The sequence below is a fragment of the Spermophilus citellus genome (assembly GCF_964194105.1).
Source record: "Spermophilus citellus genome assembly, chromosome: 13".
Lineage (NCBI taxonomy): Eukaryota > Metazoa > Chordata > Mammalia > Rodentia > Sciuridae > Spermophilus > Spermophilus citellus.
The window spans coordinates 53,026,009-53,098,097 of NC_138193.1; the positions used below are offsets into that span (position 1 = coordinate 53,026,009).

Sequence of the window (72,089 nt, forward strand, 5' to 3'; positions counted from 1 at the left end):
TGCCAGGTGTGGGTTGGGGGGTGGGTGGCTGGGATTTCAGGAAGGTACCACCATATCAGCTTGGAATTTAGATCTTAAAATAACAATTTATTTATATTCAAAAACTAAGCACTCATTTAATAACAGGGGCACAAAGTAGTTTTGAATGTGGGGAAGAGGCATGGTTCCCAGTCTGGAAGTTTTCTTTCCATGTGTCCTAAACTCCAGTAATTTTACAATCTTTCCAGTTAGACTGTTAGACTCCAGATTTTCTTGAGAGTTTCATTAGTTTCCATAATCTTCAAAAGAAAAGTGGGTATTTGACATGCATTAAAATGTAGTATTCCCTAGCCAGCACTCTCTAGGTTGTACCAGCTATATAATTCATCTTATAATTCAGAGCCCAAAGTCAACTGTCTCTTTCTTATCTTTTCCATAATTCCATCTTATCTCCTCCTCCACATATTTTTTTTCTTTAGTCGGGATTACAGTGCCCCTGGGAATCCGCACCTTTTTCTTCATTTATCTAGCCACTGTTTCTGTGTTTTCTACTCCATCCCTTTCCTAGAGTTTGTCATCTCTATGCCAGTTCTCTGACGTGGTTTCCTCAATATTCAAGTCACATTTCCTTCATAGAACTTTCCCTCTAAACCCCCCTCATGGTCATGAAAAGCTGGGGAACTGCTAGAGATGCAGAGGCACTGCATCTCCCACAAAGCCTCTTGCGAATCTAAAATGTCCCCAAGTTGCCTCATTGATAAAATGTATTGTGGAGGCAGTGAAAGGAAGCGACAGGAATGAGCAGAGGGGGCGTTTACAGTAGAGAGGGATGCATCTACAAGTGCTTGGAGTGCCCTTCTTGAAGGCACTCAAGCCCAAACTGTCATTCCTGGGAAAAATCACCTAAGGTTGTAGGTCTTTCATATGAAGTAGCCAGGATAGAGCTGGACCTTGCTGGTCAGGTGACAACCCAAGGAGACCAGAGCCTTAAATGGCCTCATGCACAGTGGGTGGTGTAGAGGACACACAGCAGCTGCTCCTTTCAGAGTCCCATGTTCAAAATTCCTGCACACTACATCTAAGACCCTTTATCTCCTTTCTTCCAGGATGATGCCTGGTGGCACGCCCACTAACACCAATCTGTCATTTTACCAATCTGTCAATTATGCTCCCAAGGATTTATGACCAGGGGTGAGAAGCTGGTGAGTGGGGCTAGAATCAACTCCTGCAAAATCTGACCAGTGGAGGAAGCTCTACAATGCCTAGCTTTTAAAGGAAAATAGATCTGGAAGAAAGTGAACCCCAGTAGTTAAAAGAAACCAGTGATCCTGCTGACTCTGTTTTTTAAAATCATTTTGCTTTTGGGTAGGTGTTTCCCAAGAGATCTCCCCTCTGTTACACTCACATAAACCTCATATTCAAAGAGGATTTGCTGATTCAAGTAAAACAGCCGACTTCCTATACGAATCAGGGATTGAAACCCAGGACATTGCATTTGTTTTCAGCTTGTGTAATTTTCTACCCCAAATTTGTAGCCTGAGGTATTATTGATGGAGTGACTTATTACTTAGAAGAGAATGTAAGACTATAATAATACTTATAAGATGTGTTGAAAGTGTTATGTTGAATTAAGACAGAAGAGGCCGGACACCTAAGCAATTTTCAGGAAGCAGATTTATTAATTGCAGGGTTCAGAAGTGGCTCATGCCTAAGAATTCTTCCTCTGAACACAGATGATAGAAATTCCCTTAATTTTCTACCCATTGGAGTCCAGTGGGGTCGGTAGGAGGTTCATATACCAATGGAGTTTCATTCTATCTTCTAGACAGTCACAGGTTTCACAGTTTTTACCAAGAAAACATAAAAATCTTTTTTTTTTAAATAAGAAGCTTTCAGACTACTCTGTCACACCTTTTGTGTGCAAACCTGGCATTTTAAAAAAAAGAGGAAAGTACCAACCTCAGTATCCTCTGCAGACATCCTGCTGATCTGACAAAGAGAAGCTTAATTATGGCAGGAGTCTTCTGGGTGGGGATCACTGACGTGCTTCAATAGTGCAAAAGCAATGGGTTCACAAAGACACCTGCATGATGAAGTTCCAGCCCCTGAAACCAGGAAAAGGTGTTTATATACCCAAGTGCAAATAGAGTGCCATGTTCTACTTGTAGGTATGCATGTGATTGAATTTGTACTCACCTTTTTTTCCAGTAAGGTGCAGCAGGCCTGCTACCCATTATGTCATAGGAGATTTTGTATGTCACCACCTTGAAAGTTTATTCTTTGGTTTTAAAGCTTATCTCTGAGGACACTTTCTGAAAAATTTATTTGGTAGCTCCCTGGAAGGTTGTTCTATGGTAACCTATTTGTGAAAGTATAACTTAAAGATCCAGCTCAGGTGTACCAGCTCCAGTGCCTTTTTCCTGCCAAACATAATTGTGTATATATCTCTTGGGGTTTCCTAAAGTGACTGTGTGGTCATTGGCTTTAAGATGACTGAAAGCACATTGTAGGTCACCCTCCCATCCCCAATAAACACTAACATGTATGCCAATGCAAGGCTTCACTATTTAACTCATGGATCCCTTGCAGAAGTATCTGGGAAGACAGTTTTACACAGCACATAGTAGATCACACCTAAGGTAAACAGTACCCCATCTACTTCTCTGTTGACTCTTTCCCTTCAGGATATGAGTGTGGTAGATTATGCCTAAAGAAATGGAGGCATTGCAGATACTGGTCAAACAGAGGGCATAGAGTATTGGTCAGGTCCTGGCAGGAGCCAATACAGGACAAAATCCAGTCAATTCAACATTTTGATAAATACTGATTGAACAGCTGGTTCTAGGTGTTAGGGATATAACAGTGAATGAGTCCAGCAGGTGGATGCTGTTATTGGGTAAGTGCTATTCTTGTGGATGTAGAGCTCCTAAGGTAGGAATCAGGCTCATCTGCTCCCATTGAGCATAATCCCCCAAGTAACTCATTTTTCCTAATGTTTTTAAAACATTTTTTTAGTTGTAGATGGACACAATGTCTTCATTTTATTTGTATGTGGTGCTGAGGACAGAACCAAGTGCCTCACATATGCTAAGCAAGCCTTCTACCACTGAGGTACAACTCGGCCCCTCCTCAGGCTTTTTAAAGGTCTCTTGGCAAAGCTCAGGTTGGTTTCTCTTCTGCTTCATCTTGGGCACGGTTGGCTTCTCTTCTGCTTTGACTTATTTGACTGGCTGCTTATTCTCCTGAGCTTTCCTGGAGTTGTTTTCTCTGGTCTTTTTGGTCTTCTCCTGCCCATGGTCCTTAGCCTTGCCATTCCTGCTGGATGCAGCTTTCTTAGGTTTGCTGTTAGAGTGCTTGGCTGTGTGCACATGGGCCCTACTACTGTCTGCATTCCTGTGAACAACTTCTTCTAATGCACACTCTAGGTTTCTGGTTACCTTTTGGCCTGAGGAGTTCCATCAGGACACTCTTAGGCTTTATGTTTGTTGTTCCTCACTGGAGGACTAGGACCCTTTATGACACTTGAATTTTCTTGCCCCTGATTCACCATGATGGCTCTGGTGTCATTGGATTTTGTTTTTGTGGGACTTTCAGTTTGGTCAAAGTCTTTCAAGGAACTGAAAAGCTCAGGATGGTGAATATCCTCTACCAGGGCAGTGAGATCTGCGAAACCACTGCTAGATTCAATCCCATTTTCAAGTGTGCCTTGGTCCTCAAGACTCAGGCTGTTGTTTCCCAGATGGATATTTTCAGAATGTGGCTTCTCCCCTTGGTCCAGAAGACAAATGGAGGCCAGCAGCTGGTGGATTTAAGTAATGTCTAAAGGGAATAGTGGAGGATCCTGGTTTTTCGTGGTAAACTTGTAGGCATCCAGAGGCTTTGAAAGCATGGTTTTAATCTCATTTAGTTTCTTACAATTTGTTCCTGGCTTTGAGTTGGAGGCAATGTCCAGAAAGTAGTAGAACTCTGGACTGGAGTTATTATTGAAATGTCCCCATGTTTAGTTTGTGAGTTCCTCTCAAGTATTTGGCTTTTTATGTTACTGTAGGATTTGGGGTATTCTGGAGGTTGTAGCAGACAAAATGTCTGGGAGGTTGCAATCCCAAGGAAGCCTCCATCCCTAGGAAAGTTTCCATCACTGCAAAGGAAGGAATGAAGAAAGATTGTAAGTTGGATGCTCCCTCTATGCAGAAACACTCTAATTAGGGAACCTTCCAACTGTGGTGAAGGCATTTCTAGTAGCAGTTTTTAAGGACCATGGACAGGCTTCTGTTAGGAGGTGCCTGTTAGTTACAGATGATCACTTGATGTCTTACTTTTGGGCTGGCACATCATAATGGCACCATGGCTCAAAGGTAGAGCATTTGCCTACTCTGTGGGAAATACAGAAAAACTGTTTCATGAAGTCTCTCCTGCTCATATAGGGGCCTCTCAAATCTCGCCCCTCTCCGCAGAGTGTGAGAACACTTAACACCATGAACTAGGAGAGGGTGGAACTGTTGCTCATGAACTATATGTGAAAGGACAGAGTTTTGGACAGAATCTCTGAATACAAAGTTTAAGTCCTGCAGTAAATTGAGGAACAGTTAAACTCTTAGTACCATGGTACATTTTGAAGTATTTTCCTAGGAGACCAAAGAAAAACAAGGGAAATAAATTATAATGTGGTGATGTAGGTGGACCAATCTGCCAATGCAGTGAAAAGTAGCTTCCATCAATGTACTCCTGGAGGTCTCCTAAATGTATGGTGGGTGGCTATTATGGTGTCCTGCATTCTCCTAGAGACTGAGATTGGGAGTGCTGAAGAAGGAGATAGTGGTTAAAATCTCAGGACATAATTCTAAGGATCTCTGGACCCTCAGCGACCAGCTGGAAACTGGACCCTCATTTCGAATGCTGTACTTATTTCTTCCCCGTCCTGGTGTTTGTACTCCCTTGAAAATTTGTTTCTATGATAGGTTGAACAGACAGAGAGTAGTAGATCCCATGGTAGACATTTGTGGGCTGAACCTTCTTCAGCACTGTCACCATTTCTGGTTGAGGGGCAGTGGCCCAATTTCCTGCATATGGCACAGAGCCATAGGATTGCAGGCAGGGGCCATGTTCTCCAGAGAGCAGAGTCCCCAGAGAGTTTTGATCATAGTAGTAGACCTGGCTTCCTTCTTGGTAGGGAGGTGCAAGGCTATGTCCCTGACTTGGAATCTGCGATGGTGTCACCTGGACAAACCTGGCAGACAGTGATGTATACACAGAGACCATGACATTGGTATTGGAAGTTTTGTCATATTGGACTATGATAGAAGTGGAAGAACCTGGTGTGTCCTGTTCAGTGAGAGTCAGATTAAAATCCTCAAGTGAAGATGAGCTCTTTTCAGCACTTCTTGGGATATACCACTCAGAAATATTGGATAGGAGGCAGATGCCATGGGCATCTGGTTCTGGCCAGTAACCCCAGACTCCATGTCTGTGTTAGAATGTTTATAAAGGTAGGCACTGCCCACGAGTGGCTGGAAGGAGGTGCCACAGGTTGAGGGCAGTAACCATACTGAAGTGGCAGCTGGAGCAGAGGCTCTGGAGAAGTTGCAGACACTTCCTGTAATGGAAGCTGCATTGGTCGCCACAGGAATAGAGAATTGCAGAGAATGTGCAGTTCCATGTAAAGAAAAATTTTGGAAATTTTCTGTAGGAAGCAAGAGGGAGGTGAAAATATTGACAGGAAGATTCTTACGATATTTGAGGATGAATATCATCCTGAGGTTGTGGCAGTCAGAATGCTTCCAATATTAGAAATCATTGAGATACCCCAAATGAAACCATTTAGGTTGGCTGCAAGTGTTGGAGAAGTTTGGTACTCTTCTGATCAACTTTCTTTTCCGTCCAATTGGGCACCATGGACCCAAGTGGTTTGCTTCACTCATTTGTTCACTAACAGCATCCTTCTCTCCCCCCTATCTTTCCTTTGAGTGGGCAATAGTATTGACTTATGAATATACCCTAGAACTGAAGCATTTTAGAACTTTGAGAACACTTAACACTAACAGTTTGTAAGTGACAAAATAGGGTCAGAGAAATAAGATTGACTTGTTCAATATCAGTAAGAGGTCATAGAAAATTTCTCCCTTGCTGGGACTCTGTGCTCTAGACAAAGAGCACAAGTCAGGAGAAAAGAATTTTGTTTTCCCCTGTTCAGATAAAACAGTTCTGGTATCACCACTACTATTTTTAGTGTCTCAGTTTGCTTGTGCAAATCACATACCATTTTCTAGGGTTCAGTTTTACTATCCAGATGGTACATTTAATGGGTCTTTCTTTACCCTCTTTGAGCCTGGCTTCTAATTCTACATCAAAATGAATACCTGAGAGTAACTTTCTCAAGAAATGCCTCCTGGAAGAAAAAATTATTTAAACTTTCTGAGTTTTAGGTGTCCAATCTGGAAAGTGGTTACAATAATGGTAGGAGTGATAATTCATCTGTGAACCAAAGTGATATATTAGTGAAGGTTCGCATGGGGGAATACATAGTAAGTTATGGAAAGATAGAAAGGCAAAAAGTGAAAAACAGCACAGAACTACAAAGAATACAGAGGTACTAGTGAAATTTTAGATATGTAGCAAACATCAAAGCATAGCAAATTTTCTAATAAACAATGATCTATTATCATGCATACAGTATTAGGAAAGTGAATGTTTCTAGTTTATTTTCCTGAATGCTGTTAACCAAAACATTGCCCACCATTGAAGGTGGTTTTCAATAAATTTCTATGAAGTACATATAGACAGAGAAACTCCTATCAGCCAACATAAGCAGCAAAATTAAGAGAAGTGAACACATAGGGAGCCAGAATGTATTTCAATAAAAAGCATATTTCAATAAAAAGGATTATGAAACCAGCTGCAGTATCACACACCTGTAACCTCAGCTACTCAGGAGCCTGAGGTAGGAGGATTGCAAGTTTGAGGACGGTCTTGGCTATTTAGTGAGACACTATCAAAATTTTAAAGGGCTGGGGCTGCAGCTCCATGGTAGAGAACTTGTCTTACACATGTGAGGCACTGGGTTTGATCCACAGCACCACACAAAAATGAATAAAGATATTGTGTCCATAAAAATGGAAGGGGTGCAGGGGATGTAGCTCAGTGTTAAAATGACCCTAGGTTCATTCCCTAGAACTGTAGAAAAGCAAAATCCAAACCAACTTCTTTCCCACCACATGCAAAAGCAAAAACTGAAGCAAAACTCCATTATGAATGGTGGGGTGGGCCTGTAGTCCCAGCATTCAAGGGCTGAAGCTATGGGATTGTTGGAGCCCAGGAATTCAAAACCACCATGGGTAATTTAGCAAAATCCTGTCTCAGAAGCTCAACAAAATGTGATGGGGATATAGATTGTGGTAGCATTCCTGGTTAGTTTCAATCCCTGCATTCATTACCCAGGACTGGAAAGAAGAAGAAACAAAGGAAGAAAGAAACGGAAGGAAAGAACGAAGGAAAAAAGTGAATTTTTTTTTACAAAATAGAGAACAAAACAAGAAGTGTAAAGTAATTTTATCAATTGTTCTTGTTCATCTTCCTCTATTACCCCTAAAAAGTAAAAGATATGAATGCCAGTAGGTAGATATTTCAATTAATATAATGTTTTCTGATAAACATTTCAGTTATAAATAGGCAAAGAAAATTCTTCAAAATGATCATGTAATTTATATTTGTCCTGAAATTCTACTTTATAATTATTTTTAACAAGAAAATGTTATCCCTAAAGTCTGAAAAAACCACCACCAATAGAATATAATAATAAATTTAAATTGATTTTTTTTTGATGGTTACTGGTGCTGGGAAGTGGAACCAGGACTTTAGGATGTTAAGCATGACCCTCACCACGGACCTACTCCCCCAGCCTAAAATAATTCTTTGATATACAGAAAAACCAAAAAGACTTCATAATATTAGATAAATATGGAAATTAGAGATGTGGAATTGACTTTTGATTCTTCCATAGGTCTCTCTTTTGGTTCTTAGGCTTAAAAACCATGAATGACTCTTTGTATGTATTCTATTTTAGAAAGAAAACTCTTGGAAAGATGAAAAATAGGTTCTGCTCCAAAACTACCTGTCACACAAAGGAATTTGTCCTTCTGATACAGGTTAGGGCACATTAGTTTTTCAAAATCCATGTAGTTCAAAAATCAAAGTAAAATAGGACATGGAGAATGCTGTTGCCCCAGCCCTGTCTACAATCACTTTCTTTATATATTTATAGAAAGAATCATTTCTAAAACATACTTTTAAAATTTTTTTCATTTCAAACTGTCAATATCATGTGTGTTCAAAGAGGTCATAGAAAAACTAACAGCCAAGTGTGACTTTTCTGATAAAGTGCTTACCCCAGTAATGCCCTAATTCAAGTCTTAGTTTCCTTGCAAGTTGGTTATTCTAAACATTCTCTAAACCAGCCTCATGTTTTGCAGATCACTCTGTGCTGTCTGTTGATTTAAAATCTTTGGTTCTCTTCCACATTCCATCCCAACCAACCTTGTTTTTCTTGAGAACATGTCCATGCTGAGGTGGCTGAGGCTGTTTCCCAGTATGGATTTCACAGGTCACTGTTCACTGGCCACCAGCCACTATGATGACTGGTTACTGGTCACTGGTCACTTGCATGCTCCAAATTTGTTTACAACTGCATGGCAAGCCTAAGATTCTAGCAGGTGGCATTAGGTTTGGTTGGAGAATGATGTCACAAAACTCGATGTTTAGTGGTATAAGGTAGCCAATATGGCGGTCAAATTCCCAACAAGAAGGTGGGATTGGGTAGAGAAAATGACAAGAGAGTTGATTGGGTGGATAAAGTGACAGGAGAGTTATAATAGAAACTAAATGGCTCAGTTCTGGAAAGGTGAAACTCTACAACAGGGACATAATGGGCTCACCCCAGGCTCATCCCTCCCCCAGGCTCTTGTGTTTGGGATATTATCTCAGTGTTCCTTCTAAATGTTCATTAAAATATTATGAATATGTTATAAATTATATTTCACAGTATAAGAGGTAATAGTGTATACATTTCTGTATTAACAGATACTGTTAATATCCCTGGAGATGGAAGAAAGAGACAACTAGTTTGAGCAAGTATAGTTATTGTGGAACCATAGAAGTTGATTTGATTTGTGAAGTTACTGCAGTTTTCAAGGATTAAGAAAGGGGTTAGTCAAAAAGTTGTGTTTTTTTTGTTGTTTTATTTTTTTAGTTTTAGAAGACAGAATACTTTTCTTTCACTGGTTTATTTTTATGTAATCTGTTGAGCCTATTGCCTCACAGATGCTAGGCTGATGTTCTACCATCGAGCCACAATCTCAGCCCTAGGGTGAAGTTCCTTGAGTGCGTTCTCTGGGGAATGATGTGGTCCAAGATTTCTCCTTGACTCCTACTTTCTTTGGGCTTAGCTAGGCCAGGTGGGACTGGTAACTCTCTTCTGCTCTCCTTCCCGCACCCCTCTTCATTGTAGACATTGTTTCATGGACAATCCTTGATTCTGCCTTCATATACTCATCAATATTACTTTCTTTTGAATTCAGGAGCAGGGGTCTTCTTTTCTGTGAGCTGATTCTTACAAAAATGAACTCTGAATAATAGAAGCATAATCTAGAATAGTGGAAGATCCAGCTGACTGTAAAATTTTCCTCTTCTGGAGTTTGTTGTACTGCTTTAACTTATAATTTGCTGCAGACAGCTCCCTTTGATCATGTAGACATCCTGCCATCAGCCTCTTTCATATGTGAGAGGCACTGAGGATCCTTTCTCTCTTCTTATTTACGTAGATCCAGTGTGGCTGTTATTGTGACTTCCTCCCCCATGCAAACAGCCACTATAGAATCTTGGGCTTCTCACATTCTTTGTGTTGCATGCTTGGAAGACCAGGAGAATAGTTAGAACATTAGGAAAACATAAAGAGAGGGTAAATAAAGAATGGTTAATATGGATTTTTAAAAAAATTTTATTTTTTTCAGAAACAATTCAACACATTTAGGTCTCATTCTGTGTTTATAAAAGGGGCAATTAAATTTTGAGGGGAGGTGCATTTTCTGGGAATTTAAACCAGGGAAACTTTCCCATTGCATTACATCCCCATCCCTTTTTGTTTTTCTTTTGAGAAAGGGTCTCCGTATATTGCTCAGGGGCTTTCTAAGTTGCTGAGGTTGGTCTTGAACTTGAGATCCTCCATCCTCAGCATTTGAGTTTCTGGGATTACAGCCATGTTCCACTGAACCTAGCTTGTGCACCCTCCCTATATATATATATATATATATATATATATATATATATATATACACACACATATATATGAATATGAATTTATATACATAATTGTATATATATATATATTTGCTTATTTTATATTAGCTAGGTAGAAAGTCCAGAATCTGTCATGAATTCTTTTTTTTTAAAGAGATAGAGATAGAGAGAGAGAGAATTTTTAATATTTATTTTTTAGTTTTCAGCAGACACAACATCTTTGTTTTTGTATGTGGTGCTGAGGATCGAACCCGGGCCGCACGCATGCCAGGCGAGTGTGTTACCACTTGAGCCACATCCCCAGCCCCATCTGTCATGAATTCTATAAGATAAAGATCTTAATTCTTATTTTGTTTTATGTCATATAACCTGATTTTGTCACCCATTAATATGTTCATAGTGTATAGATGGCTCTTTTCGGCTCTGGGTTTTCAGCTCACTGTTTTGGGTCATAGTTTAAAGAAATCCAACATTGTTAGACATATTGCATGTTTTTCCATTGATGATTGTTTATGGTAAAGTTTTGTGAATTAACTTAACCTGATGGATTTTTGGAGAAAAGTAAAGAAAGGCATTTGGAAAAATTCTTGTGGTGAGTTATGCTGTGCACCCAAGGAAGAGGTATGTCTCTGTTCAGCCCAACTTCACCTAAAAAACTCCTTTGCTTTTGAACTTGTGGAGAGTGTTTTTTTTCACTGACTTCTCTTATGAGTGTTATAAAGTAAGTCAGGACTGAGTTGGCAAATACACACACACACACACACACACACACACACACTCAGCTGGTCAGCTGGTTTGGGGGAGTAAAACTATGGATTTAATCATTTTCCTTTATGGTAAGCTTTTTTTTGGTGGCGAAAGGTACTAGGGATGAACTCCACCACTGAGCCACATTCCCAACCTTACTTTTATATATTATTTAGGAGCAGGGTCTCATGAGTGGCTTAGTACCTTGCTGTTTCTGATGTTTACTTTGAACTCGGGATCCTCCTGCCTCAGCCTCCCAAGCTGCTGGAATTACACAGTAGTACCACCATGCCCTGTTAAACCACAATGGAAAGAAAAGACTGCAATGGAAAGAAAAGAGTACAATGGAAAGAAAAGACCACGACTCCAATTATGAATCAATTAAAGTGTACATAGGAGTTGTCCAGGACTCTATGTCCCTAAACTGCAGACTAGACCCCATCTCTCTAGCAACACAGTTTTAGAATAAAAAGTTGCAAATGGGGGTGTCTTGAGAACTTACAGATAACAGGATTTTGACAAGGAAAATACAAAGGCAGATAGTAGGTTAATGATGTACATGGCTTAACATTTCAATGTAGGGAATAAATTCAAATTCCAACATCAGAATTTATGAGACACCACTGAGGTTTCATAATAGGTTATCTGATCGGGGGGAGCCAGGAATTATGAGGAGCCACTAAGGTTTTAGAGAGGGTTGTTATCTGGCTACAGAAAGCCAGGCATGGGTGAGATCAAGGCATGGGCAGAAATTCCAAAGAAGGTTAGAAATCGTAGTAATTTATGGTAAAACAGAAATTAACTTTTCATGACTTTGTGATCTGATGGCTTCCAATCTTAAAATGAAATTAGGCTGGGTTCATCATTCCCCCCTTCTCTTTTATGTCTCTTTGAAATCTTTGGTAGGGTAGAGGAAGAGCTCTGAAGGAATTTTAATCCCTTAGGTGACAGTCCCCAACTTCCAAGACTCACCCAAAACTGGCCTCCTTGATCCAACCTGACTGGATTTACCTATCTATATTGACTGTCTATTTCTGGCTTCATTGTTGTAAGAAAAAAGGAGTGACAACTGTTGTGGCTTCTTCGGAGCTAAGAGGGGGTGTGATGTGGGATGGGGCAAACAGCTTTGGAGTTCTAGTCAGATTGAAGTCTGGTTGCGGAAGAACAGGTTGTAAAGTCTTCTGGGAATGGGTGGTTCTATGAAGGAGAAACCAAAAACATGAGTACTGAACAAATATTGCAGTCTCTGGAACATGTCAATGAATATGAAGACAACAGAAGTTAATATTTCTCACTACGAGGTGTGAAGACTTGAGAAGATGTCCCCATGATAAGGCCAGAGTAGACAAGGCCTTTATATAGGAATGTAAATCTTCAACATCGTTAGAGTTATCAGGAATGTAAACACAACATTTAACTTTTAATGTTGCAGATGTCCATCCCCATGAGATGTAGTTATGCTACTCAGTTTCATCTGATCTTGTAAAATTTTTACTGGTACGGCCTTCATGTCTAGTAGAGAACCCTTTATTTCTGTTACTTAGGGCTGGATAATCATACTAGCAAACATCAAGCCTACCTGTATAGGTTAGGAATATCTGTTGGCCTTAAATTAACTAAAAACTTCTGACTCTGGCAGTTCCTCTTGATAGTTTGTTTTGATAATTATCAAGCATTCCTGCTTAAGAATCTCTCTTTGTATCCTCCAGTCTTAGTGCATATATAGAAAAAATTGCTCATATATAAAAATACATATTGCAGTTATAAACCTATTTTCCCCATCTCTTTCAGTGCTAATTATGGAATATAATTTTTTTTTGTGCCTGAGTTGGGTAATGCTTAGCTGAGAAGGAATTGTGGAATGTTTGGCAGTATAAAGATATGGCTTGGGCTATGTAAACTTTTTTAAAGATTTTTTTTCTTCTTAGCTCAGTTACATACCTCAGATATCTTACTTATTTAATACTTGTGTGTAATATGAGACTAAGAACATACAGTGAGTATCTGCAAGCCAGATCATTCCATAAGTTCTCTGGGACATCACAGCTACTATAGGTTAAGGGTATAAGCACAAAATGGTGGATACAGGTGCATACCTTATGAATTAATCAAAACCTTTATTCAGCTGTGTTGTCAGGTATCAGATGGGCAAACTTTCTGGTTAGAAAATGGCCACCCATTACAGGAGGAGTCTGGATAACACCCTGGGAGGTGACTTAGCCTTTGAAGACTTTAACAAGATGTGGGCATTCAGGAAAAAGGTTGCAAAATTTTTTTCACTAAGCAGTGGTTTTACAGGACAATAATGGAGGGTCTAATGTACTGCCACTGAGAAAGGATATATTGGGAAAGGATCAATGCTTGCCCTTTTCCGGGTTTGTCTTGTCATTGAGTGATGTTTGTTTCCTTTCCAGGGATTGTCTTGTCTCTGGGAAAGGATGTATTGGGGAATGATCATTGTTATTAAGGTGGTGCCTTCTTCCCCCCACCCCCGCCATCTTCTTCAAAGGCCACACTGTTTTTGAGCTTTGTCATTTTCATGTCCTTCAAAGGCAGTAGGTATAAGACCAGGAGGAATGTGGAGTATTGTCAGCTTTTTGTTACTGTAACAAACACCTGAGATATTCACCTTTAAAGAGAAAAGGTTTGTTTTGTTTCATAGCTTTGGAGGTTTCAGTCCTTAGTCAGATGGCAAAGCAGCACATGATGGAAGGGTGCATATGGTGGAACAAGCTGCTTACCTCATGACCTGGATGAATGAGCGAGAGAAAGGGAGGGAAGTGGAGGTATTGGGCCCCATTGTCCACTTCAAGCCCATGCACTCAGTGACCAGAAGTTATCCCACTAGGCACCCTCTTTATTTCCCAGTACTGGGGTTTGAACCCTGGATCATTACCAGCACTTTGAAAATTTTATTTTGAGACAGAATCTTGCTCTAGTGCTCAGGGGGCCTGGAACTTGAGATCATTCTGCTTCAGCCTCCCAGGTAGCTAGGATTATGGACATAAAACATTGTGCTGGGTTTAGGCTCCACCTCTTAAAAGTTCCACCTTTTCCCTATAGTACCATGGTGAAAACTAAGTCATGAACATGTGTGCCTTTAGGGAAATTCAAGGTCAAACTTTATAGCAGGCAGTAAGATGATTTTTGATAGCAATATAATTTGTACATAGTAAAATATTCAGATCCAACATTCAGTTATAATCAGGCAAATGCTGTTTCCCTCTCCTATTCTCAGGATTCCTAGCAATATTTTTTTCATAATTCCATCCTTTGAATTGTAGCTTGCAGTCTCAGCATCATCGTACATGCTAAAACTAGTCTAAAATGTGGTCAGAAGGACCCAAAGAGCCTTGATCCAAAACTCTGGAACGTAGCATCAAGTCCTCCCCTGACCTAAACCCTCAGTTTTTGTACTGAGAATATCATCCAAAGGACAACTCCATCCCTATATTTTGTACTGAGCACAATAACTAGGACTCATCTTGGTTCAGTGTACTATACTATCTGTCACTGAGTTCCTTCCATATTCTCTCTTGGTTTTATTAAAGATAGGAAACCCTCAATCCTCCATACACTACATTGGTTCTACCAAAAATTGTCACATTTTATTAGTGTCAACTACTTCACAGTTGCTGCAAATAGCCCTTACTCCTGTCTCTGTTTTCTTCTTCATGTATTAGGTATCTGGAAAAGATACCTAAAATCCTCCAATGACCTCCCATGAGGCTTGGGATTAGGATTCATACTCTTTACCTAGATTGCAGAGTGATTCAGCCACTGTCGCCTCTCTGACCTCATCTCCCACTTCCCTTCTTCCTTGCTACTCTCCAGCCACACCCTCAGGACATCTGCAGTTCCATTCCAGACCTTTGCCCAGCTGATTACTCTCATGAAGTTCTTTTGTAGTGCTCTTAACTTGGCTGGTTCCATCTTATCATTCATGTCACCTCCTCAGAGAGAACTTCCCTGTCCATCCATTCTAAGGAGCTACCCAGTTACTCTGTATCAGTTGGTCTTGTTTCAGTTTTCTTGATAGTCCTTACCTCTCTCTGATATGGTTTGGTTGGTGTATTGTCTTTCATTGCCCACTAGAATATGATGTCCAGAAAGACAGATGTCCAGAAAGACAGGAGATTTTCTGACTTGCTTACAGCTCCCTTCTCAGCACCTACATTCTTTTGGGACTCCAGTGGATATTCAATACATCTTCCTGGTCATTCAAGTATATCTAATATAAATGTTGTCTCACTGTGCCCAAAATCAATTATATGGATGGGCTAGCCAAGTATGGTGATAACCAAGATATACAATGAGAAACCAACTGGTAGGTTCTTGGGGCCAAGTCTTCTGCACAAAGCAGTCAGAGGTAGAAGCATAAAGCCTCAAGGAGATTCCTGGGAAAGCTGGGAATGGAACCACCATTTGACCCAGCTATTACCCTTCTCAGACTATTGCCTGAAGACCTTAAAAGAGCGTACTACAGGGATACTGCCACGTTGATGTTCATAGCAGCACAATTCACAATAGCTAGACTTTGGAACCAACCCAGATGCCCTTCAATAGATGAATGGATAAAAAAATGTGGCATTTATACACCATGGAGTATTACTCAGCACTAAAAAATGACAAAATCATGGAATTTGCAGGGAAATGGATGGCATTAGAGCAGATTATGCTAAGTGAAGCTAGCCAATCCCTAAAAAACCAATGCCAAATGTCTTCTTTGATATCATGAGAGCAACTAAGGACAGAGCAGGGGGAAAAGATTAACATTAAACCAGAGACATGAGGTGGGAGGGAAAGGGAGAGAAAAGGGAAATTGCATGGAAATGGAAGGAGACCCTCATTGTTATGCACAATTACATATAAGAGGTTGTGAGGGGAATGGGAAAAAAAAGGAGAGAAATGAATTACTGTAGATGGGGTAGAGAGAGAAGATGGGAGGGGAGGGGAGAGGGGATAGTAGAGGATAGGAAAGGTAGCAGAATATAACAGTTACTAATATGGCATTATGTAAAAATGTGGATGTGTAACCGATGTGATTCTGCAATCTGTATTTGGGTTAAAAATGGGAGTTCATAACCCACTTGAATCTAATGTATGAAATATGATATGTCAAGAGCTTTGTAATGTTTTGAACAACCAATAAAAAAAGAAAAAAGAAAATAGAAAATTTATGTCTGATTCATTCTACTGCCTTTCCTATTCCCACCTTCTCCCTTTCCTTAATCCCCTTTGTCTAATCCATATAAACTTCTTTTCTTCCCTCTCCTACCCGACATTGTGTTTTGGGATCTGCATATCAGAGAGAACATTGGACTTTGGTTTGGGGAGATTGGCTTACTTCACTTAGCATGATAGTCTCCAGTTCCATCCAATTACTGGCATATGCCATAATTTCATTCTTCTCCATGGCTGAGTTATATGCCATTGTGAGTAATATGCCATAATATACCACACTTTCTTTACCCAGTCATTTGTTGAAGGGCACCTAGGTTGGTTACATAACTTGGTTATTGTGAATTGAACTGCTATAAATATTGATGTAGCCATGACACTATAGTGTGCTGATATTACATCCTTTGGATATATGCCAAGGAGTGGGATAAAACTATAACTTTCAGTGAGACAGAAAGAATTGCATGCCACTCTATTTATACTCTTTTAAAAATTATTTTATTCAGTCATTCAACAAACTTATCTTGATTACCTCTATGTTCTAGACACCGTTTAAGTCAAGGGGCACATTGAAGTGAGCAACACAGACAAGAAAATTTCTTGCCTTTGAGTATGTTACATTTTAGTGATGGGCAAGGGAGTGATGGAGAGTATAAGGTATAAAGATAACAAAGAAGTAAATTACATAGTGTATTTAAAGTTTAGAGCACTATAGGAGAAGTGGGCTCTAGGGAATCAGACACAAGTCATGGAGAAAAAATATGAGGTGATTGCAGTTTCAAATAGAATAGTCAGAGAAATCCTCATTGAAAAGATTCCATTTGAGAAAAATCTTAAAGGATGAGAAGAGCGATCCAGCCATGGAACAGTAAGTGGGCTCAGTAGGTCTAGAGTGCAGTGAGTGAAGGGATCATAGCAGTCGATCAGGCAGAGCCAGAGTCAGTGAAGCAGTGCAACCTGTTTTTGTGAATAAAGTTTTATTAGAACACAACTAATGTCCATGTGATTACCTATTTTGCATGGCCACATTCATTCTACAAGTGCAAAGTGGAGTTGTAGAGACAGAGAAAATCTGGCTCACAAACACTGACATCTACCCAGCATTTTATACAAAATGGTTGTGACCCCTAACATGGGTAGAGACAGGCAGGAAATTGTTAGGGGTTATGCGAGAGTAGAAATGAAGGGATGTACTCAGAAATAGATAGGTTCTAGATGCAATTTGAAGAGAGGGCAGGTGGTATTTGGAATTTGCTAATATTCTGAGTGTGCAGTTGGGAGAGAAAGATAGGAGTCAAATGATGTCAAAGGATTCTGGCCTGGGCAACTGGAAAGATGACATTAACTAAAGGAAATTTTGCATAGACCAGATCACCCTCCCTGACTCCCCTCCACCAGTGGAAGGAGAACATATTGGAGATTGCTTTTCATACATGTTTAGAAAGTAGATACAAAGAAAAGAAAAACACACATTTGGACTAGAGGACATGTCTACATTCTCCACCTGTCCAGCAGACTACTCCCTCTTCCTGTGGCCAGATGTCCCTCCCCCTGAACCCTGAGATTGTTGTTGTAACTTCTCATTCAAAACATGAACGGAAAGCATAAACATGAGGTGCCATGTTAGAAGGGACTCACAGTCTGCCTCAGAGTCTTAACTAGTTTGGGGGAAATGGAACTTTTCTTTAGGGAACTGAAAACTACAGTGTACTAAATTTAACATATTTAAAATATGTTAAAAGATTATTCAGTATTTCAGAAAGATGCAGGCAGCAGTGCAGTTTTGAGTGTCCCCAAACAAAGAAAAGAGAAAGACACGTTTGGCCTAGAGGCCATGGAAATAGATGAAAGGAAGCCAAACCCTGGAGTAGCATTTACCACAAAAGTAGAGAACACAGTTTTCCCTAGGAACCTCAGAACAAGAGGATAGGGCAAACCACCAGCAGGAGGCACTAGACCTGCCTGGCAGCAGCACTTGCAGCAGAGGAAATGGGAGACAGGAGTCTTTCAAAGCTCCAGCAGGCATTCCTGCAAAGCACTGTGGGCCAGCAGGAGAAGAGCAGCTGTAACTGAGAGGGGTTCGCCAACCTGGAAGTTAGTACATTTGATCTCATATATCCATAGGTTCTGCATCTGTGAATTTAAGCAACTTCAGGTCAACAATATGCAAAAGAAAAATCGAATCTGTACTAACTATGTACAGATTGTTTCTTGTTATTATTCCCTAATCAATATAGTACAACAAATATTTACAAATCATTGACATTTTAATAAGTGTGATAAATAAAGAAGAAAGACTTTTTTAGAAAGATGATAAAAAAATATTGTAGAGACAATGGTAAATATAAAAGGAAAAAAGCCAGGCAAGTTCTACGAAGAAAAATGCAAACACACGTAGGAATTTAGTATGCCATAAAGGTGACATTTCAAATCAGTAGGACAGATTATTCAAAAAATTGTGACACGTATATTTTGGGGTTAAATAAATATCTCTGGAAGGATCCAAAAAGTGGGAAAAGGCGATGTCTCCTGTGGGAAGTGTGGTGAAGATGGGGGCTGGAAAATTGGAGGGAATGGGTGGATTTCCAATGAGTACTCTTTTGTATCTTTTTAAGTGCTCTATTGTGTGAATATATTACTTCCAAATATTGAATGCCAGAGTTCAAATCCCACATTCCCAGTTAAATGGTAGTTCTTAATCTTGAGCAAATTATTGACAATTATCTCTTAAATATCAAGAGACTGAGCATAACTTTCAGCCCCAAATTCTCAATGAATGAAATTACTAGTGAAAACAACCCAATGCCCACAGGGGATGTGTGGATAAACAAAGATGGTGTATCCACACAATATGGTATCAGGCAGTCTTAACTGGGGAGGAAAGACTCACACTTTACAGCATGGATGATGATCCTTGAAAACAGTCTTGTAAGTGGGAGCAGCCATATATAAAAGGTCACATATTGTATGATTCCTCTTATATGCAATGTCCAGAAAAGGCAATACCAGAGGGATTAATGGTTGCCTGGGGCCTCGGGGTGGTGGGCGTGGGAGTGACCCCTAACAGGCACGCACAGTGTTTCTTTCTGGGATTATGAAAATGTTATGAATTAGAGAGTGGCTATGGTTACACAAACTTGTGAAAGTCCTTAATGCCCCTGAACTGCACGTTTTTAATGAAGAATTTTATTTTAAGAAATAATTTAAAAATATAAGGTACAAATCTTTCAATGGTGATGGTCTCCTGCCTCCATCATCCTCTTGCCCCACTCCATTTCTTCCCTTTTCTCCCGCCAGCTCCCTCACTGGGCATCTGCGCCCCAGGACTCTTGCCTTGCAGAGAGCCTGCGCAACTAACTCAACCCTTGGGCTGCTGGGACCTGCAGCTGTTGGCGGGCGGCTTCCTGCGCATGCGCCCTTTACTCCTGTTGGCTGGAGATGATTTTTTTCTTGTGAGGTTCGGTTGATGGCAGTGGTCTCTGAAGGGGCACGTGCCGGAATCAATGGAGGAGGACCTGACAGCCAAATAGTTCAGTATTTATCCCCCTTTTGAAGTGTGATCTCTCTACTGGTGACCTCTGGAAGCAGTGCTCTGAAAGCCAGATTGGTTGCCTGCTGAGCACTTGCCAACCCTGAGGACTTGAGGCCACAGGCCTCAGGTTGAGGCCTTGCTTCTCTGCATACAATTTGATCCTAGAGCAGTAGATCATTAGTGAAGTGTCAGAGTGATACTGGCCTTGTGTGTGAATGTTAATCGAAGAGGTGCCTCTCTGTTGCCCTGGTGTATGAGTGTTGGGTAAATGATGATTTATTCCAGGCCATGTTCTGGGTGGGCCTCATACTGCTGTAGTTCACTTGGCCAAGTCTCAGGTTATCAGCTGCCCTCAGGATACCTGTGAACCCTTGCAACACCTCTGGTAGATTCCCCATGTTTTCTATTCACCTTTCCCAGCTGGGATCTTCAGTGACTCAAATATGCTGGAATATGCCATGAATCTTATTTTGTAAAATGCCTCTCAGGTAGGTCATAAGACCTAGGCCATTCTCCATGAGAGCTTTTGCTTTGATTTTTGAATTTTTTCTGGTCAACATGAACCCATCTTCTGACATCTTCAAGTTGCTTCACTTTTTATGCTTTTAAACCTACCCTCAAACTTTGTGTTTTACTACCACCATTATGCCTATTCCTGATTCTTCCAGTAAGCTCATAAATCTCTCTCTTTGTTGGATCATATTCCTTCCTCTTTCATCAATTCCTAGCCTTTACCCATGTTATCCTAGCCAAGTTTTAGTTCCTTTCTTCTCATGCAGACTGTGATCCCCACTTCTACCAAACAATACTAGAATTAGTGGCAATTCAAACTCAAAAGTCGTCTTTGTTACTTATCTATTAATCAATTCCATTACATTTCTTTATTCAATTTTATTGTTTTAAACGTATACCGGTGTAAGTTTTCATACCTCTATGTGGAAAAATATCTGATAGCTAAGTGGTAACAGAAGGCCTCTTTATTATCTGTTAACCAATTCTGTTACAATTCTTTATTCAAATTTGATTATTTATTGGAATAAATAAATTTATACCTACATAACTACATATTTAAAAATACTTTTGTCTATGCAAAACTATGTATTGCTCAAGTGGTGCCAGAAAGCCTCTTTTTTACTTACCTCTCAATTCTATTACATTTTTTCATTTAACTATATTAAGTCTTAAAAATGTATAAGTGAATAATCTTGTATCTATGTACCCCGCCTATATATATGGAAAACTATTTTGTATTCAAATGATACCATAAGGCCTCTTTATTACTTACCTATTAATCAATCCTATAGCATTTCTTAACTTTATTACATTTTGAACAGTGTCTTAATGAATGAAGTTCTATCTATCTATCTATGTATATATGTGCAACACTATTTGGTACCCATTTAGTACCCAAAAGCCTCTTTAATTTTATGAATTCTCAGTGGTACCAGAAGGCCTCTTTATTATGTATTAATGAATTATATTACATTTTAAATTTAATTTTATTAAACACTGTATGTGTATCTCTCTATCTACATACATGTGGAAAACTATTTGGTCCTTAAGTGGCACCATGGATCTTAGCAGCTCTTACCTTGTGTAGCCATTGTAGCGAGAAATCTCCATATCTCTTTCCCTCTCAATGAAGCACTGCACTCTCCCCAAAGCAGTGTACTTGGCAGCATTCTTTTTTTTTTTTTTTTTTTTTTTTATTGGTTGTTCACAACATTACAAAGCTCTTGACATATTATATTTCATACATTAGATTGACATAGGTTATGAACTCCCAATTTTACCCCAAATGCAGATTGCAGAATCACGTCAGTTACACATCCACAATTTTACAGGAAAACGGAGGCTCAGATAAGTAAGATTGATTTGTTCAGTATCAGTACCAGGTCATAGAAAATTACTCCCTTGTCTGGACTCTGTGCTCTAGACAAAGAGCACAAGACAGGGAAATAGAATTTTATTTTTCCCTCTTCATAGAAAACAGTCCTGGTATCACCACTGTTATCTTTCGTGTCTCATTTTGCTTGTGCAGCTCATCTGCCATTTTCTAGAATTTACTTGTACCATTCAGATGGTATATTTAATGGGTCTTTCTTTACCCTGTTTAAGCCTGGCTTTTGATCCTACTTCAAAATGACTACCTGAGAGTAAGTTTCTCAAAAAATGTTTTCTGGAAGAAAAATGTTATTTAAACTTCATGAGCTTCAGGTTACTAATCTGGAGGGTGATTACAATAACACTAAGAGTGATAATTCATCCATGAATCAAAATCTTATATTACTTAAGTTTCATATGAAGGAATATGTAACATGTTTTGGAAAGACAGAAAGGCAAAAATGAAAAACATCATATAACTAAAAAGAACGCATAGATACTGATGAAAACTTGGAAATGTAGCAAATTTACTAGCAAATGAGGACCTGTTATCACGCATAAAATATTATGAAAGTGAATGTTTCTAGTCTATTTTCCTGAATACTCTTAACCAAAACACTGCCCACCGTTGAAGATGATTTTAAATGAATTTCTATGCAGTACATATAGGCAGAGAAACTCTATCAGCCAATATAAGCAGCAAAATTAAGTAAAAGTGAACATATAGGTAGCCACAATGTATGTAGCTACCTATTTCAAAAACAGTGGTATGAAGCCAGCTGCAGTGGCACATACCTGTAATCTCAGCTACTCAGGAGCCTGAGGCAGGAGGATTGCAAGTTTGAAGAAGGCCTTGGCCATTTATTGAGACACTGTATCAAAATAAAATTTTAGAAGGGCTGGGGCTGCAGCTCTGTGGTAGAGCTCTTATCTCCTACATGTGATGCACTGGGTTCAATCCTCAGTACTACATAAAAATGAATAAATAATTATATTGTGTCAATAAAAAAGGGGGAGTGCTGGGGATGTAGCTCAGTAGTAAAGTGTCCCTAGATTCATTCCCTGGTATTGCAAAAAAGCAAAATTCAAACCATTCTCTTTCCCATCACATGCAATAAAGCAAAAACCAAAGCAAAAGCCCACTATGAATGGTGGGGTGTGCCTGTGGTCCCAGCATTCAGGAGGCTGAGGCTGCGGGGTTGTTGGAGCCCAGGAATTCAAAACCACCATGGGCAATATAGCAAGATCTTATATGAGGACCTCAACAAAATGTGCTGGGGATGTAGATTGTGGTAGCATGCCTGCCTAGCATGAATGAGACCCTGCATTTCAATTTCTGCATTCATTTCCCAGCACTGGAAAGAAGAAAGAAAGGAATGAGAGAAAGAAAGGAAGGAAAGAAGGAAGGAAGGAAGGAAGGATATTTTGGCCAGGTAGAGAATGAAATAAGAAGTGTAAATTAATTTCATCACTGTGCTTTTTCATATTCCTCTAAATATTACCCACACTAAGTTAATGATATGAATTTTACTTGAAGATATTTCAATTAATATAAAAACATTTTTTGATAAACATTTCAGTTAAAAAAAAACAGGAAAAATGCTTGAATATGGTCATGAAATTTACATTTGTCCTCAAAATCTAGTTTATAATCATGTTTAACAGGAATATGTTGACTCTAAAGTTTGAAAAAGACATATCACCACTAGAATATCATAATACATTTAAATCTAATTTTTTTTGATGGATACTGGTGCTGGGAAGTGAACCCAGGGCTTCCCACATGCTAAACATGCACTCCGCCACTGATCTACACCCTCAGCCCATATAGAACAACCAATTAGAGGGGCTGGGGCTGGGGCTCAGTGTTAGAGAGCTCACCTAGCACATGTGAGGCACTGGGTTCATACCTCAGCACCACATATAGATAAAGGTATTGTGTCCAACTACAACTAAAAATACACATTTTAAGAGAAAGAAAACCCAAAAAGACTTCATAAAATTATTTTAGATAAATGTGGAATTCGAGATGTGGAAGTTGAATTTTTGTTCCTCTGTAGGTCTCTCTGGTTTTTAGGTTTAAAAACCATTATTGTCTCTTTATAGGTATTCTGTTTTAGAGAGTGAACTCTTTGAAAACTACCTGTCATACAAAGGAATTCGTCCTTCTGATGCATGTTAGGGAACATCAGTTTTTCAAAGTCCATGTAGCCCAGAAATTTCTCACTTAAAAATTTCTCACTTAAAAACTTCCAGTGACTTTTTATTTGGTGCAAAGTACAAACCTATATCTTTGTAATGGCTTACGAGGGGTTTATGTGATTGGGCCCTCCATTTCTTCTCTGGCCTCATCTCCTGCTTCTCTCCTCTTGACCACTCTGCTCCAACCACATTGTCCTTGTTTTTTATTAAGTGCCTCAGTGCTAGTTGCTGTTTTTTTCCCCCTAGAAAACTCTTCTCATGTCCAGTTTCTTACAGGCTTACCTCAAGTGTTACCATCTCAGTGAAACCGGCTACTGCTGTTGAAGTATTACGTCTCTTCCTCTCCTCTATCCTTCTTTGCTACTGTGTTTTCTCCTTACCACTTAACTTCCACCTAATATACTGTATATTTTACTTGTCCATCTCTTCCCATTTATACCATAAACTCCACCAAGGCAGATGCTTTTTCACTACACCTGTGCCTAGAACAGTGCTTGGCAAATAGTATCAATTGGCATATAGTATCAAGTGAATGAATGAATCAATAGTAGCTATCTCATAGCCACTATTGATTTAATTATGTTAAACTCATTGTCAGAACATGCACTAAAACATAGAAAGTACTCTGTGTTACCCTTTATTACCTTCATAATATACTCATGGATGGTCCTGCAGCCCATAGAGATGAAGACTTGGTTGAGATATCTTGGCTTGACATCTTCTATCAGCTCACCTTTACCACAAAGGAAGAACTATGGTGATGAACTCACCTGAAAGTTTGGGGGGTTGGAGGTTCCTTAGGATACCTTGGTAATCAAGACTTATAAGGGGGAAAATAATCCCCTAAATTTTAAGTATTAGAATATTAGAAATATTGCCTGGAAAAATCGCTGTTTTCCTTTACTTGCCCCAATGGATAAACATTGTAGTTTAGTGGAAAATGAACTTAAATACAAAGCACACAGCTATGTTTTTCCATTTTTCTTTTTCTTTCAATACAGATTCTCACTGTGTTGCCCACACTGGTATTGAACTTTTGGGCTCAAGTAATCCTCCACCTCAGCCCTGCTGAGTAGTTGGGACTATCAGTATGCACCACTACACCTGATTAGTATTTGTTCTTTCAAAGAATGTCTTAAAGTTCTTAGTCAAAAAATATTTTTCCTAATAAAAGTTCTATCTAATTAGAAATCATAGCTTTTGAATATATGAGAGCTGGGTGCTGTGGCACATGCCTGTAATCCCAGCTACTAAGGAGGCTGAGGCAGGAAAATTGTATGTTTGAGGCCTGCCTCAGCAATTTAGTGAGACCCTGTTTCAAAATAATAAAATAAAATAAAATAAAATAAAATAAAATAAAATAAAATAAGGCCTGGAAGTGTTGCTCAGTGGTAAAGTTCTCCTGGGTTTAATCCCCAGTATGAAGGATTTTTACATCTTTGTTTTTTCAGTGTGTGTGTATATGGGGATGAAGTTTTCTTTATAGATAGTAATCTATAACTCTCATGTGATATGACTTGTTCTGGCCCAGCTTTATGCTTGAAAGTTTTTATTTTACTAATCATGTTTACTAATCATATTTCAGAGAGACTACAGATCTAATGGATAACTAAATAAAGTCAATAAACTCATGTAAATTATTAACATTGTATTTTCTGTACCTCATATTGATAGGCTCATAGCTGGCAACCTGGAATAAAGAATCCATACCGTGGTGTTGTTGTATGGCCTGTTCCTGAAAACATTGAAATCACTGTAACACTTTTTAAGGTAAGTTCTATTATTATAAGTTATAAAATGTATTAAATACCCATGGTTCTAAATGAGAGAACATTTCATTATTTATTGTTTTATACATTTATATCCAATCTGGTATCTAATGTACACTATTTTTAGGAGTATAGGAATTTACTATGATGTAAAGCATCACAGTATTTTACAGTCTATGAAGTCTGAATAATTCAGGGATAATTTTGAAGTTACTGTTAATATTAGCTGAGATACTTCTTTTACCACTTCCTACATTCAATCCACAGGAATCTTTAAAGCACTTTTCCTGTGAAAAGCTAAAGTTTATAGAATACTTAGATTTGTCCCTTATTTCATTAGTCTCTTTTAAAAAAATATTTATTTTTCAGTTGTAGTTGGACACAATACCTTTATTTTATTTTATGTGGTGTTGAGGATCGAACCCAGGGCCTCTCAAGTGCTAGGGAAGCACTCTACCACTGAACCCCAGCCCCAGCCCTTGTTAGTCTTTTTTAATAATGAGTTGTTTAAAATTAGTTTTCAGTAAGTATTTTACTAATGTCAATGTAATAAGACATGTTTATAATCAATATTTGGCAAATGTTAATTGATATTAATATTTATGAGTGTAATACCAGCAAATTCTGGTTATATATTCAGATCACATATTAAAAAATGTAACTGTTCATGTACATTTCTTCTTGTTTTGTATGTATTTTTTCTTGAAAATCTTCCATATTTTTTGAAACTTTATAATTCTCTTCACACATATGTTAATCAAGCACTGAAGTATTTACTTTTCTAACCAGCTCTTTACCAGCTCCTAAAAAATGGTGGGACAAGTATGTTCAAATTTTAGCTTTTTTGGAGGATGGTGGAATTAGAAAATAAAAGCTTTATTTCCTCTCTGAATGATTCAGATTAGGAAGTTACTTTTCCAGAAGGACAAGAGAGAAGAGGGCATCTCATTAAGTGTAATGTAGTATTATGAAAGTTTGTGAAAATCCATTAAGTATTTTAGGACATGAAATTAAAGTAAAGCAAAGTGAAATTAGAACTGAGTGTGAAATCACTGTGTTTTAAAAAGTGCTTTTGTTTTTGTGATCCAAAATATTAATTCACTTCAGTATTCAGAAAGTACTGTTGAGATCAATAGGAAAAAATCCAGTAAGATGAATGTTAATGCATTGGTCCATAGGTGAAGTATTATTTTTTAAAAAACATTTTTATTTTCAGATGGACCTAACAACTTTATTTTATTTATTTATTTTTTTATGTGGTGTTGAGGATTGAACCCAGTGTTGAACTTGCTAGGTAGGCACTCTACCACGAGCCACAAACCAAGCCCTAAAGTATTATTTTTAAATGCTCCGTATTTCATACTGTTTTATAAAAGATTCTTTACATATGTATTTTTTAATTTTGATGTTACTGTTACTGACATCGAAACGTTAGTTGATTGTACTTGTCATCTCTCTCTTTCACAAACACGAGCGTGCGCACTCACTCACACACCTTCTCTCTGATTTGCTCAGGCATAAATAAGGAATGAAACACAGTAGCAGCTCTTCTTTTCCAGGATGGTCAGTCTACCCTATTGCCCTTTTACCAGATACCCTATAAGCCTGTTTATTAAACCCTCTTCTGCATAATTCTTCTATGGGAATTAATGTGCTAAGCTGGTTGGTTAAGAGCAGTACGTTCAGAGTTTCTACATGTATTATTTAATTCTCAAAGCAACCCTAAGATTTTATCATTATTACCATTTTAATGATAAGGAAACAGACTAGAAAGGAAGGTAACTTGCTCAAATATCCCATTAGTCCTATTCTTTCCTCTTTGCTTACTTTTTTTCACAAGTTATGAATATTGACTAGACAGCAAGATGTGACATTCTTAAAGAAGATTTTTGAGTACCTTCTTAAATATGTTAATTTAGTCTTTTTTTCATATTGGTAAGGCAAATGAGTGGACTTAGTTTTATAACTTTTAAAAAATGGTGATAAAAGAACAAGGGGTTAGAATGGAGCTGGTAAATAGCTGACGGCCATATGTTTGGGATAGAAATATACACTGACTGATTTTGAGCTGAAAATGACTGTTGAAATGGCTGTTGCTTGGAGTATTGGGAGTTAGTGTAGTTTTTGAGTAGTGATGAGAATGTTCCCTATGTCCTTGAGATCACTAAACTGAAGCCTTTGGTGTTAGAATATAGGAGGAAAAACAAAACATCTCTTCCTTTCCAGTTTGCTGTATTCAGCATTTCTTGTCACTTGTACTAATGGAGCAACCTTGTGACCGTTTTCAATATTTAAATGAATTTTCAACTGAATTTTTATCTTCCTGACTCTCCCATGGCCTCAGAAATTCTAATAGAAAAGTGAAAAGTACAGAGCAAAATGAAACAACTTCAATCTTTCATGGCAACTTTTGGATCTTGTTTTTGAGCAGTATTTAAAAATAATTCAAGTGAAAAAAAATTCTTTATATTTTTTCCTTTCTTATACTAAATAATGTAGTTTATTCAGTCTTGAAATTTGCAATTAGCTTCAGTCCATATATTTCATTTTTTGGTGACTTATCACTTTTTTTTTTTTTTTTTTTTGCTGCTGGGTTTTGAACCCAGGACCTCATGCATGATAGACGAGTGCTTTATCAACCCAATAACTTTTCTGATTTAACTAGAAGTTAATTTCTTTAGACTAGTACCTGTTTTTGAAATTTGAATTAAGTTGAAAATAGCTGTTTCTAGTAAATTTTTAAAAAAATGCCTTTTAGGATTTTAAGAAGGAAAATGGCAACTCTTCAAGTCATTTCAGTTTTTCTCTTTAGAGTACTAGGAAACAATAGAGAAAAAATAGGATATAAATCTTCATTGATTCAAACCAGAAGTCATTCTCATTTATGTTTTTGTCTGGTCAGTAATATAAAGAGTTAATTATATAAAAATGCCATTTTTAAGTCCCTTAAAAATGAACATTATTGTTCTTTCTTTCACATCTTTTTACTAACTACCCTATCAGATGTTTCTTGGTCTATTGAAATTATTCCTTAGTAAAAATTCTTTTAGAGGCAATACATCATCTGTGTTTTAGAAACAATGTTTATCCACTTTAAGAAGTTAAGTATTCCTTAGAATATATAGGGTACTGTTAAATCTTTGTTAAATTTTGAGACATACATCTATTAATTCATATATCAAGTATTCTTGAGAGCCTGCTGTGTGCCACATAACATTCTTGGTCCTTGGGACACAGTGGTTAAACTGAAAGTAGATTAAAGTCAGACAGACTTGGTATTGCATCATAATGCTTCAGTGTTTACTTGTGTACTATGAGAAATTTTCTCTTAGATTTCAGTTTTCTATTCTGTTAAGTGGGAGTGAAAATAGTATGTATGTCAAAACTTACTGTGATGAGTAAGGCACTTAACACAATGACTAGAATATGGTGAGCGCTCAATACATATTTTGTATTACTATTATTTTGATACTAATTATGCTGGAGCTATGCTGTTTTCCTTAAAAAAATAAGACAGGTTGGGAGGATAATAGATTGTTCTCTAAATTAACATTATTTATGTCTTAAATCCATTATGAAAAACTCCTTCAATCTTTATTTATAGTCATTGTTCTCCATAAACCTAGTTCATGGGCAGAAGCAGCTAGGGAAACCAGTATCAATTGTTCAGTTTCCTTTCTCTTCTACACTGTCCTGATCTTCCCTTGTCTAGCACCACCAAAGAAATTTCTTGTGTCAGGTTTTTAACCTACCTGGGTGGATTTATTTCATTCATCATATATAAGTATTTAGATTAAAGTTATTGTGTTTGTCTTTGGAAGCAAGAACAATTATGTTTAAACCCATGTAACACCTTTACAAACTCTTAGGTAATAAGTACTTAATAAATGTTTGTCAAATAAATGCCTGCAAAAGTGTGCTGTATTAAAAAAAAAAAAGATTGCATTTCTCATGTTTCTGTGGCATTTCCAGGGTTAATGGGGAGAAATGGTAGGAGGGTATCAATATCCCATGCTGATTCACCATTTTGTCTGGATTATGAATTGCGTGTAATGCTTAAGAGTTCTAGATATGTATAAAACCTCTACACTGAAGAACACCTTGTTTGGAGTGGTACTTTGGTTTAAAGTACTTTATGGATAAAACTGAGGGCAGAGATTTGTATGAGCATTTAATAACCCTAATGAATTATCTGTCTCCAATCAGGTTTCTTTTTGTCTTGCCATAGATGAAATGATGGAAAATAGTGATATGTATCAATAAAAGTAAAATATAGAATTTCATAATATAAAAGAGTGGACTTAAACTTAGAGTAATTATGAAAGTATCATAAGGATAAGAGGCTATATTTTGCTTCTTCCTTTTTTAAATTTTTTTTTTAGTTATGGACACAGTATCTTTATTTTGTTTATTTATTTTTATGTGGTGCTGAGGATTGAACCCAGTGCCTCACATGTACGAGGCAAGTGCTCTGCCACTGAGCCACAATCCCAACCCTTTACTTCTCCCTTTTAGTAAAAGTTAAAAACAAAGTTGTATGTAATTTCTTAATTGAACTGATTTGACTAAAGACATGTATTTCAATTTCACATTTTGCCTTTATTACAGGATCCTCATGCAGAGGAATTTGAAGACAAAGAGTGGACATTTGTCATAGAAAATGTAAGCTAATAGCAAATTCCTTCACCTTTCATGTTTTTTACTTTATATATACATTATTCAGGTCCATGAATGTTTTGACAGTAGGAGAAATGTTTCCTTATGAAAATTAACTAGCAATTTTTGGACTTTAGAAGTTTTTAATGAAATGATAATAGCAGAATTATTTGAAAGAAATGCTTTTGTTAAAGCTTAAATTATGTGTGTAATATTTTATGTATTTTGTTTGAGACTTGATGGCAAAACTATGTCTCAGTTATTTATCTTTTTGTCTGTTTAACATTATAGCAGGTACTCAATATAAACATTTATTGAATGAAATCATCAATTACCTTTGAAATATTTCAAGGAAGTGTGTATCCAGTATGATAGTGCACACATGTAATCTCATTGATTTGGGATACCGAGGTAGGAGGATTGCAAGTTAAAGGCCAGGGCCTCAGCAACTTACTGAGACCCTGTCTCAAAATAAAAAATAAAAAGGATCGGCGTTATAGCTCAGTGATAAAGCACCCCAGGTTTAATTCCCAATAACATTCCCCTCCAAAAAAAGTACATGCTTTAACTCTTGGGATTGAAAAACTCAAATAAATCAGTACTTTAATAATCATCTGAAATTAATTTACATATTCCAGAGTCCCAAGTAGGTATAGTAAGTATTCAATAAATGCTTATTGACTAAGATTAAAGACAGGTAATGAAAATACAGTGTTTAAGAATAAAGGCTCTGAAGTCAGGGAGACATGATTTCAAATTTTAGTTCTTCCAGTGACAAACTCTGTGATAATGGGCAAGTTTTCTCAACCAGAAAATAATAGGGTTTTTATGAGAATTAAATAATTCTCCACAAATATTAGTTTTTACCATTGTTGTCACCATCATCTAAAATATATTTATAATAAACTTATAACATGCTTTGCATTATATTCTTCCTGTTTTTATCTAATTTTGTTTTTTATTTCAGTGGTAAAGGAATCTTGTACTTTTGCAACAGTGCCTGTGCCATTTTTAAGCCTAAAGAGCAGGGAAGATTAGGGGCCCAATAGGTCCAAATACACTAGGGGAGTTCTGATGACTGTATTCCAAGCCACTGTCAATCATGTTAAGGTTTCACATCTTAACAATTTTGACTTTTTTTCTAAAAAAAATATTTTTAGTTGCAGGTGGACCCAAGAAATCTAGTTATTTATTTATTTTTATGTGGTTCTGAGGATTGAACCCAGTGCCTCATGTGTGCTAGGCAAGTGCTCTACCACTGAGCCACTACCCCAGCCCAATTTGGTCTTTTTCATACTGATAGATTTGAGCATCATACTTGAAGTATTTTTGTTAATTCTATGTATTAAAGGAAGTCTTAAAAGGGCTTGGGATGTAGCTGGGTTGTAACGCATAGTAGTAGAGAGCTTGTGTGAGGTCCTGCGTTCAGTCCTCAGTACCACCACTACCACAATAACAAAAATTAGCAGTTAAATTTGACTTGTAATTAATGACAAAGATATTAAAAAACTAATTTTGTATTTGTTTAGAATGGTGTTCTTATTACACAATTAATCACATTAAAGACACAGTTCCAAATTTTTGAATAACAGGTTATAATTAGTTAATGTACAAAAGATATAAAAAAGTTCTTTGATATATATTAGATTTGACTGCAAAAGAAATTCAAGTCTGGGATTTTGGGAAAATAACCTTCATAAATTCTGTATTATGCATTTTATAAAGGTATGTTAAAGATCAATATGGACATATTAAGCTTAAAGTAAAATGGTGAAATTTAAATGGGTTTAAGATAAAGAAGTATATTTTGGATTATCCTTTCCATATTGGAGTTATGTGGTTTGGAAGTAAAAGAGCAATGAAAAGTCAGAAACTTATTTTGCACATTTGCCTACTTATTACTCAAATGGTTGAAGTTGCTAGGATCAGACATTGGGTAAGGAAATAAACATAGGAGGAAAACGAAAAAGAAAATGTTAGAATTCCTTCTCTATAAATATTTATTAATACATTGATTCACAAAAATATAATAATATAAATGGCTTTTAACTATATAGTTCACTTTATAAAACCAATGTTTTAATTGAGATATTACAAGAAATTAAGTTTTACTACATAATGAGATAACTATGAAAACTTTACTGGGAATGATGTGGTTGAGAGAACACTGTCATTCTGCTTTTCAATATTTCTGCTTCCTTGTTTTCTTTTTGCTTTCACATATTCTTGTTTTTTTTTTTCTTTTTGCAGGGGTGGGGGTAGGGAGCATTTTTTCTTTTTCTCATTTCGTAGTTTAGTGAAAGAAGGAGCTTTGAATTGGTTTAGAATTTAGTATAGACCCTGATTGTTGTATCCTCAAAACTGGTGACCTTGAGTATGTTATTCTTTTTTTTTTTTTTTGGCTTATATTGTAGTTTATTTGGTTGTCAGTCAAACTACAAACTCTGAAAACCTCCAGTTTTCAGGACCATGAATCAGTTTAATATGTCAGAATGGAAAAAAAAATGAGGGAGATAATTCTTTAAAAGAAATTAATGGGCTGATTTTCAATGAGAGAGAAGCCTGGAGAGGAAATGGATTGGCCATGCCTGCCTTAATCTGGCCTGCTGGCTCATTAATGTACCAATAGCCACGACCCACTGGGAGTCGACTGAAATGATGGAGTATGTTATTCTTTAGAATTTAATTTCTTCATCTATAAAACTAAGGATTTCTACTAGATAATCTTAGATGGCTTTTCTAGATCTATGACTTTGTTTTAATTGATAGAAATATTTTTATAAACTATTTGAAAATTAAATTTTGGAGGTCAAAATTTTGATGTTCAAGTTCATGGAGAATGAAATATCTAGGATAGCATTTTTGAACCAATTAATAACTTCCTAATTTTAATCTTTAAATAGTCCATATCAGCATTTATTTTTTCTATGTATTTTTATTTCTGAAGTAGATTTGAGTATTGCTGAAAACTTCTTTTTTTGAATTCTTTGACATAACAATTATTTTTCTATACCTTGTTTCTGTAATAGTTATTTCCTGTGCCAGATTGGAAAAGAAGAAAAAAGAAAATTGAATTTTGATTTAAATTAGTTTTTCATTTAAAGGAAGTTATTAGACTTTGTAGTAGAAACTTTATTTCTCAATTATGAGTATCAAAGAAAATAATATCTATCTTTTAAGATCTTCTTGTGATCCAAACCCATGGGAATTTAAATACATAATGAGAAACTATTAACTATAAGGTACTATGATAAAACAATGATGATGATGATGATGACTTTATTAAAAAGTAAAATTAATGAATATGGGTGGGGCAGGTGATTCCTCAGCCTTTTAATAATGATGACAACACCAGTGTTTAGTAGGAGCCTCATATAAGAAGATAGTTTTATTAGGTAGCTTTCTTATAATTTTATTTTTTTTTGGTTATACTTATTTTTAAGCAGGGTAAATATACAGCAGGTTTTTTAAAATTTTGCTTTAATTCTTTAAACATTATAGGATTTGACTATTTTATCAACAGAACAAGCTTGTTTTTTTCCAATGTTAAATAGAAAAAGGTGAGAGTAGTAAGTGCATCCATTATTCGATTTACTTTCATTATGTAAAGTTACCAGAATTTAGAAGTACTATGAAATTACTGAACTCTCTATATATGAGAAAAAGCATGAATGTACATGTGTCTGAAGTATTTTAAATATATTAACTCAAGAGAATACACTAATTTACATGCCCTAAATTAGAATTACTGTCATAATTGTGAACACTCTAATGTCAAAGGATGAATTTGTGTAACTGAACTAAAACAAAACAAAATAAGGGAAGTGTACTGTATTCTTACCTGGAAGATAGGCTAGAATTGGGCAAATCTCTTCCTTTCGTTTTCAGGAGGACCTTAATTTCTTTGTGCTGGGACCAACTCCTCTACAGCGAGAAGCATATGTGGATTTTGAGAATTTATGTTTTTCTTTACCTATCAAAGTGTCTTTAAATCAAAATCTAGGTCATTTTCTGAGATGCTGATAGGACTCCTGCCTGGATAAGTAAACCTAGCATTGGAAAAGTTTTACCATTTGTCTCTGTATCATCATTATCATCACCATCATCATCATCATTTTTTTATCATAGTACCTTATAGTTAATAGTTTCTCATTATGTATTTGTTGGAGTAAGGAAATGAATGATTTATAGTTAAACCTTTTGAGTTAGAAGTCCTGTAAGTATTCTTCTGTTTAAGAATTACAATAGTAGCATCTATAAGCTATATTGAAGAAAATTTGAAAAGTAGACCCTAGAGACAGTGAGGTATATATATACCATGTAAGGGATCCATATGCCAGTATAGTCAAAGTTCTTCTGATGTACTGCTGGTTAATTTACATGGGGGTTTCGTACTTGACATTCTGCCGAAAACATCTGGTTTTAAGCCCACATGTGTCAATGTTGTTAGTAGGCTACTCTCTGACACATTGGTATACAATTCTGTCTTCATAAGTAGGTTGTAAGTTGGATTTGACCACTTAGAACCTCATCGTGCTATTGATCAGTTATTGTAATTATTATAATTTAAGTAGATTTTCATAGAGCAATGAAACAATCAGTTTGAAGGAATATTTCATGAACTGTTAAATGCTTTAGAAAGAGTTGATAAAAGTGAGTTTTTAAAAACTGCTGCCAGAAGAAGGGGTAGGGGGGTGTCTCATAAAAATCAGAGATCAGTAGAGGAGAGGAAAGGGACCAGGGGGTTCGAGGTAGAGAGGGAGGTGGGAAAGTGCTGGGGAGTGATATTGGTCGAATTACATGTCTGCATGTACAAGTATGTAACAAATCCTATCATTTTGTACAACTATATTGCACCAATATAAAATGTGAAAAGAGAACAAGAATAGAGCTAAAATTTAAATGGGGAAAAAAAAACTGCTGTGAAATCTGGTATGGATAAAAACCTATAAAAGAATATGAACTTTTATAAAAACCTGGAAAGATTTGGCATTCCTGTTGTATCTTTGTTGCCTTTAAATATTTATTTCATTTAAAAGAAATTAAAGTTCTCAAAGGTATATTTATGATTCTTGATTATGTGAGAAAATTACAAATCAACAAAATTATCCTCAAAGAAGAGGACATAAAATTGTTGGATGATGGGGCTGGGGTTGTGGCTCAGAGGTAGAGCGCTTGCCTAGCACATGTGAGGCACTGGTTCGATCCTCAGCACCACATAAAAATAAATAAGTAAAATAAAGGTATAAAAAAAACCTGTTGAATGAAATACACTAATAGGTATTGAAGCAAATTTAAATTTTTTGGCATCAATATTTATTTCTTCCCTGAATTACCCAGCTGTTCCCCCCAAAATCAGATTATTTAAAAGGGGTTTCTACTATAAATATATATATTAACTAAGTCAGTGTCTTCAGGTCTGTCTTTATAACCATCAATGGGGTTGAAAAATTACTGTTAGACATTTCCTTTTAAACAAAAATTTGTTATAAGTAGACAATTTCTTTTTCAGTATATTCAGACATTCCATCTTCATTATCAGGTAAAAGCAGTTTGCTTTCCTTTGTATCATCTAATGAGGTATTTTTACAAATATTTTCAAACAGATGAACCAATATTCATTTATTCATTCATTCATTACTAAGCATTCACTGAGTATCCTGGGCATTGAGAATATAAAACAGAGAACAAATCCTCAAGAAGTTTATATTCCTGTATATATGTGTGTGTGTGTGTGTGTGTGTGTGTGTGTGTGTGTGTGTGTGTGAGAGAGAGAGAGAGAGAGAGAGAGAGAGAGAGAGAGATAGGGGGGAGAAATAGAAATTAATGTATGAAATATATAATATGTTAGATAAAATAAACATGATAAAAACAGTGCAAATAGTGCATTAGGTGTTATGGAGAAAAATAAAGGAGGGTAAAAATCCTCTGGCTTTACTCTTATATAGACATAATTAGCCACCTTATTTCTTACAAGGTCTCCAAAAGAGAATTGGGGTATGCTGGTCAAATTAATTTAAAGAATATTTTAGTAAGAGAGCTGAATATTATAAGATTGTATGTAGGGAAATTTAACCTTGGGATGCCTATGTAAACCTTTTCCTTGGTTACAGCTCCCCTCAGTGGTGAATGGTGGAATTGACTCTTGCCTGGTGAAGGTGCTATTCCTGTACATTATCATGTAGCAATAACATGTTACAATGTAATTTTCTTCCTTACATTTCAAATGTGCTTCCATATTTCATACAGAAGAGTCGGCAATTTTGAAGGGCCATAGTCCATTTCTTTCTCTTGTAAAATCTTGATTTTGTTTGAAAGTTTGATTGTTTTGGCATGGAAAAAAGGCATGCTCTTTGAATGAAATTTTAATGCCTTTCTTTCAATCAAGAAATTCTGAGTCTTTATGTCGAATATCTCACAGTAGTAATAGTAATAAAGAGTAAAGTTTCGTTTACCATTAAATATTCCATTAAACAAAGAAGTCTCCAAAATATGTCACTTTTACAAATTTATTGGGCCCTTTCTCTCTGTACCAGGTGCTATGTGGAATGCTTTATACATATATATTAGGACATTTGTTGATTGCAACAACTACGCATCAGATACATAACCCTATTTCACAGATAAAATGAGGCTTAGAGAGTTTCAGCAACTTACTCAAGGTTATATAGCTAAAAAGTCTGGATTTTATCCAATCTTGTTTTTCTCCAGGACTTTTGCCTTTAACTCCTAATGCAACAATTGCCTCCTTAATGACAAAGATGCAAAGAAATAATTTGAAATTGTAGAACCATAAAGAAGTTTTAAATTAATGTTAAACCTTGAGGAAAATATGTGTTAGATTAGTAGTCTTTAATTATTATTTATATTCAGTCTAAAAGTTATTTTGTATTAATTACTTGGCTTCTCTTAGACATTATAAAATGGAATTTTAGAATTTTAGTCACCAAAATTATGAATATTTTTTTTCTCGAGACAACTTTTTTTTTGTCTTTTTGTGTAAAATGCAATAATTTTTGTTTCTGGTCACAAAGAATTTTGTCTGATCAGAGGATATAGTGCAGTGGTAGAGTGCTTATTTAAGATGCCCAAGGCTCTGACCTTTCTTCTTTGAAATGTAAAACTGTTTATATATAAGTTGAAATTTTGGTGGTGATTCCACCACTTACAAGCTGTGTGATCTTAGACAAGTTAGTCAATCTTTTATAGTCTCTGTATATTCAGGTATAAAATGGTGATATTAATATCTACTCCATAGATTACTGAAGATTATAGATAATATATGGAAAGCATCTAGCCTGCTAAAGAGTGCTTATTTTTTTTATAACATTCCCTTCTAGAGGACATAGAAAAATATAAAGGAAAAGAAGCTAGATTTCTAAATTTATTGTTTCAGGATTTTAATTTTTTTCTTTTTGTACTCCTTTATAATTCTTATACCTCTGAGTAGTTTCTAGATTTAACCTTTAAAATATGACAAGAGGGCTAGGGTTGAGGCTCAGCGGCAGAGCACTTGCCTCGCACATTTCAGGCACTGGGTCCGATCCTCAGCACCATATAAAAATAAACAAACAAAATAAAGATATTGTGGCCATATATAATTTAAAATTTTTTAAAATGACAAGACAGCTTGTAAATACTTACTCATAGAGGAGAAAAGCATTTGCATATTTTTTTCTCTGAAAGAAAAAGTAGAGGTAATTTATCTGACTATAATTTTGTAAAACCAATAGATTGACTTTGGAAGAGGATTTAAACTTAAAATTAATAAGATTGAAAATTTTGTTACTTTTATGTTTATATTATTTGAGCTACTATACCATCTCTAAGAATAAGGTGAGGTGATTAGGCTCACAAACCAACTTGATCCAACAAAAGAAACAGAACAGAGGATTTGTAGTACTGCCTTAGACTTAGCATAATTAGTATCACATCCCATCCATCTAAAAGGCTCAGATAATATCAAATAAACATCACCAAGAAAGCACTGAGGATCCAAATTGCTCATTTCACTAGTTACAGTTAGAAATAGTGGGACACTAACCCTGAGAAGACACATTTTGATACCCAACTGGTTTCCTCCAAAGAAGACATAGAAACTCAGGTTAATCACATGTTGATCATTACATTCTTCGGATCAATAGTTTAAAAAAAGAAAAGTAGCTGTTTGTTGATTTTTAATGGGGAAGTGTGTGTGTGTGTGTGTGTGTGTGTGTGTGTGTGTGTATGTGTGTGTGTTTTAATATTTTTCTTCTCACTCTTATTTATCTTTTATTCCTCTTAACTCACCATTGTCTTTCTTGCCTTTATCTTTTGTTCTTTCTTGACATTTCCTTCTTCTTCTTAGAATGCCTTTTTTTTCTTCTTCTAACTTTTCTTTTATCTTGAAAGCTAAATTTTGTAGCCACTCCCAGGAACTCTTCTCTGACTCTGCTTTACTCTCCTCTAGTACATCATTTCAGACAAAGGGCCTCACTCTGATGTCTGAGGAAAGCCTGGATATCTTTGTCAATAATTGTAAGTTTCTTCCATGTTAGCAGGTAGGTGTAGCTTCTTTAGTGCCTTTCATGAATACTACTTTCGTGAAGGTATAAAGGGTGAATAGTACCACAACCCACCTCACAAAAACTAGAAGCATCCCTTACCCACTATTTAAGCAGTACAATTTATAATCTTAGTACCAATCAGAAATACCCATCCTTTTTAGAGTAGGGCAACATTTACTTTAGTGTAGTACTGTTTATAGCCTTCCTATTAATGTTCTACCTCCATAGAAATGTGGTCCATTTGATTTACTTGAACCTGATGAAAATTCTAATGAGCAGCATACTCAAAACCTTTATTCTTCTGTTAATCCAGTAACTAAAGTGTAGTTTACTCAGTAATGTCATATATCTGTATTTGTTGGTATTGTATACTATATATATGTATAATTTATTCAACTTTGCATGTGGGAAACCAGTCCTTTTTCTATGCCTTTCATGGCAGTTGGTCAAGAAGGAGGTAGATTCTATCTTGCTGAATGGCAAGAAAATTCATGTGCTTAACCATAGTGGCTGCTTATTGAGAGTGTGAAACATTGTCTATACAGCACTCAACATAATATATTTGAAGAATGACAAATTGAAAATACCTGTATTGGTATGTCTCTCTTAAACTGTTCTGGTCTCAACTTCTGAGCCATGTTCTTTTCTTATAGAGTCCTAGGTCCTTTTGGATTTCTAAATATTTCAGAAATTTGAAACCAGTGAATAGAAGACCTCTGCAGCTTTTAATGTGGCTATGTATACCCCTAGAGTTATGTGGCAATTTCTGTCTTTCTGGAGTGTAAATTTTCTACTCTGATAATATGTAATTTAAGGTATTTTATAATAAAATTCACAGAATCTTTTCAGAATTAGAGGCAAAAGAAAGAGTAAGAAAATTTAAAAGTAAGAATTTTAAAGATGAAACATTAATTCAATGAAATGACATGTTCTGATTGAGCTATTATCCTCCTTATACTTATACGTCCCATGTCTTCAGAGGTATGTGTATGCCTCGTCTGTTGTTAAGAGTAATTGAGAAGCATTGGATACCGGGAAAGCAAGACTTTGGGGGTTCAGACCTTCATTTGAATCATACTAGAGTGTAAACTAGATTTTATACTTATTTATCCTCTTGGAACCTCTTTTTTCTCATCTATAAAACAAAATGATAGCTGGAATTAAAAATATTAAAGGTACAAAAATCATCTAGCAAAATACTTGGTATATAGTAAGAATCCAATACAGGATAATAATAAGTGGCTGAGAGAGACTTTACAAATGAAGGAAAAATTATAAACTTAGAAAGAAAACTTTGAAGAGGGAATAGGGAATTACTATTATAAAGTTGGAAAGAAAACTTTGAAGAGGGAATGGGTAATTACTAAATTATTAGGTTAAAAAATGTGACTAGGTCATGGAAATTGTTAGATATAAGATTTGGAATTGAATACCTTTGACCAAAGTAGAGGTCTTTATAAGCACAGGTTTCAGAAAGGATACATATTGGAGTCATTTACCCAATCATTTAGCTCTGTGAAATCATCCTTCACTCCAGGCAATAACCTGTACTGGTGCACTGATGCTATAGCCAGCTTGCTTTCATAACAGCATCAGTTGTGAACACCTAGCCTTGAATCTTGGGACCATTAAGGGTTCCATGCATGGATGGACTTCAGAGTATTGAATCTTTTTTAAACATGAGTAAAAGTTTGTGTATGAAGGTACTTCTTTAAATTCACAATGAAATCTTTGCCTAAAACACTTTAAGAACCACTGAGTATGGGCTGGGGTCATGGATTAGTGGTAGAGCGCTCACCTAGCCTTGTATGAGGCATTGGGTTCGATTCTCAGCACCACATTATAAATAAATTAAATAAAGGTCCAATGACAACTAAAAAAATATATTTAAAAAAGAACCACTGAGTACTGATGTAATTTTTGTAAAGTAGGTAAGTGACATGACAAGAAGGCCACTTCTCATATGACTAACCTAGACAGCAAATGGAAGGTACTAGCATCTAACTCAAGTAATGTTTTTGAGTACTATTTAAAAGTATAAATTGTTTGAGGTTTAAATTAACATATACTTTCATCAAAAAAGACCTTTACCCCAACACTACAAAAAACCAAAATCAATAATAATTAAAAAAAAATTTTTTTAAAGTAGAACAGGAGCACAGTATTTACTTCCGTTATATTAGACATTTTAAAATTGATGATAAAGTAGAAAATAATTTAGTGGATGTTTAGTGCATCTCCTTAAAGATCAAAATAAAACAGACTTCAGGGAGTTAAGGAAAGTACTAAAGCCTTAGGCATTGTAGTTTCTAGCAACTAAATAATAGCCAAAACTTTTAGCATTTACACTGAAATGAATTTGATGGCTTATAATTTGTGTGGCCATTATTGAATCACCATTGTTAAACCATTAGTTTATTCTTCTTACTTTCTGCTAGCTATTTTCAAATGTCTTTCACACAGTGAGTGGAAAGAGAAAACCAAAGTGCTTTCAATTCTGTTTTTTACCAACTGGAGGGAGAAAGCTGATAAACAAGACAGTCAGCTCTCAAAACAAACCTTTTTAATACTACCTTAGATATGTTTTAAATTTGAAATACATTTGAGCAATTTTTAACATTTATTTATAGAAATTCAGCAGTAAAAGATAACTAGATGTTATAAATCTGCATGCAGCCTCTTTCTTCCCCTGATGAAAGGCATTAGAACCGAGACTTGGTTATTGTTTTATAGTAGGGTTCTAATAACACACCATACTTTTAATAGAAAAACATTTGTTTTAAGATTTTTTTCAATTTGTTTCTTTCATTTGTCCCTTTTTTGTATTTTCTCAGTAATAATGTAAATAAAACTTCCATAGCCTTATAACTTATAGATTTGTTTTTAAATAAAATATTTTTGGAGGAACTCTGAGCAAAACATATAGTATATTTTTAAATGTTTTGATGAGTCTAGTTTATTTGGCTGAAAATACCACAAGATAATTCAAATAACCAGAATCTGAAAGATAATAACTCCAAAAAGAATGTTATTCAGTAAAATAATGAGAAACTACCCCTCCCCTGTATGACCACAGTATCAAAGTGACTTTTAATTAGATCATTAGAATACAGAGGACTGAAATACTTTATATTAAACCTCTCCAACCACTATATTTAGCAACAAATATCTTCCTACTCTTGATAGTTTTCAAATTACATTTTTTTTTTTTACTGTGGACTTTCTTCTTAAAAAAAAAGGATAGAATTAAACTATTCATAAAAGAGACCATTGTGTTCTAGTTAATTAAAGTCACAAAATGACTCTTTTGGTTTTTATTTTACTGGGTACCATGAGATTGATTATGATTTACTTCCTAGACATTGGAGAATCTGTAAATAAGACAAAATTTTGGTCTTCAAGTAGTTTTGTCTAGTCAAGGGGGCTAGATCCATAAGCCAATTATGGGAATACAGTGATGATGTTAGAAAAGAGGCCGGTGGAATTCCATTGAGACTGACAAGGATTGTTCATCTTTATCAGAGGCAAAGGGGAAAGCTTAAGAGAGACTGTGGCTCCAAAGACTTTTTAAATAGTTCACCCACCAGATAGAGAATTGTATGAGGAGTGTGCAGTCGAGGTAAGAACAGAGGGAACAGCCTTGTTAAAGGAGCAGAGATAAAATGGCTGTAGCTTTATACATTTTGAAGGAATTAGGATGAGCAGGGGACAAATGTTAGATGGGCTGTATATTATACTAAGGAATTTGAATTTTACTTGAGAGGCCTGTAGGTCGCAAACTCCTGGCTACCTATCAGAATTATCTATGAAGACAGTTTTGCCTGGGCCTTTTGTGATTCTTACTCATGATTTCAGTAAGCTTATAACGAGTCATGGAAAAGTTTGAATAGAGAGATAATGATCAGACTTGTATTTTGAAAGATGAAGTTTTAGCTTTCTGCCTGTTTTGACTGTGGCAGTCAGAAATACATTTTTACCTTATGATTTTGTATACACACATATTTATATCCAATTAAAACAAGTTTCATAAAATACATCTTACTCTAACTAGTTTTGTGGGATGTACTCTGTATTTCTTGTTCTGTCAATTGCAAGCCAATAAATTGACTTCATAATCCACTAATGGGGCATAGCACACAATTTGAAAAATTCTATCGAGAAATGAATTGGGGTATACAAACCGAGGGGCTGGAAATCAGATAGGTAATTAATTTAGTTATCTGGGTAATAGATGATGTGGACTGGAACAAGGACAGTGGCCCGAGGAGGTACAGACAGAGAAGGGAGAGAGATTCAAAGATATTTAGAATGTGGTGGAGTCACTTCTTAATGACTAATTAGATTGAGGGTTAAGAGAGAGGTCAGGTGGTCTAGGATAGTTTCCAAAATTAACAATTTGCATGTTTGGATGCTTATGTCTATAAGCAATAGAAAACACCAGGGGAGAATTGGTGGGAGTGGTTGTGGAGTGGGGTGGGAATATATCCAAGAGGCAGTTGGATATATGTACGTCAATAATTTTTTTCCAAGTCAAATTCCTTGTTGAAGAAATTTTATTTCCCTCTCTTTCTTATTAGAATACATATCTCAAAGCTGTGTCATCTTTTACATTTCTGAAGCAACCTACTTTCTCTGGCATTGATTTCTAGTATTTGTATGTGGACTGCCTGATAAGTTCATTCTTTTCTAAGACATATGGCTCTTTGCCAAAATAAAACATAAGAATTAAAGGTCCCCCCCCCGCTCTTTTTAAAACAAATCACACTATCCTTTCCTCATTCGTAAGAGATGGCTGACTCCTCTGCTTGTTGTTATCATTCTCTATTCCACGGATTATTAGGTTGTTTGTGTCTGTTGTTACATTCCCCTGTATAACCAAGTGGTATTATAAGCAGTGTAGCAGTGCAATTTGAAGTTTGCAATCAGTGGAACTTGATAATTTTCTACCACCTGTGACTTGGTGTGATAGATCAGGTTGTATTCCCAGAGCAAGTTATTCAGTTTCTTGGGTCAGGTATTTGAAAGTAGCTTGGCTGGGCAGTTCTACCTTGGAATCTCTTTTATGGTTGTAATCTGAGGTGGTTAGGATAGAACAAGAGGTCTTAAGACCTTTCCATTTCATCTCTCTGGGTGGGTTAGTTTGGAATTTTTAAATTTTTTTTCTTGGTAGTTTGACTGCTTTTGTGGCAGCTGAAAACTTCAAGAGTGACTATTCCAAGTCTCCCAGTGGAAATTGTAGTACTTTTTGAAATCTGATCTCGCCATGGTATTACTTCCCCACTTTCTGTTAGCTACAAGATAGTCAAAACTGCCCAGATTCAAGGGGGAGGGAAATTACACTTCATCTCTTGATGGCAGAGTGTCAAGGCCACTAGAAGAAAATATGGAATAAAAAATGTTTTGAGCCAGGTGTAGTGACTCATACCTATAATCCCAGAGACTCAGGAGGTTGAGGCAGGAGGATAGCAAGTTTTAGACCAGACCAGTCTCTGCCACTTAGTGAGATCCTGTCTCAAAAAAAAAAAAAAAAAGGCTTCAATCCCTGGTACCAAAACCTAAACCCAAACAAACAAAAGAAACGTTTTTGTAGACAATCTGCCGCAGCTAATTAGAAAAAAAATAATCTCATCGTATAGACTTTTAGTTTTCCAGAAATTTATTACCATGTTGGCCCTGTTCCCTAAATCTTCTAAAGATCAAATTAGCTTTTAGCTTTTATGATTTAGTTTTCATTTCCTATATTTTATTTGATCTCTAAACTTGGGTAGTTTGATTTCTCTGCAGAATTAAGTGTATAGTTATGATATGCTTTAAACTTATGTGTTAGATTTTCCTGGTGCAAGACAGTTCCAGGCAGTAGCAGTTTAGCCAGTTGTGCAGAATGGTTCATTTTGAATTGCATGGTATCTTCTGTGTGTGTGTGTGTGTGTGTGTGTGTGTGTGTGTGTGTGTTTAAGAGCAGTTCTAGATTTCTATCTTCAAAACTTTAAATGATCCTTATAGCTTGTTGAATAAACTGTTGAAAGTTTTCTAAGTATGTGAAAAAAAATATAGTCTCACTTTTCCTGCTAGCTTCTTTGTTATACCTTAGGCACAACTGCATGGAATGGATCAAATAATGCTGGCTCTATTTCATAGCCTTGTAATTTTTCATTAGAAATAGGAAATGAGTCTGACAAACATTGTCTTTAAGAATGTGCAATATTACTTATTTAAAAAAATAAGCTCCTATCAACCTAGTCTTGAATTTTTTATTGATAAGCTTGTTTAGTTCTCAAATGATAAATTTGGTTCTGCCATGTTGGATTGTGCGTAATATCATTTGATAATCTGCTGACATAAATATTAATCCTAACATGACTCTAAAATTATACTTTATAAATGTAAGATGCAGAAAAGCAATCTCTGAAGGATAGAAAATAAAGAGCAAAAATTATACGGATAGCTCCCCCCATCCCTCACCCCCATTAATGTGTTCTTTCATTGCAGAGTGGCACAGTTTGTATTGAAGAAAGTCTATCTGAAATAGTCATTTAGTGTAATGCTGTTTAGAGTATTATAACCACTTGATGGCACCCTTTGATTTGGTACAAACCTCATTAGCCATAGCACAGAGAGGACAGTATTTGTAATGAAATAACACGAAAGAACTAAAGAGACTGCAAGGTATCTAGTTAATGTAGAGATGAAATGAATGCAACAGCAAGGCTAAGCTTGCCTGACCCTTCATGAGAGAATAGATGAAAAAAGGAAGAATAGGCTATTGTGCCAAAGGGAGACGATGAAATTCAAGATCCACACACATAATCTCTGGCTCAGCCTCTGAAATGTTAATCCCTGGATAGAATTATTTGAGCTATAGATTGCAATTTATTTTCAAAATGGCACTTTGTCAAACAATACTTTTTATACATTTGATGTTTAGAACTATCCAATTTTAGTATAAAATGGTTCACAGAGCACTACCTAATATTTAAGTAGCAACTCTTTAAGGTTGTGATTGGGAGGATGGAGTGGGGTTGTTTCTTCACATTAAAATACTAATTGTATTTTAGATGGAGAACTTTTGCTTTCCTTTTAGTGACAGTTTAGTTTTGGTACCAGGAATAAAGATTTTTAAAGAATGCTTTCTGTTAAAATAAGTGGTTTAGAACAGTTTTCTTTCATGTGCTAAGAATATTTTTCATAGTTATAGAACAGTTCTATCATAGTCTTCTGATATTGCTTAAAAATACTCTAGTCAGTGAAATTGTATATTTTGGGCTGGGGATGTAGCTCATTGGTAGAGCACTTGCCCAGCAGGCACAAGGCCCTGGGTTTAACACTCAGTGACATTAAAAAAAATTGATAAATTGTATTTCTCTTTTAGAATTTATGAACTTTTCTATTCTAATAATATGTTAAGTATTTGTATATTTCCCCTTATTTAAATTACCCTACTTCTGCCCACTAGGAAATGTTTTCATAGTTAGTTTGTGATGTTTTCTTCTTTAAAACTTAATTCCCACATTTTAGAAAACCAAATTTTATTAGTGTAGGTGGAAGGAGGAAGGTGTTGCATATGTCTGTTGATTTCTGTCATTCAGTAATGATCACATTATAGACTTTTTCATACCATAAAAAAAGTAACTTTTTAAATCAGGAAGCTTATAAGAATTGTTTCTAGTTTCTAGAAACTTGAAATTCCAGTTTAACTATATACTGTTCCTTTCAACTTTTTCATGCTTATTTGTCAGAGGCTTCATTTTTCCCCTTTTCTTTAATTAAGAAAAGCAATTGTCCTCTATTTTATTATTAAGATATTATTTTACTTTGTTTTTAGATTTTTTTGTACCTATCAAATCTGAAGGCCTACCAACAGGTTTGATCTGTAACAAAAACCTGTATTTGATCTCCAGCTAATCATACCATTTCAATTCCAAATTGCAAATGTTGAAGGCATGCTTTGATCCTGTTAAAAGTATTAGATAATATAGCACAGATCTGTGAAACAACATTTACCTGTTCATTTATAAGTCAGTCTTACCATATGTTAGATTTGGTAGGAAAAATATTTGTGTAGTGATAGAGAAAGTGGCCTTTGTGAAAAGCATGTCCTATGAAAATGGCTTGCGTTTGGCAACTGTTATCTGTAAGTGAAACTGAAGAGTTAAGATTGAGAGCCAGGGACACACCTTTAGAGACTAGAAGTTACCTATGTTTTAGGCACCTCCCATCCTTTATAACATCAGGTTGTCAGGAACAGATGGTATAAAGTAGTTCTTTGCTGCTGCTAATAAAAATTCTCTGAGAACCGAGTAGCCATTCCAAATTACTTTTGGAGACAAAGGGTTCAGAAAATACATTGGAAAGATAGCAACATATAGATAGTAGACAAAGACCTGGAGGCTCTAATATTCATGCTTAAGTATTACAAAGTCGCTTCATCATTTCCGTAATTACATTTACTGATATTTTAATTTAAATGCCACCATGAAAGTGGATAGAGTTTCAAGTCAGAGTTTTAAAATGCAACTTTCTCAAGTATATAATCTCTTCCCACCCAAAGGACTACTCTGTGCTTTCTGTTTCTCAGAACTTAATGTTATAAAAGACAGGCACCACTTCTGGTATTCCTAGCTGTGACTCTGGATCTCACTCTTAACTTTTTATGATTATTTACGAAGATAGCTGCCAAAGTCAAGCCTGCTGTAACCTTTTAAGTGCCAGTGCATAGATCTGTGACTTCCATACAGTGCCAGTGCATAGATCTTCCAACCCACTGCACTGGCAATCTCATACCCAATACCAAATATAGTGTTCCAGCTTGGTGTCTTTCAGCATACACAAACTGGTCAATGTCCAGCTTTATCCAACCACCCACACTAAATCTGAAACCTTATGATACTGTCAGAAATGCCTGCAGGGTAGCACTGTAAATTTGAAAACTATTAGATTGTTAAAGCTACTAGGAAAAGACCCTATCTAAAGCTTATTTGTTTTCTTCATGCTGTCTTGCATTTTCTTTATGATATTAGTGAACATAGTTGGGTGGGAAAAAGGCATTTTATACTTACTTGTCTTATCATGTTCTCCTACTTGTATAGGTTATAGATTTCAGTGGACCAGTCTTTGAAAGTCCCAGTTGAACATTTATATTTCCATGGCAGCAATAGCATGCATTATTGATGTTGACCTTTACCCCGACATAGTGTAGTCTTGGGACATGAAAGGAAATAAATGAAGAAACTGCTCCTTGGCTTGATTTGTATTGGCAGAAGAAAGCAAACAGTGGTTTGTCAGGTTGTTAAAAATGTCAAAATACGATTCTGGGACAATTCATAGCACAAAGGTTTGGGTTTTGTTTTGTTTTAAAAATAATAGAGGGTGGTTGAATGTTTCTTTGAAAAAGTACATCTTTAAAAGAGAATTGAATTTCAGTAATACCTATGATAGATTGATAATAAGAAATATGTTTTTCCTCTTTAAGTTGCATGTTATTAGTCATCTACTTGTTTGCATGTTTGAATTTTAAGATTTAGAATTTTACAAGAAAATGATGTTAATTCATATGAATATTATGTGTCTGGTAAGGTGTTATTAAAAGAAATAAGGCTTTATCCCTATACACTTTGATAATGTTGCTGTGTTAGTAATCATATACTTTAAAAACTTGTCATTTCTACATTTAAGTTATGCAGGATACAACAGAACTCTATTTCAAAGTAAGGTCTGAAATATTTTGGTATAATTCTCTTTTTACTTCGGTATAGTGTTTGGCTTTGCAGGTAAAGCAACTGTTTTTAAAAGATATAAATAAAGCATCCTATTGCATAGAAGTTAGTGTTCATACCATGATTGAGCATAGCTATGTGCTGGCTCCTATGTTTTGTCTTGAACACATAGCTTTCAGACAGCTAATATATTTCAAATTAATGCTTTGATATTTCTGTTGTTTTTGTTAAGTTATAACTCACTGTTATACTGTAACCTTATACCTAGTTTCCTTATGCAATTACGGGTTTCTTGATTAGGACTATCAAATCAGAAATTTAGGACCTTTTTTAAAGGGGGCTTGGAAATTATCAAATTCTACTTACTCTTTTTACAGATAATGAAAGAAGGATGTTATGATGTAAAAACTTACTCACCATCGTATGCTAATCAGTGGCAAACTACTTACTTTCTTTTATTTCTTTACTTCAAGTCCAAGGTTTCTACCAATTTTTAAGTATTCACATGTATGTGATAACACGATATTAAATGTTTGCATTTGTATCTCTTCAAATAGAAAACAATTCAACTGATTTAGAAAAATAGAATTTGATTTTAGGGAGAAAAGAAATTTTAGTCAAAGTCTTTTTAGATAAAAGCTCAATTTTACTAAGGTGGCTTATTTGATAATATTTAAACAAAACAGTACTGTAATACCCAGTAACTATGCCTTGATTATCCATTTGGATTTCCTGCACAAGATCACCTGCTTCGGTTCATGTGGATATAGAAGTTACATTCTAAAATTTAAAAACCTGGTTAATTGTGAGCTTTGCTAATATTATTTAAAAAATAGACTTATTGAATAATGTAAGCTATGAATGCTTTAGTTTTATTTTAAAGATGGTTTTTATACAATTCTTAATTTTATAATCTTGTGGGAATATGAGTGTAAATGTTTAAAAAATAACTATGTTTGTTAGATAAAAAGTTGTTTTAATTAAACTATCAAATAGATTAATTGAAAAAAATTTTAGTTGTATATGATCACAATGCCTTCATTTTATTTTATTTATTTTATGTAGTGTTGAGGATCAAACCCAGTGCCTCACATGTGCTAGGTGAGTGCTCTACCACTGAGCTACAACCCCAGCCTGAGATGAATTTTTTAATGAAGTTTTTTGTATGTACACATGACCATTTTAAGGTTTCATGATTGCAATATATAGATTTATATTAGCAAATATTAAAATAAGGAAGTATAGAAATATTATTTGGTCAAGAATCCTATGAGACCACCATGTATATGCAGTCCATTGTCAACCAAAATGTGTGTGATGCATGTATATTAAATGTATTTATCAGCAGTTATATCACTCTTTTCATTTTGTAGAGAAAGTGGTATATTCACATAATACTTTATGTAGGCACTGTTCCTGTTCACTTGTTCTTAGCAGTACTTTTTTATATTGAGATATACATACTTTCTAAAACATTAAATTACACATTTAAAAATGTATACTGCAGGTGTTTTTGGTATATTTGCTGTGTCTTATGATCACCACTACTGCCTAATACCATAACATTTTTATCATTAACACAAGGAGTTCCATACCTCTTAGCAGTTAGTCCTAACTCCCCAGTTCCTCCATCCTCTGCGTTAATCTACTGTATTTATCTATGAATTTGACCATAGATATGGACATTTCGTGTAAATGGAAACATTTGCTGTTCATTCTTGAGTGGAATATTCATTTTTATTTAGGGCTTTCTGAATTATAAAGGGAAGGATCTGAAAACTCATAAAGGACTTTTATCCTTACTCTGATTTAGTAGCTAATCAGTGGTGGTGCCTAGCACACTATTGTCTCACAGGCAAATTATGGATGTATAAAGATAGTGATTTTCGTAGTCCTCCTGATGGCCAGGCACTGTCAAGGGCAGCTAAAGTTCCTGACACTTTTAATTTCAAGCAGCTTTCTTTGTTATGTCAAATTTCATTTTCAGTATGTCATAATATAAAAACATTGAGAATCACAGCTCTAATTCGTTCAAGAAAATGTCTGTTTTGGGCAGAGGATTAATAATGAGTTAATACAACTCAGTGATAGAGCACATACCCGTTATATACCAGGCCGTACATTCAGTCCCTAGCACTGCAAAAACAAGAACAAAACAAATGTCTATTTGGATTGTTTTTAAATAACATAAATGTTAGGAACCAACTTTGGAAATAGTTGATCTGGACTTCTTTTCTACTTGTGTTTATTTTCCCTATGCAAATAATTCAGTGGTTAGAGGGAGATATAGTGAGTAGAACTTGGCAGAGAAAGCATGAAGAAAAAGGTCAATATTTTGAGATACCTTGCTATACTTATGAGATAAGGTTATGGAAGTTTTATGCAAATTGAGTTGTATAAATTTATCTGTATAAAGTATACCAAAGAGTTGTCTGTTTAAAAGAATTCTGGGGGCTGGGATGTGGCTCAAGCGGTAGCACGCTCGCCTGGCATGCGTGCGGCCCGGGTTTGATCCTCAGCACCACATACCAACAAAGATGTTGTGTCCGCCGAGAACTAAAAAAAAATAAAAAAATAATAAAATAAAAGAATTCTGATTTATTTTCCCTGTTAAGCACATCTTTTTGTAATATAAGCAGTCTATACTCTAAAATAACTAGGTTTATCTTAAAACCATTCATGTCTACATAATAAATTAATAATAATGATTATTATAGGAGCTACCATCTTACTGGGGCATATCCATGCCCTTAGGAATTTGACGTCAATAAAAGCAATGGTTTTACATTTTTCTCAAGAAAATATGTGTTCTCACTAACAGTAAAGGATAAAATTTCTCTGAGATTCATGGAGTGTGAGGTAGATGGCCTTATACAGGAATCTGCCTGGAAGCATTCAGGAAATCAGTGGAGAGATAAGTTTGCTTCTAGCTGAATCGAGGGACTATACATCCAGAATTCAAGGCTGATATTATATAAAAGAAAGCATTGTCAAGAAGCTTATGAAGATTTTAGGAAATAGGTCAGAGCTGCATCCTCATCAAGGAAGCCGAAAATCCAAGATTAAGTCTTTAGAACAACCTAACAGATCCCATCTAATTGTAGAAATCAAGATTCGTGGTCTAGAAAGTGGAGAAGCACTATGGTTTCAGGAATATTAAGTGTCAGGGTCACACTGCAAATCAAGGTTCCAGGAATTCTGATCTGAACAAGGCGAGGGCTAAGATGGATGAAGAACTGCCTTAGGGAGGCTGGCAAGGAGAACCCTGTTAGAGGCTGGGACATGGCAGGCCTTTTCCAACTGGGGTAAGACTTTGAGACTTGGGTGTTGGAAATCAGGTGAGCAGCTTGGCTGCTCCAGAGAGCCTTCAAGGTCTACCCTGTCTGACAGAAACCCCGAAGCCTTTGAACCTCTCTGACTTCTGACAACAGCTTCTTCCAAGCTCCCATTGGTACCTGGGTAAGAGCAGCTAGCCTATTCAATAAAGCAGCCTGCTCTATGACTAGAAGCTCACTGCAAAAACTACAAATAGGAACAGGATATTAACATAGAGCTGAGGGGAAATCCTGTTATAACTGCCAAAGCTGAGTTTCTGTTACTTGTTCTAGAGGTTGAACATTTTAACAAACCATCCCTAGTGTGTTCAAATGCACACCGTTGCTTAATGTAATTAAAAAGAAGTACCAAATAGGAAAACTCATACTGTAACACTTGGAATAAATATAGGGTATTGAGACTGTTTAAAAGCTAGTTGTAAACCTCTTCTTATTAAAAAAAAATCTATTCATATAAAAAATAGGCTTTGTAGCCCAAATTTATGAGAGGTACTCTGCTGTGTTTCATATACATTATTCCATTCAATTAGCCCATAACCATAAGAAGTAAGCACTGTTATTATTTCTTCTTTACAGATGGGAAATCCCAAGTTCAAAGAGCTAACCCAGGACATGTAGCTTACCATTAATTGGCAGAGCCTGTGTTCAAACCCACACTTGTGTCAATTTCAAATAATACACTTCGAATTGGTTAACTTTCAGTTACTGTAACAAAACATCTGAGATAATACACTTAAAAAGAGGAAAGGTTTATTTGGGCAGACAGTTTGGAGATTTCAGTTCAGGTCAATTGGCCCTGTCACTTTTGGGCCTATGATAAGATAGCACATCATGACAAGAGCATAAGGTAGAAGAAGACACCTCGTGGCAGCCAGGAAGTGAAAGAGAAAGAGGAAGAGACCAATATGCACAACCCCCTTCGAGGGTACCTGCCCAGAGACCTAAGGCCTCCCCCTAGCCAGTTCTGGTGGCCTATGTGGCTCTGAAGGCTGAGGCAGGAGGATCATGAGTTCAAAGCCAGCCTCAGCAACTTAGCAAGGCCTAAGCAGCTCAGTGAGACCCTGTCTCTAAATAAAAAACAAAAAAGGGCTGGGGATGCAGCTCATTGGTCAAACCAAGAACAACAAAAAAAGATCTCTCACTAGATCTCCCTATCTCTCTTAAAGGTTCCATCACTTTCCAATAGTGCCAAACTGAGAACCAAGCCTTTAACACATTAGCTTTTGGGGGACACTTAAAACCTAAGCTTGCACTCCTGAAGTATCAGCCATGTAGCAAGACTGTGCTTCCCCACCAAAGGCTGAAAACACTGCTGAGTCTTTGTTTCAAATGTTCCCTGAGCTGTCTTTTCACTAACTGGCTGCAGAGGTTAGTTGAGTATCTTCAGTCCTAGCCTTTGCTGGGGATGAGCAGCCTCTGGGGGGATGTTGAGGTGGGCCTGATTATAGAAGTGGGCTTCCTCCCTTGCCACAGGCCCACATCCGCCAAACTCTGGCTATTTCAAAATGCTGGGCCTTATCTAGCAACCCTTGCATTCCTGCCAAGAGCCCCAAGCAGGACACATTCCTGACTGGGTGGAGGGAAGAATTCCTAGCATTCCTCAGCTATGGTCCTCCAGGAGCTCCTAAACTCGAGTGGGATGGGAAAGAAAAAAATAATATGAAATAAAACAAAAACCCTTCATTTCTAATGTTTGGAATTCATTTGAATTAAGTCCTACTCTCCAAGCCATGCAAAGGGGAGTGGTAAAGAAAAAAAAAAAAAAAAGAAAGAAAGGGATTCAGGACCTTGGAGAAATGTACTTAATGAAATCGGAAATTCACAACTCTTTCTCAATAGTCTCCCGGAGTCTATGCAGTCTTTACATTTGACCTTCATGGTTGACAGTTAGGATTACTTGACATTCTTATACATCATAGCATTTGTAATATCAGTTATAGTTAATACGTAGAATAGTCCAGATGTTTGCCTGGCATGAACATTACCTTTAACAGTAGCACATGTATTACTTTAATAAATGGATTTATGTTTTACAATGCTTTGTCATTTTATAGGTTCTTATTTGATCTTTATTTAAAAAAATGAAACCTAGGAGTTGGCATTATTTCCATTTCATTAAACAGAAATCTGAGCTGAGAAGTGAGGTTAACTTGCCTAACTTGCCTAACAGCTGTCAAGGCAGAAATGGTCTGCCACCAGGTCTTCTGACTCTCCTCCAGCATGTCTCATTCAAATTCTCCCATTGTGGCATCACAGATGCTACAGGGTGGCCACCTGGAGTCCGCCCAGTTAGAGGATAACATCTGATTCTCCCTCCCAGAGAGAGAATCCAGTGAGAGACTGGGGATTTAGAGGGGCATTGGGTTGCTGGTTAGGGAACAAGTTCAGGAAGTGTGAGACAGGAAATGTGATCCTCCAACTGGAGAAGCTGAACCAAAAAGCCAAGCCTCCATCTAACCAGTGATTTTTCAAGGTTTGGATCATAGCCAACAGGTAGGCCACAAGTTTCTTCCTGATGTTCAGCAAACTGATCCCCAAATAGGTCTTTTCCTTGGATCTTACTAGCAAATGTTTTATAATGCCCTAGGTTTTTATAATTTGTGTGTGTGCCTCTAAAGGCTACTTACTAATAGCCGCTGAGTTAAGAATTCATAGTATTTGACATTCATAAATAAAAATGTAGTAAATAACTAGAGTTTAATTAGGACTTAACTGAATATTCTCCTGGCTGGTAGGCATTGGCAGTATTTGTAAAGTTCCCACGGTAAACCTGCATAGATAGATTATTGAAATATCCTTAGTTTGGGGAAGGTTGATTTGTTATTGCATCAACGTATATTGAGTGATTGTATCTTTCAATGATTTCTATTTCCATTTTTTAATTGTAAATTACACTTTCGTTTACCTCCATCATCATCTATTTTGTTTGAGGTAGATTGTTAGTTTAACCTTATAGTAGGATAGTAATGCCTACTCCAAATAAATTAACATAATATATAACTTATAATTTTTCTATGACAACACCCTAAAACAAGTTTGAATTAAAAGCAGATATTAATATAATGCTCACCAAATGTTTTGCACAGCAATACTTTATTATTATTACAGGATTCTTTGAAAAACAGGAATGGCTAGAGGAGGTGAACCTTCCCCACCCAAGTGAGACTCCGTCAAAAAAGTTTGCCAATCACTGGGCAGAGAGAAAGAACTTGGTTGATTTTAGTGGGCTGGAGAGAACTAGATAAACCAGAAAGAGTGAACATTTGAAGTAAGCCCGGGAGGCAGAAACTGGAGAGAGTTCTCTTGCTGAAGAAGTGATGCCTACAGTGTCTTTACAGATAACTGTGGCCTCTGGCAGGGATAGGGAAGGAGCAGTTAAAAATGAACATGTCCCCAGGGTGCCATACAAAATAATCTGGCTTGTGCACTGTGAAAAAAACACCTTGCCAGGTACAGCTGTCCTTCACTGACCACAAATTCTAGTAACCAAAGAAGGAGAAGTGCAATTTGCCTCTACACAATAGCTTTTAGCAATCGATTTTAAAGTACCCATATGTGCAAATCATGGCCATGGTCCACGAGGAACTTCAGAAAGTTCTGGGATGTTGATTTTTCATGGATATACTGAAGGTAGCCACTTCCTGATCCCACTCAGACAGAATGGCTGAGTGTCCTAAGAATATCGAGAAGGTATTAGTCTTTGAAACTTAGGAGAGTTCGATAATGTGCTTACATGTCTGGTAAAATCAGAACATGGTTGTGTGTGTGTGTGGTAGCTGGGGAAGCCTAGGTACAAAATGAGGTCTTTCTTCTGTTTGTTGAAATGCCACCAAGAAAAACCTCCCCATGCCAAAAAAGGTGGGGGCACCTCAAAGGGAAGAACCTATGGAGAGGTGTCTTCTCACCCTGAGAATCTTTGAATACAGGCAGGAGGAAATCATTGGTTATCATTAAAAATGGAAAGTTCCTTAAATTAAGCAGTTCAAAATAAAACAACCCTTTTCAAAAAGCAATGTTATAAATCTATCCTGGACTATAACTTCATGAATACTTTATGTTATAGGCTTTCTCCCATGGTTAATCATTGTATGTGTCCCATTTCATAAAGTGATAATTGCCTTAGAGTAAACCTTAGCGAAGAGTAAAATATCACTGTAGATATAGATATAAGATAATATTTAGTTTGGCTGTTAAAAGTTATACATTTGGTTTCTTGTTTAGTGATTGTGGGGAAAGATGAGCTGACATTGTTCTATTAACAAACATTTTGCTGAGTTTCCATATTCCTTTCAGAATTCACATTTCAAAAATGATCAATATTTTTAGCTTATTCACTCTGAGTGACTATTTATTTGGCATAAATTAAACTAAAGGCTAGCCCATGTTTCTAACACACCAGCCAGGATCCCACAGGACTGTGTGGTTGGGAAATTCTCACATGGGTATTGTCAGATTGTATGAGATTAATTATTTTTGTTTTCTAGTGGTTTATCAATCCGCAAAAGACAAAGCCATTGTTTTGCTGGAAAAGTACACAGAAACCACATCACTTTAAAATATATAAAACAGGTTCTCTCTACCTATAGTCAATGAAAATTAAAATTCCCAAGGCTATGGCCAAGTTCTATAACTTGTTCCCTTAAATTATGGACAGACAAGCCTACAAAACCATCATTTTTCTCAGCTCTTAACATGAGTATAAAGGCGTATTAAGATATAAAATTCAGAAGTCTTTGAAGGATAAAGCAAAAATAACAGACAAATGTAGCTTTTTAAAGATCCAGATGAAATAAGAAGGGAGAAATATAGTAAAACTAATAATAATCACTCCCATCTTTTTTCCCCAAGGCAGGGTAAGATGGGTTGTTTTGTTTCTTCTTTTGATTGAAACCTGGGGCTAGCATTAGAGAACAACTATCACTTTAGAATTTAAACCTGCATTCACATACATTAGCTTACTGAGTTCCAAAATAAACTATTATTATCTGACTCATTTTTTTTCAGGATCTAGTCTTTATTTTTAAAAATATCATAAACATAATACATAGTCATGAGATTAATTCAAAAACAGGTTTTTAAAAATAAAAATTACTTAACTTGATTTCAAGGTTAAATCCCAGTACATCCATTACATTTGTGTTACCCTTTGTATATTTAGCTCTCTACATTTTAATTGTTTGTTCATTTGCTAAAAACAATGATCTTATTCTATTTGTCCTTTTTGGAACCTATTTTTTAACTCAAAAGAAAGTTTCCATTTCCGATAGCTCGTTATTTTGAATTGTACTTTTTGATTTGTCGAAACCATATTAGACTCATTTCATACAGAAAATACTGAGCCCCAGAGAGGCTAACTGACTCAATCAAGGCAGCTCAGCTACTTAGATACACCCTGGACTCTAAGCTCTGTCTTCTGACCCCAAAGCCTGTACTTTCATTTTGTCAGCATACTCTAAAAGCAATGGCGTCCCTTTATCAAGATTTGACTCTCTATAACAATTCAGACTGGCTTACTTGATGTAATGGAAAATTGATTTAACAATAACATCAATATTACATGTTTCAGTCAGTTTAAGAATCCAGAATCCTCTTGGCTGGTTCTGCTGTTTTTATAATCCAAGTAAATGTGAAAAGGTTGACTATATATACCATAACCTCCCCCCAAAAGTCAACCTGAATTAACCTGAAACCTGGTTAGGAGGGTTTGGGGTTTTGTTTATTTTTAAATCCCATGCAAATTCTACTTTGCTGGTACCTGTCCCTAACGAATTTTACACTTTTGTCGTGCATTTAATAGTCAATTTATTTTAGTATTCACATTTTTCTCTGGGTTATTTATGTTTTCCATTTTTTTTTTTATCCCCCTTCCCCCAGTTGGCTCTCCTAACATTCTGGTTTCTGTCCTAGGTCTTAGTAAGTTATAGTACCTAAGGCAACGATCTTAGAAACCTTCATGCCTCTTTACTATTGAAAAAAAAATTGTAAGTTTCTCAACAGTAATGGAAGACTAAGGCAGAGATTCTTGGTACTGAGTCTAAAAGCTGTATTGACAAAAACGTATTTAGTAAATAAAATGGTGTTAGCTATTGTATACACAAGGATTTGAATAACATAATAATGTGATTTCAATATTAAAATCCAAATCCATCCCCAACAAAGTGTGTTCTGCCAAGTGTCCAGAGGCTGGGAACAAAACCACAGCTCAACTCTGTCTTTGGCTATATTTTAGACTTCAGACTCAAGGAGAGAGAGAGGGAGAGAGAGAGAGAGAGAGAGAGAGAGAGAATGAATATGAATGAGAATCATGCTTTATTTGTGCATTTCAACCTCCAATTAAACAAATGAACAAACAAAATCACCTTTTCCACTGTCTTCCTCCAAATTCAGGTAAAAGAACTTGAGGAAACTATTCTCCCCAAATATTGAGAGATTGTTCTTCTTTATTATTTTTTTTATATCAACCTAAGAAGTATACTTAACAGGAGCAATCTTTCAGCCTTTTATCTTCTTTCTGAACTCTTTCACTGGGTTAAGGAGATTTCACCAGATGGGCAAGAATAGTTCTAATTCTAGATGAAAATCTACTTTTAAAGAAAGACTGCCCAGCTGGGTGCAGTGGTTCATATCTGTAATCCCAGTGACTGGGAGACTAAGGCAGTCAGAGGCCAGCCCAGCAACTTTGTGAGACCCTCAATAATTTTGTGAGACCCTGTTTCAGAATTTTTTTAAAAAAAGGAATAGGGATACAGCTCAGTGATCAAGTGCTCCAGGTTCAATCCCCAGTACAATCAATCAATCAATCAATAAAATTGTACTCAATACAATGTGTTGTCCATCTGGAGGTGAGTTCTTCCCCTCTCCCCTCTGGAGGAAACTACACCCCACACACTGCTCCACACTCCCTCTTTCCTAGAATTATTGAATCTGAAAACAAGTGAATGATACTAGAAGCAAAGGAGAAAGGGAATGGGGGTCCAACAGATGGCAAGTTTCACTTTCCTTCTCCATCATTATTTACTCTTAGCATATGACTTAAAACTAACCTTGCCCTTTCTTGCAATGTTTGGTAAATTGAATTTTTGATCCAAGAAGAGGAGGAAGTGGGCACTTAAAATTATCATTGTTTTCAACACTGTCATTGTGTTTGCTGGTTTCATAATTATTTTTGCATAAAACAGCAGTGAAGAAACTAGAGATCTAGTGAGAGATCACTGGACTTCAGTTGTCAGAGATCTGGGTTCTTCCAGGTATGAGCCACCAAGGTAGCAGCAAAATGTGGCAAGTCCTAAACCTGAACCCTTTCAGAGAGCTGCTCATGTGGTAATGCTATCTAGGGGGAATGCAAAGTTAGTTAGTGACAAAGGGCAGTGGGTAATAAAGAACAATGAAATTATGGCATTTACTGGTAAATGGATGGAACTGAAGAACATCATGCTAAGTGAAATGAACCAGATTCAGAAAATTAAGAACTGAATGTTGTCTCTCATATAAACTAGAGAGACAAGGGCGGATGGGGGAGAGGAATTAAAAAACATGGGGGGGGGGGAATCTCATGAAAACAGAAGGGAGACAAATAGAGTAGAAGAAGGGGATTACGAGGGGTAAAACAGGAGGGAAGGACATGGGGAAGTACTGAGGATGAAATATATAAAATTATGCTATGTTCATTTACAAATATGCCACAATGCATATGCATATATATAGTGATAATGCAGTAATTAAAATGAAAATACTAATAATGAGAATAGAAGGGAGATCAGTACAGCCAGTGAATTAAAGGGAGGGAGAAGAGGAAGAAAGGAGATCAAACAAATTATGTTTTGTGCATGTATGAATATGGCATAATGATCCCACAATTATGTGTAATTATAATGTACCAATAAAACTACATTTAGAAAATAAAAGTGAATAAATAAATATATTTTCATGTTTAAAAAAATGGCAGAAGTGGGCTGAGGTTGTGGCTCAGTGGTAAAGTGCTTGCCTAGCACATGTGAGGCCCTGGGTTCAATCCTCAGCACCACATCTAAATAAATAAAATAAAGGTATTGTGTCAACTACAACTAAAAAATAAATATAAAAATGGCAGAAGCTATAGAGAAAATATAGAGAAATTTCTTGTCTGAAAGTCAAGAGTCATTGGACTCAAGATCCACCTTTACCATTAACTAGTTATAACCTAACCTTAGGTAATCATTACATTCATCTGCAAAGTGGGGAAAATAACACATTTCCCTGCTTTTCTCCCATGGTGGTAGTGAATATCAAGATGATATATAGGGGCTGGGGATGTGGCTCAAGCAGTAGCGCGCTCGCCTGGCATGCGCATGGTGCTGGGTTCGATCCTCAGCACCACATACAAATAAAGATGTTGTGTCATCTGAAAACTAAAAAATAAATATTAAAAAAATTCTCTCTCTCTTTAAAAAAAAGATGATATATATAAAATACCATGTAAAGTACACAAAAACCAAAAACACATAAGATAGCATGACTGAAATAAAAAGGCAGCTGTCTCAGGGATTGCTATCAGAGAGCTATCCTAAAAGCATGATTCTATGCTATTGACAGGTTTGATCATTTGAAGACTGTCAAATTTATTTTTGAAAATCTGATTTTGGCAGAAATGTTAGCAGATCATTTATAGCCAACCATGTTGTCCTTGGAAGGCTAGGACTATCACAGGCTGCAATGTTGAAAAGTTGCCTTTTTACATTAACTTTTCACCTGGAAGGAAATACCCAACTTCTGCTTGAAGAGTAGTGGGACATGAAGGGAGATTGTATCATATCATGAGGGGGAATTAGAGGGCAGAAAATTAGTGTGCCATCTCAGAGAAGGATGAGGAAGTAGTGGAACACCTGGGTGTATTTATCCCTGAGAAACAAAAGTGACGGGAAGAACACAAATGCTGTCATAAAATATTGAGAAGGCCATTACAGAGGAAATGAATAGATACTCTGTTTTCGAAGGCAGGTCACTGGGCACAATATGTTGTTGGACTGAATGATCTCTAAGTTTCCTTTAATAAAATTTGGATGCTCTAAAGTTACAGGGAGAAGAGGCTGTGGCTCATCATAAGGGAATACTTTCCATAAATAAGAGTTCTCCTTCAATGGGCAGAGATCCCATTCCCTGAAGATAGGTTGACATTCAGAAGGAGGTTGGATTGCTGTTTAGGAAGGATATGTATGGCACACCTGCATTCTGAGTGAAATCAAATTAAACTCCATTACAGTGGAGGCCCCTCCAATTCTAGGACAGCTTGATTCTTGAGCAGAATGTGCCATTAGAAAGTGCTAAATAAGAGGTCTGTGTGCCCTTATTTAGCATATACCTATAGGTGGTGATTGTTGGCATTCTTCTCCCTTGCTTGCACATTGTTAAGAAAGAGTTTTATAATGCCTTAGGATTAATACCCTTATTTCCCATTTTATTTAGTGTAGTGGTGTTGTTTTCGTTATTCACTGTAACCATCTGTGAGCAGTTGTTTTTACAGCAGTTACAAAATCAAAGTCACATACTGGCTTGCAGCAAGAAAATCCTCTGTTCAAGCCCAGAAAGAGAATGCCACTGGATTCCATTTTGTAAATAGCATATGATAAACTGATTGGCAAAACCTAGAAATAAATCAAGATCATCTTGATGTTTAGGAAACAGGTAGAAGATATCACCAATATCAAACTCTTAACTAGCTCATAAACCTATAACAACTCACCATGTTTTCTGAACTTTGGGGCAGCTAGTCTATTTGATTAGAGAATAAAATGTTACTAAATTTTTGGAAACAATTTCACCATCAGTTAACCATAACTTGTCCAAGTAGAGATTAGCAATAGCAAATTCACTGACCATCCTATTCATTGAATTGAAGTTCATCCCAACACAATTATGAGGAGGCTAAAAATAAATTGAATAAACATGAAAAACCAAACAAAAAGAAAACCAAAATAACCCTGTTGTGCACCAAGCAAGAAGTAGAGGAGAGAAAAAAAAACGAATGCATTGGGATGTTTTCAGTAGCAAATATCAGAAAAGTCAGCTCAAAATGGCCTAAGCAAAGGGAATTTATTGGCTTACCCACATGAAAAGTTCATGTTTGGTTGACTCCAAGGATGCAGGTGGTATCAAGACAACACTCCTACTCCCCTAATCCCATTTTATTCCCCTTAATCTTTTTTCTCTTTCTGCTTGACTTTATTCTCAGGCAATTGCTTTCATCTGGTTACCCCTAGAAGCTCCGGGCTTACATTCTCCCAACTTCAAGTCAAATAGAGAACAGTATCTCTTTCCCAGCAATTTCAGCATGAGTCCCTGAATTGAGTCTCATCCACTTAGCTTGGGTCATGTGCATTTCTTTTCATTAATGGTAGAGGTCTTGGTAGGATTGGCACCTACACTGCTAAGAAACTGGAAAAACCAAGGAAGGAGTAGGTAGACAAAAATGACAAATGTTCATTCAGAATACCTTCAAGAAATGTGGTGACATGGATAGCTGGAAAACTATAGTCCACGGCCCTGGGCAGCTGGAAGGTCCAGTGTATGCTATTTTATGAACAGAGGCTTCAGGCCACCCATAGATGAAGATGTATAGTTCTAAGAATGCCCAACAATTCTGGGGTCTGGATAGTCTTAGTCCAAGAATAAGTTTCAGGCACACCTGGCACAAGTCTGGTATTTTAGAATGACGTTATGAGTACAAGTGCACACACATTGGAGCTCAGTATCTAGTAGCATCATTTTAGGAAATGAAGAACGCTGTGAGAGTATATGGATGTGCACAGATGTTTAGATGCATGCATTAGCAGCCTTGATGCTGTCTCACACAACTTCTCAGAAGAGCAAATATGATGTCCTGAGAGTGCATCCATCAAGGGAGGGACAATAAGCATTAAAACCTGGAATAGATTCCTCTCTAGGTGAAGAGAAGTGGGAGGAGGGGCAGGTAGAATCACTCCTTGGGAAAAAGGAGAAGTGGTACAATGCTATTTGTCTTCTATTTTAGAGGTAGGTGTATGGATCTCAACAAAGTAAAGCTTCTTAGCTAAGTTGAAAATTTGATTTGTCAATGAAGGGAGGGGAAAACCACAGAGAAATGAGAAAGACTGGTAGGGCTTACATAATGAAGTACCAGAAATTGAATAACAAAATGTATTGTCTTACAGTTCTGGGGACCTGAAATAAGCCATTTCAGGAGCCATTGATTTGCTTTTAAGCACATAGAGCCTTAAGGCACTGACAATGAATCCACTGGGGCGGTCCCTTTTGCCTATTATTACCAAACTTTAGTCACAGTCAGGTGTGGATATTCTTTTAAAAAAGCATTTGTATTTTTTAATGCTGAAAAAAATATTAAAGCCCATCAATGGCTTAAAAGGAAAGCCATATTCTTCACTTCCAGTCTCTCTTTTTCATAAAATCCATTAGAAAAGGAAAGAGAGAGGGAGGAAGAAAAGGAGGGAGTCTATATGTTAGTTTGCTAGGACTACTAACATAATGAACTACCTGAAACTAAGTGAATAACAAAAGGTATTGTCTTAAAGTTGTGGAGGTTAGAAGTCCAAAATCAAGATAAGGTGTCAGCAATGTTGATTCCTCCAGAGGGCTATAAATCTGTTCCATGCCTTGTCCTCAGCTCCTGGTAGTTCAATGCCAATCTTTGGTGTTGTTTGGCTTGTAGAAGCACACCCCTGTTCTATGCTTTCATTTTCACATGGTGCACTCCCCATGTGGCTGTCTTTGTCCAAATTTTTCCTTTTTTATAAGGCTATCAGTCATACTAGAATAGGTCCCACCTAATGGCCTCAACTAATTATATCAGCAACAACCCTACTTCCAAATAAGGTCACATTCCTGGGGGAGGGGGATCAGGTGTTAGGACTTTTACATATGAATTTCAGGGGAACATAATTCAATCCATAACAGTCCTTAATCTTACTTAGTACTCTAGAGCGTATAAGTGGCCATACTTTTTGTTTTTGTGTGAAAATTCTAGAACTAAATATGTGCTTAAATACTATGAGTATTGAGAACTTCAGAGTTCCCTCTTTCCCATCACTGAGATCATTATGATGACTGAAAGAAAGACCAGATTCTTCCATGAATATTTATGTAATCTTTTGAAGCAATATATTGGAGGAAATCAAAATTGTTATTGCCAGGTGTGTGGTGGTGCATGCCTATAATCCCAGCAGCTCAAGAAACTGAGGCAGGAGGATCGTGAGTCCAAAGACAGCATCAGTAACTTAGTGAGGGCCCAAGCCAAGCAACTCAGTGAGATTCTGTCTCTAAATAAAATACAAAAAGGGCTGGGGATGTGCCACAGTGCCCCTGGGTTCAATCCCTGCTACTCAAACAAAAAAACAAATTGTTATTGTATAAAGGGACTGATTCTTAGGCTTTCCAATGGAAGAGGAGAACACTTTGGCACTTTACTCTCAATAAGACAAAAGAAAATAGTACTTTTCCCCTGACTCCCCCAACCCCTCTTTAGGGGAGGGGCATGAGAAGGGAATTGGTTCTTTTTTATTTATTTATTTTTCATTAATTCTTTTTTTTTTTTTTTGGTGGGAATTGGTTAATTCTTAATTTGACTTTTGAGAGCAACTTCTGTTGTTCACACAACCAAGTGATCACATGGCACTAGAAATGCCTACTTGCCCAGTGTGAGTGAGGCTTTGTGCAGAACAAAAGGAAAACAGCTCTACATTTAACCACAGTCAAGTCCTTTGTGGGACAGCCAAGAATAACATGCATGATTGCAACCCATAAATAATACACCTCGTGTCATCTGCATTTTGCCTACTCTTTAGGACAGAGGCAGCTATTCCTAGACAAGTCAGTGTTAATCCTGTACTCCTAACTCTAGGGACAAGTCTTGCAGGGAGTGACGTTTTTCTTTGCCTCTTCCTTTCCTTATATTTTCAGTCCAGCTGAGCATAAATTAGTGGGCAATTTCTACCCTGATCACTGAAGCTCTAAAGATAGGGCACTGAACCCACTAAATGATGAATACATGCCATATGGAGCTAACGGCAAGTTCCGATGTAAATTATCTCCGTATTGCTCTCTGCATTGCAGATAAAAAGTCCCTGTGTCATCTCTTTGTACTGAGCTGTGTGTATCTGAAAACCACTAAAATCATTGAGAACCACTGAAATATCTTATTTCATCTAAAAAGAACTGGTTCTTGCTTCTGTTGATGATTAGTGAATGTTTTAAAAACATTATTTGATGTTATACACAATTTATTTCATTTGGAATCTCATATTTTAAACAAATGTTTGAATAGTTTTGACCAGCTGGGTTAATAGTGCAGTACAATGGACAAGAGTTGAAGTCAAAATGCCCTAACTGCAGTGACAATGTTTGTCAAGAACTTACTATGAACCTAGGCACTTTGCATTCACAACAGCTGTAGAAGGCAGGTGTGATGACCCCTACTTTACATATGAAGAAAGTCATCAGAAAAGCGAGAGTCAAATCCACACTGTCAACAACAAAGTTCATGCTCTTTCTGCCCTGCATGCTACTTCTTGCTGTCTAGCTGTTCAGATCTGAAGCATACACACATCCTCTCTGTGTCTTTTTTTTTTTTACATATTCATATATGCACACAATATAACAGTATAATTTGGCCAATATCACTCCATAGCATTTCTCCCCCCCCCCTTTTTTTATTCTTAAATAGAGGGATTGAATTACATGTCCTCTAAGATCCCTTCCAGTTCTACACACTGATTTCTGTGTTCACTCCCTCTTACCTTTATAAAATATAGGTAAATCTCTATTTAAATATTTCTCTTCTTCTTCGAAGACAAAGACAATCCTTCTGTTGATAGAGAGGTCAAGTTTTCCTTGTTTTAGAGCTGGGATTGTGGCTCAGTGGCAGAGTGCTTGCCTAGCTTGTGTGAGGCACTAGGTTCAATTCTCAGCACGGTGTATTAATAAATAAAATAAAGGTCCATTGACAACTAGAAAAAATACATATTTTTAAATTTTTCCTTGTTTCAAGGATTCGAAATAATGTTTGAAAACTGTTTTGCTTTGGGCTCATCCCCCTGTTGGCTTACACACAGTCTTCTGGCAGGGCAAAAGGGGTATAAGGGAAACATCCCAGTTGAACTAAGAGGTCCTGAGGTTCTCAGACCATGTATGGGTGAGCTGTGTTGTATGAGTTTCCCTCTATGTAGAAGTGTAAACTATTTAGGAATTCCAAGTAGTCACTTATTATTTGCCAAATTTTCTGGGTATTTGTTATGATTTGGATTTAAGATGTTCCCCCAAAGCTCCTGTGTTAATGCAGGAATGTTCAGAGGTCAAGTGATTAGACTTTGAGAGCTGTAACCTAATCAGTCCACCCTTGTTGGAATGTCTGGATGGTAACTGTAGGCAGGTGAGATGTGGTTGGAGGAGGTAGGTCACTGGGGGCATACCCTGGAAGGACATATCCTCCCCTACTGGCTGCCATGAGCTGACGGTTTTCCTCCATTGGGCCTTTTGGCCATGGAGTTATGCCTTACCTTGGGCCCAGAGTGATGGAGTCGGATACCTATGGACTGAGACTTCTGAAACCATGAGCCCCAAATAGTTTTCCTCCTCTAAGTTCTTATTGTTGGTTATTTTGGTCACAGCAACGCAAGGCTGATTGAAACAGTATTCCTACCTAGGTTCAACAAAAATACATTTGTGACATGGCATATTAATTTCTCAGAGAACCCTCCCAAATTCTTTCTCTCTTCTCTTTTTATGGATTACTGTACCAACCTAAATACAAGAGACAAGCCATGTTCTGCAACATGGATGCTAAGGGATTCAATATAAAGATAAAAGATATTCTTCTAAAGAGACTTCTAAAGGATCCAGAAACTGCTCGGAACAGTTATGGAAAGGTCAAAGAGACAAGAGTTAGTGTGTCCTTATAAAGTATGGGTCTGAATAGATTTGAGGAAAGATAGCAAGAGTGAGTCAATCCCAAAATAGTTACAGCCAAAGTTTTCAAGGGAACTGAGCTGATAGATGGGTTCTTTACCACAGCAAATGAGTACACAGGATATAGATGTGGCTACGTAGGAAAGAAAAACAGATTTTCATAGAAAAAGTAGACAGTGGTAAAGATTCCTCCCATTTCTTTTTCTTTGGAATTTAACTCTCACACACACAAAAAAAAACAGTTAAGTGATAATAACCAGCAGTGGATTTTTTTTTTTAAAGAATTATCTCTTTCAAAAGGGCTCTGGTTTTTAGCCTAAGAATTACTGAAGAAACTAATTTAATATTGGATGTAAAAGATATTCCAGATAGCACAAGTGATGAACTCCCTTGCCTCCCTTACATTTTCTTAATTTAATTCACAAAAGGGACAGAAAGGAAAGAAATAGGCATTTACTAAGTACTTTCTATGTGCCAGACACATGATTTTATTTTCTTCTTCACATTGCCTTTCTTCCTACACAGGCTTAATTTCAGAGAAAGTACAAGAAACAAAGTATTTCTGAAATGGAAAAATCATGGTGCAACCTTTTAATTTTCTCCACAAACCAGAGATTATGTATTAGTCCTCCCCGCTTCTCCTGTTATAGAAGAGTGATACAGGACTGAATACAAGTTTTGGAATGACTATTCTGGCTTTGATTCACAAAGGGCATGGGTATGAGTACTGAGAGGCCATTTCAACCTCTAACCCACGGAAGGATGTGTGTATCCATTACTTAGGAGGCCCAGAAGGCATGTGCATGTTTGAATCACTCGAAGCCCATTGTTTCTTAATAGTCACTAAGCCAGCAAAAATATTTAAAAATTTAAAAAGTATTTTCAAAGTCTGTGTTACTTTTTACAAAAAGAAAATATCCTTTAATGCAATAAAACTCAGGTTGCAGAAACACAAAAATCTCAATGCCTCCTCAGTCAAAATAAGAAATAATGGCAGACATAACCTCAACAGAGAAAAAGCCAAATGTGATGGAAATAAAAAACAAAAGGAGGTTATCTCAGAATCTCTTTTGATATATTTTTTTCTAAAACAAGATGTCTGCTATTATTGAAATAATTTTTAAAAATTGTGACTATTTTCACTAACAAATTTTCTAATTATATTATTATCAATCCTGAGGGCTAGGAGTGTGGTTCAGTGGTAGAGTGCTTGCCTAGCATACCTGAGGCCCTGGGTTCAATCCCTAGCACTGCAAAAATAAAAATTAAAAATCCTAACTTTTTCCTAATGAAACCACTTTATTGTACACTTGTTTATCCTTGTGTTTAAGGTGAGGTTTTAGTCCTCAGTGCACCAATGGCAAAGTCTACACAAACAGCATTTATAGTTATTATTTAAGAAGAAATAGATTTTGTAACTTTAGTAAGTAAGAAACAATAGAATTCTCTAGTCTTTTGTATTTCCTTGTTTAGCATCATTACATATATATATATATATATATATATATATATATATATATGTATATATATATTTGTACCCAAGGATATAACTCAAGGGTGTTCAACCACTGAGCCACATCAATCCTTTTTTGTATTTTATTTAGAGACAGGGTCTCACTGAGTTTCTTAGGCCTTGCTAAGTTGCTGAGGCTGTTTTTGAACTTGAGATCCTCCTGCCTCAGCCTCTCAAGTCCCTGGGATTATAGGCACATGCCACTGTGCCCGGCTGGATGGTTGTTTTTAAAGTTTCTGGACTTAAAACAGAATTGTGATAAATCTTCTTTTTTAATCACACTGTTATTATATATAATAATCTTCTCATGAGCAGAAGGACTGACATCGTTTAGTAATCTAGGAAATTGTGAAAGTAGTCCAGTTAAAACACTTTACAGCATAGCATTTAGTGGATAGAGTCTCTGGGTCTCTCTTTGGAAAGCAGAAAAAAAAATCTCACCTGGGAATCATGGAATACATGTGGTTTTAAAAATAGAATTTTTGAATTGAACAATTCAAAATAATTATTATATATAACACTGAAAAAAAAAGCTGCGACCAAATACTGAACGGTTATAAAGCCACATGAGACTCTAATAGCTAAGAATGTGTGATTTTAAAATTTTCTGGGGTTATTATTATGTCAGGTTAGGAAACTGGGATAGACTGAAAAAGAAATTAGAGACCAAATAGAAACCTATTTCAAAGGAAAGATCCTGCCCTCTTTCCACAGGCAAATCAAACTTGAAACCCACAGTGGTTGGAATTTTCTGAGTGATCTCAGCTGATATGAAAATGCCAGGGAGAGGAGGCAGGTGCAATTTTGACAAATACATTGTTGGCAAACTTCTAAAATGATCAAACCAAAAACACTGGCATACTCTTAGGTTAATTTGGAAAGTTGTTCCATCTAATAAAAGGGGCTTTAAAAGAGTAAACTCTGCTTCTCCAAGCCAATCTAAATTGACTTTTTCTCTTTATTTTTCATAAGTCCAGTGTATTAATCAGTTAGGACTGAGTACCTTTACATGCGACAGAAGAAATAAAATCAAAATAACTATGGCTTATATGATTATTTCTGTTTCATATAAGAAAAGTCTCACGAAAGGCAAATTTGTGAGGGACCCAGGCTTCTTCCAACTTGCTACTAAACTATCCCTCAACCTCGTTGTCCAAGATAGATGCTGGAGCTCTAGTCAACACATCCATATCTCATTAGTAGAATAAAGGGATGGGAAAGGCATACTCCTTCCCTCTGAAAAAAAGGGAAGGAATAAAAAGACGTAGCCAAAACTTAGGAATACAACTACTTCTAGCTGCAAAGGAAGCTGGGCAGGTCTTGAGCTTAGTGGAAATTGCTCCCCTGGAAAATAGGTGTTCTTATTGACAGAGAAGAAAAGGAGAAGGTATTGAGAGGAAAATGATAACCTCTGCCAAATTCCTCTAGACCTCCTAAACTCTCTTTTTAATGGAAAATCATCTGATTTAATGCCTTAATTTTACAGATGAGTGAACAGAATGGTATTCAACTAAGTAGCTGTTTCCAGGCTACCAATTAGGGGTCGGGAAAATATAGAACCCACATCTTAAACTTATAGTGTAGGGAATATTTGCATTTAAAATTTTTGTATAAGAATGTTATATGTTGCAGAGCTTCCAGAATATTCAGTTATTTTGTGACCTTTTTGTTAAATTCATCTTTGATCAGTGATCTGTTTGTATATTCTCTTATTTTTATTAATAACTTTTTATTGACATATAAATCAAATACTATCAGTGCTACCCACATACAGCATACAATTTAATGGTTAATATATCCACAGCATCGTGCAATCATCATCACTATCTGATTTTAGAGCATTTTCATTACTTCAAAAAGAAAACTCATACCCCTTAGCTGTCGTTCCCTATTGCTTTCTTCCCCAAACTGTTGGCAACCACTAATTCACCTTCTGTCTTTTTAGATTTATCCGTTATGGATATTTAATCTAAAGAGAATTACTGCTGGATATAGTGGCACACACCTAGAGTCCCAACAACTCAGGAGGCTGAGGCAGGAGGATCACAAGTTTGAGGTCAGCCTCAGCAACTTAGTGAGACCCTGTCTCAAATAAAATTTAAAAAGCATTGGGGATGTAGCTCAGTGGTTAAATGCCCCGTGTGCAATCGCCAGTACAAAATAAATAAATAAGTTAAATCACATAATATATGAGCTTTAGTTCCTGGTTTCTTTCACTTACCCATAATCTTCAACCATGTTGTGGCAAGAATCTGTACTTTGTTCTTTTTTATTGCTGAATAATATCCTATTGTGTGGACATACCACATTTAGTTTAACAATTCATCAGCTGATGGAATTTGTGATGTTTTCACTTTTTTGGCTATTATGAATAATGCTACTATGAATACTTCTACACAAGTTTTTGTTTGGGCATAAGTTTTCACTTCCCTTGTGGTTTTACCTAGGAATGGAATTGCTAAGCCACAGAGTAACTCCAGGTTTACCATTTTGAGGAACTGTCAAACTGTTTTCCCAAGGGGTCACTCCTTTTTACCTCACCAATGTATGGAGGACTAATTTTGCTGCATCCTTATCAATACTTAATTTTGTCTGCCTTTGATTTTAAGCCATCTTAGTGGGCATAAATTGATATCTTATTTGTGATTGTGCTTTCCATTTCTCTGACAGCAAAATGATGTTGAGTGTCTTTCATGTTTGTTGATCATTTATATGTCTTCCTAGGAGAAATGTCAATTTAAGTCCTTTGCCAATTTTTAAAATTGGACAGCGTGTGTATTGTCAAACTGTAATGATCTTTTTATTTTCTAAAGTTTTTAATTTTGATGAAGTCCAGTGTATTTTTTTTCTTTTGTTGCTCATGCTTTTCTTAGATCTAAAAAATCACTGCCATGCCTAAGGTTGTGTAGATTTACTCCTGTTTTCTTCTAAGAGTTTTATAGTTTAAAACTTAGGGTGATGATCCATTTTGTGGTAATTTTTGCAGATGATTATTTCTGCACTCTCAATCTTCAGAGAACATAAAATAAATCATTGCAAATCATGGTGACTCCCTACTAAGAGAGTTTAAACAGCCTCAGCATTCACATTGGAAAATATTGAGTTCTTTTGGTTGAATTGACATTGAAGTTATAAACAATATATTTTAGATATAGAGCAATATGTTCTATTAATGCTTTTTAAAATGACTTATGGTTATGCTCCCTTTTAGGACTGGGTATAAACTATTGAGTAAGGAATTGGAATGTGAAGTCACAGTATCTTCCATGTTCCTAACAGTCACTGTTTTGCCTTCAGTTTTCACCATGGGAATTGTGACTATAAGCTTTTGGAAAATTAAAACCAGACAAAAATCATCAAAACTCTCTTAAGTTAGCAAAGTGTGTGTGTGTGTGTGTGTGTGTGTGTGTGTGTGTAACTTACCTTTATAACTTACCAACTCAAGAAAAAAAAAGAGCTTCTCTGTCCTGATAATTATACTTATTGTCTCAGAATTATGTATTTAGCTTAACTTGAAGTGAATTTATATAATATATATATATACATACACACACACACACACACACACACACACACATACATACATACATACACAAAACTATATTATTATGATATTATGAGAGGAGGAAAAAAAACAAAGCCTCTTTTATTTCACACATGTATCTATGCATTAACAGCAGACATTTTTTAAAGTTACAGAATTAGAGCTGGAAGCGCTCTTAAGAGCTTATTTCTTCCAGCCCTCTCCTCCAGGTAGTCAATAATCACTTTCATGAAACTTTCTTTCTCTGCTTCATCTCTTGGTTTCCTCTGT

At 36.3% G+C, this 72,089-nt stretch overlaps 1 long non-coding RNA gene and 1 pseudogene across 2 annotated transcripts; one reads left to right on the forward strand and one right to left on the reverse strand.

The window, feature by feature from the left end:
- Positions 1-1,760: 1,760 nt before the first annotated feature.
- Positions 1,761-5,238, reverse strand: LOC308632770 (annotated as a pseudogene). Its single transcript has 2 exons — positions 4,911-5,238; positions 1,761-3,424 (listed from the first exon to the last, which is right to left on the reverse strand). The product of its transcript is annotated as an uncharacterized misc_RNA (transcript).
- Positions 5,239-25,484: 20,246 nt separating this feature from the next.
- LOC308632977 lies at positions 25,485-34,229 on the forward strand. The gene is made up of 3 exons (XR_014018667.1): positions 25,485-25,582; positions 30,190-30,243; positions 34,126-34,229. It is a non-coding gene; the product is annotated as an uncharacterized lncRNA (long non-coding RNA).
- The last annotated feature ends 37,860 nt before the right edge of the window (positions 34,230-72,089 follow it).